General features: G+C 60.9%; 7 protein-coding genes across 16 annotated transcripts; 4 read left to right on the forward strand and 3 right to left on the reverse strand.

The window, feature by feature from the left end:
- Positions 1–537: 537 nt before the first annotated feature.
- LOC112309686 (protein mono-ADP-ribosyltransferase PARP3) lies at positions 538–7,054 on the forward strand. The gene is made up of 11 exons (XM_053929393.1): positions 538–682; positions 1,334–1,515; positions 2,118–2,243; positions 2,459–2,647; positions 2,801–2,933; positions 3,013–3,239; positions 3,462–3,611; positions 3,801–3,887; positions 4,137–4,314; positions 5,494–5,649; positions 6,079–7,054. Exons 2-11 carry the CDS (start codon positions 1,336–1,338, stop codon positions 6,246–6,248), a joined length of 1,596 nt encoding a protein of 531 aa, XP_053785368.1. The 5' UTR covers positions 538–682; positions 1,334–1,335; the 3' UTR covers positions 6,249–7,054.
- A 1,607-nt stretch (positions 7,055–8,661) lies between these two features.
- Positions 8,662–11,219, forward strand: GPR62 (G protein-coupled receptor 62). The gene is made up of 2 exons (XM_053929552.1): positions 8,662–9,377; positions 9,457–11,219. Exon 2 carries the CDS (start codon positions 9,480–9,482, stop codon positions 10,569–10,571), a length of 1,092 nt encoding a protein of 363 aa, XP_053785527.1. The 5' UTR covers positions 8,662–9,377; positions 9,457–9,479; the 3' UTR covers positions 10,572–11,219.
- Position 11,220: 1 nt separating this feature from the next.
- PCBP4 (poly(rC) binding protein 4) lies at positions 11,221–21,115 on the reverse strand. 3 transcript variants are annotated; one of them, XM_053929551.1, is made up of 13 exons: positions 20,940–21,115; positions 14,732–14,882; positions 14,549–14,572; positions 14,420–14,452; positions 14,129–14,245; positions 13,809–13,940; positions 13,533–13,661; positions 13,289–13,363; positions 13,075–13,119; positions 12,935–12,998; positions 12,763–12,815; positions 12,500–12,669; positions 11,221–11,897 (listed from the first exon to the last, which is right to left on the reverse strand). In XM_053929551.1, exons 2-13 carry the CDS (start codon positions 14,810–14,812, stop codon positions 11,831–11,833), a joined length of 990 nt encoding a protein of 329 aa, XP_053785526.1. In that variant the 5' UTR covers positions 14,813–14,882; positions 20,940–21,115; the 3' UTR covers positions 11,221–11,830. The 3 variants fall into 3 exon arrangements, with proteins under 3 accessions (XP_053785526.1, XP_053785525.1, XP_024421911.1); XM_053929550.1 differs by having other exon boundaries at positions 11,221–12,094; XM_024566143.4 differs by lacking the exon at positions 20,940–21,115 and adding an exon at positions 15,968–15,991 and having other exon boundaries at positions 11,221–12,094.
- ABHD14A (abhydrolase domain containing 14A) lies at positions 20,487–31,840 on the forward strand. Of its 5 annotated transcripts, XM_045199721.3 has the most exons (7): positions 21,248–21,767; positions 25,701–25,906; positions 27,881–28,178; positions 29,455–29,666; positions 29,834–29,949; positions 31,067–31,302; positions 31,498–31,840. In XM_045199721.3, exons 4-7 carry the CDS (start codon positions 29,473–29,475, stop codon positions 31,678–31,680), a joined length of 729 nt encoding a protein of 242 aa, XP_045055656.1. In that variant the 5' UTR covers positions 21,248–21,767; positions 25,701–25,906; positions 27,881–28,178; positions 29,455–29,472; the 3' UTR covers positions 31,681–31,840. The 5 variants fall into 5 exon arrangements, with proteins under 5 accessions (XP_071078268.1, XP_045055656.1, XP_045055655.1 ...); XM_071222167.1 differs by lacking the exons at positions 21,248–21,767; positions 27,881–28,178 and adding an exon at positions 20,487–20,707; XM_045199720.3 differs by lacking the exon at positions 27,881–28,178.
- Positions 22,108–26,095, reverse strand: ABHD14B (abhydrolase domain containing 14B). Its single transcript, XM_024566027.3, has 4 exons — positions 26,034–26,095; positions 24,965–25,199; positions 23,496–23,737; positions 22,108–23,133 (listed from the first exon to the last, which is right to left on the reverse strand). Exons 2-4 carry the CDS (start codon positions 25,173–25,175, stop codon positions 22,954–22,956), a joined length of 633 nt encoding a protein of 210 aa, XP_024421795.2. The 5' UTR covers positions 25,176–25,199; positions 26,034–26,095; the 3' UTR covers positions 22,108–22,953.
- A 1,008-nt stretch (positions 31,841–32,848) lies between the features above and the next one.
- ACY1 (aminoacylase 1) lies at positions 32,849–38,403 on the forward strand. 4 transcript variants are annotated; one of them, XM_045199719.2, is made up of 15 exons: positions 32,849–33,008; positions 34,196–34,293; positions 35,018–35,082; positions 35,174–35,278; positions 35,594–35,688; positions 35,939–36,015; positions 36,108–36,197; positions 36,299–36,355; positions 36,618–36,691; positions 36,777–36,826; positions 36,949–37,093; positions 37,196–37,264; positions 37,797–37,876; positions 37,998–38,058; positions 38,139–38,403. In XM_045199719.2, exons 2-15 carry the CDS (start codon positions 34,200–34,202, stop codon positions 38,301–38,303), a joined length of 1,227 nt encoding a protein of 408 aa, XP_045055654.1. In that variant the 5' UTR covers positions 32,849–33,008; positions 34,196–34,199; the 3' UTR covers positions 38,304–38,403. The 4 variants fall into 4 exon arrangements, with proteins under 4 accessions (XP_045055654.1, XP_045055653.1, XP_024421792.1 ...); XM_045199718.2 differs by having other exon boundaries at positions 32,851–33,008; positions 34,089–34,293; XM_024566024.3 differs by lacking the exon at positions 32,849–33,008 and adding an exon at positions 33,514–33,645 and having other exon boundaries at positions 34,089–34,293.
- Positions 38,404–42,107: 3,704 nt separating this feature from the next.
- RPL29 (ribosomal protein L29) lies at positions 42,108–44,653 on the reverse strand. The gene is made up of 4 exons (XM_024565937.3): positions 44,551–44,653; positions 44,113–44,157; positions 43,506–43,570; positions 42,108–42,595 (listed from the first exon to the last, which is right to left on the reverse strand). The coding sequence occupies exons 2-4, from the start codon at positions 44,147–44,149 to the stop codon at positions 42,212–42,214; spliced, it is 486 nt and encodes a 161-aa protein (XP_024421705.1). The 5' UTR covers positions 44,150–44,157; positions 44,551–44,653; the 3' UTR covers positions 42,108–42,211.
- Between the last annotated feature and the right edge of the window lie 20,005 nt (positions 44,654–64,658).

Consider the following 64,658-nt stretch of genomic DNA (forward strand, 5'->3'; position numbering starts at 1 on the left):
CCGTAGGCTTCCGCGCCTAACCCAGTAGGAAACAGCCTGTTCCGGGCTCTTCCGGACTAAGCTGTAGCGCGTGCGCACCGCTATTTAGCTGCTGTCTAAGGCGGGGCGAACCAGGGGCCATCTCTGTGTTTTCGCCCCTTGGACGCTGGAGGGCGCAAGAGATGCGGAGTTCCGAGTTGCCTAACCAGACTCCACCCTGTCAGGGGCGTGGACAAGGGTGTACCAAGTCTGGCACTAGATACCCGGCGGGGCACCGGGGGCATCCAGGCAGCCCTGGAGAAAGGAAGGCAGTACCCGCACCTAGGCCCAAGGTCATTGGGCAACCGGTGGACACGATGGAATGCCTCCGGCCAAAGGAGCAGCCCTAACGGCGCGTTAGTCCCCCAGGCCTTGGCACTGTCCCGATCAAGTGCCCACCCATGCGTGGGACAGGCCGCAGGCTTTGGCCTGACCCAGCCTTTGACTCACCCTACTCAAGGCCAAATAGCTGGAATACTAATCCACCACAACTCCACCTTCCCCCCCCCCCCCCCCCCCGCCTCTGGCGATTGTCGGGAAGTCCCTCCCACAGTCACTCCTAGGGCTTACAGCGGTTTGCTAGAGGGAGCCCCAGAACTGGGCCGTGGGAGGTCCTGATACTGGGCACCAAGGGCCATCTCTCCCAGGTTCCTGCTTGTCCTAGGTGAGTGCCCATGGCCCTGTCCACACCCCTTCTAAGGGCAGGGCGGGGAGGGACTTCCCATTCCCACTGGCAATTCAAGGCCACTGGCCTGGGACCCTGGCTGACACCCCAGAACTACTGAGCTCTTTGGGAAGGGTTTCTGTGTCACTGGGTCCCAAGCTCTGCAGGAACAGCTCTGGCCCCAGGGGGTGCTGCCCTAGCCGCCCCTTAGTTGGGACCGGCTCCATAGCTGGGGTGACTCAGCCCAGCATCCATGCCAAGTCTGAGGCAGCTGAGAAGTGGGAGGAGCAGGCAGAGGCCAGAGAGTGCTCTGGAGGGCGGAGGGGCCCATAAGTGGGAGAGAAGCCTCTCCTTTCACTTTCTGTACCACCCGGACAACCAGGACAACCAGAGAGGGGAGGGAACCGCTCCTCCCTGACCGAAGTGGGCAGACTGGACAGGGTCCTGGCCTGGCCCCTGCCACCAAGCACAGGGGCATCTCTGGGGCGAGAGAACTGGCTTTGGTCTGGGGCTTGGACTGGGGAATGGAGGGAGGTGGAGGCGGTGGGCGCTCACCAAACGCAAACCCAGCATGGGGCGCGCTGGTGCTGTACTAGCCAGGTGGGTGCAGCTGCCATGGAAGCCTGAAGTCCCTCTCATGCCCTAAAACAGCCATGGCTCCCAAGCGCAAACTCGCTGTGCAGGGTGAGGGCCCTGAGAAGAAGAAGGGACGGCAGGGGGCAGAGGAGGACAGCTTCCGCTCCACTGCTGAGGCTCTCAGGGCCGCACCCACAGAAAAGCACATAGTCCGGGTGGACCTCGAGTGTCCCCTCAGCCGCAATCCCAGCACCCAGGTGAGCTGTGCATCCTGAGGCCTGGAGCCTGCGCCCTCCTAGATGCAAATACACTCAGAGCTGCTCCCCTCCCCAATGCAGCTTAGCTCTGGTCACACAGCTCAAGGTTCCCAAGTCAGCTATGGTCTCCTAAGAGCCCAGAGTTCAGGCAGGGCTGCATCGCGTCCCACTTAGGCAGGTCGTGTCTGTTCTTCAGACCGCAGGGCAGGCCCCTGAGCTTCTCTGGCCTCCTCCTTCTACCCTTCAAGCCAGGCTCCGACCCTCCAGCTCCCCCCGGGCTCACCTATGCACCCTCAAACCTACGCTGCAGGGTCGGGCTGTGTAGCTGTGCCCCCTGAGATCCCTCACAGGGCAGGGTTGTGTCCCTATGAGACCCTGGGGCAGAAACATGCGTCCCTCAATTCCCTGACCCAGGGCACAGCCATGGCTTTGCAGAATCTCCCTCCACAGCCCGAGTTTAGCCACATGCCCTCAGACGTCATCCCCCAGGGCCTCCTCTGATGGCCCAGTGCAGTCCGAGCCCTGTCAGGGTGCGGCTGGGTCTCTCGCCCCCAAAGGGCGGCCCACGCCAGCCTGGCCTGCCCATGCGCCCTCCGGCCCAGGTGCACGGGGACTATGACTGCACCCTGAACCAGACCAACATCGGGAACAACAACAACAAGTTCTACCTCATCCAGCTGCTGGAGGACGGTGACCGCTTCGCCTGCTGGAACCGCTGGGGCCGCGTGGTGAGTGCCCACCCTGCCCCCTGCAGAGGACCTCCCCTCACCTCTCCCTGCTCAGCACTGCCCCCTGCTGCCCAGGGTCCACACAGCACTCAGGCAGAAAGGCCATAGGTGCTGACCATCTCAGGTGCTGGACACAGGGCATTGGCTGGACACAGGCCAGCAGGTGTTATGGTGGGCACGGCACTGGGCACACATCTGAAGGCTGTCGATTGCAGGGAGAGGTGGGCCAGTCAAAGCTCAGCTACTTCGATTCACTGGACGATGCAAAGAAGGACTTTGAGAAGAAGTTTCGGGACAAGACCAAGAATCACTGGGCGGAGCGGGACCGCTTTGTGGCTCATCCCGGAAAGTACACGCTGATCGAGGTGCAGGGCGAGGACGAGGCCCAGGAAGCTGTGGTGAAGGTGAAGTGGCCGGCTCTGGGCTGAGGGAGGGGACCAGGGACCCAGCCTCCAGGCCACTGCCCCTGCCCAGCTGTGCCACACTGCCACAGACTCCCCCTCTCTGGCCTTGGTTGGGCCCTACACCTGGCCCCTATGTGTGCCCTCTGCCCCTAGGTTGATGGAGGCCCAGTGAGGACTGTGGCTCAGCAGGTGCGGCCCTGCTCCTTGGATGCAGCCACACAGAAGCTCATTACCAACATCTTCAGCAAGGACATGTTCAGTGACGCTATGGCCCTCATGAACCTGGGTGAGGGCAAGGGCCGGGCATGGTGCAAGGCCCTGGGAGTGACCGGGGGCTGAGTCTCCCCACTCCCCCACCCCTCTAGATGTGAAAAAGATGCCCCTGGGAAAGCTGAGCAAGCAGCAGATCGCACGGGGCTTCGAGGCCTTGGAGGCCCTGGAGGCGGCCCTGAGAGCCCCCACCTCTGGGGACCACAGCCTGGAAGAGCTGTCCTCCCACTTCTACACGGTCATTCCCCACAACTTTGGCCGTAGCCGGCCCCCGCCCATCAACTCCCTAGAGCTTCTGCAGGCCAAGAAGGACATGCTGCTGGTGAGGGCTGGCAGGTGGGCAGGCAGTGGGGATGCCTATCGGATTGGACAAGGGACTTGGGGGGCAGATGACCAAAAGGCCCAGAGAGCAGGACTGTGATGGGTGGGGTGGTGGTGAACAGGTGGACAGATAAGTCGGGTGGCCACAGTGCCGGTCATGTGGGAGGAGAGCAGAGGCGGGAGGTCACGTGGACAGACAAGCTGCCAGTGCCCATCACCTTAGGTGCTGGCGGACATTGAGCTGGCCCGGAGCCTGCAGGCAGCCCCCGAAGAGGAGAAGATGGTGGAGGAGGTGCCACACCCACTGGACCGAGATTACCAGCTGCTCAAGTGCCAGCTCCAGCTGCTGGACCCAGAGACTCCTGAGTACAAGGTGGGCTGAGCCCAGGGAGGAGCCAAGGGAACAGTGGGCCCCACCGTTCTGCCCATTGGCCCTCAAGGTGCCAGGGGGTCTCTCACCCTTGGTCCCCTCTCCCTGAGTCTCTAGGGCTTGAGGAGAGCTGGGGGGGTGTTCATCCATATGTCTCTCATCCTGGGCACCCCACTTCTGCTCTCCCCCCAGGTGATCCACACCTACTTAAAACAGACCGGCAACAACCACAGGTGCCCTGCTCTGCAGCATGTTTGGAAAGTGAACCGAGAAGGGGAGGTGAGGGACGTCCCCCAGTGCCCTCCCCTGTCACTGCCCTGACTCTTGGGGAGATGATCTGCCTTGTGTGTCCCTTACTGGACCATCTCCACAACTCTGACCGGTTCCCAGCAGCCCTGGGGCTGGCGAGCGTGGGAATGAGCATGCGAGTGGCCAGAGGCCCAGGCCCCAGTGGGCCTCTTGGAGTGACAGGGAGGAGCCTCGCCCTGGCATAATGTGGCTGCCCCGTTTCTCCCCACCACTACCCAGGGAGATCGGTTCCAGGCCCACTGCAAGTTGGGTAACCGGAGGCTGCTCTGGCATGGCACCAACGTGGCAGTGGTGGCTGCCATCCTCACCAGCGGGCTCCGCATCATGCCGCATTCCGGTGGCCGCGTGGGCAAGGGCATCTACTTTGCCTCAGAGAACAGCAAGTCTGCAGGCTATGGTGAGTGGCTCCTCGGGCCCAGTCCCAGTGGCCATGGGAACTGAGGAAGACTGGGCCTGGTGTTCACCCAGGTTAGGGGGGATCCAGGAGAGGAATCCTTGAATAGTGACTGAAAAGATGACTCAGTGAGCTGTCCTGGGATTTGAGGGGACTCAGGGACAGCCTCCTAGAGAAGGTGGTGAGGATAGAGTGAGTGTGCCAGCCAGACCTGATGGGGTGAGAGATGACCCTTAGCGGGAAAGCAGGCAGCCAGTGGCTCAGAGGCTGGGAGGCTATGGCAGGGTGGGACCTACAAGCCCAGCCTGATGGGAAAGCTCAGACAAAGGCCTGTGTGGGCAGTGGCGGGGGACTTGGGGACAAGGAGGCCTCATCCAGAGAGCAAGGGGGCGCCCATTTGGATGCGGACATAGCCCTACCTCAGTGGCTGTAGGCCCTGGGCAGGGTGGCAGAGCCGGAGGCAGCAGGGAGGCAGTGGAATCGCCAATGCATGGGTGGGGGCACCCAGGCTAGGGCACGGCTGTGGGGGCAGAGATTCCGAGAGAGGGACATGTGGGGTGGGGTGGCGGCATGTGGGAGACAGGGTTGAAGGTGTCTCTAATGACCCCCATGTTTCTGTCCAGCATGGCCCTCATTGAGGTGACCTCTCCAGACTGGGTCCCCACCCCAGGCTGACCCCTTCATTGGAGTCCACTGCCACTCACCCAGCCAAGGCAGCAAGGTCCAAGGGCAGATGGGGCTGAAGTTCTAGGATGTCGAAGGTTGCCCAAGGCCAAGGCGTCTGGCAGGAGGACAGAGGAGCCTAAGAAAGAGGGGACGGTAGCCCCCGGAGAGCCAGAACAGGGGGATCCGGGCAAGGGGGCAACAGGTGCCAGTGGCAAGTCAGCAAGCAGGCCAGGGAGAAAAGCGCCCCACCCTGGATTCGGTCACTGGGAGGCCTTGACTGACTGTGGCAAGGGCAGCAGGGGGTGCAGAGGCCTGGCCCCAGGAGCCTGGGAGTGGGGGAGAGTGACGGGAGGCATCATAGCCTGGGCAAGGGGAGTTTTCTCAGGGTGGAGGAGTGGGCCCCTGTCTGTGCTGAGGCAGCCAACGCAGAGGGGCTAACAGTGCAGCAGAGAGGGCCCCAGGGGGTCGGACCAGAGGGCCGAGCAGCCCAGACTGAGCCTCCCTGCGGCCCCCCAGTTACGGGCATGTCCTGTGGGAACCACCACATCGGCTACATGTTCCTGGGTGAGGTGGCACTTGGCAGAGAGCACCACATCACCATCGATGAGCCCAGCTTGAAGAAGCCACCCCCTGGCTTTGACAGCGTCATTGCCCGAGGCCACACAGAGCCTGGTGAGTCCCAGCCCTGAGAGGCTGCACAGGCCTGAGAATGGAAGTGGGGCTGAGACCAGGGACGAGGGTGCCTGCAGGGAGCAGCAAGCAGGGAAGGCGCTGTGCAGAGGGGCAAAAAGCCGCATGCGTCCTCTCTGCAGTATTTCACTTTGCCATTCAACAAATCATTCCTGGGTATCCAGGAGGGCTTCAAAGAAGAGGTGTCATCACACACTGAAGGATGAGTGGGTGTTTCCCAGGTAGAGCAATGGGGCAGGGTAGGCCGGACAGAAAGCCCAGCCTGCACAGTGGTTTGGAGGTTGACAAGGTGGAAAGGAGCCGGCAGGCCTGTGCCAGAAGCAGGCAGCATAGGGGGGTGGAACCTCCTGGTAAGGTCAAGGACCAGTGAGTGACCCTGGCATCCCCCTTGGTCCCGGCTGTACCCTGCAGATCCAACCCAGGACACCGAGCTGGAGCTGGATGGCCAGCGAGTGGTGGTGCCCCAGGGCCAGCCCATGCCCTGCCCCAAATTCAGCGGTTCCTCGTTCTCCCAGAGCGAGTACCTCATCTACCAGGAGAGCCAGTGCCGCCTGCGCTACCTGCTGGAGGTGCGCCTCTGAGCTGCACGGCCTTCCCGCGCCCTGGTGCCTGGCTGGGTAGAGACTGTCAGCCTCAACCTTCCCGCCCATCTCTGGTACCCCCAAGTCACCCCTTCTTGCTCCCACATCTCCCTGCTGTGTCCAGGACGGTGATCCCCACTCCCTCCCTGGCGGGGCTGTGGCCCCAGAGTCTCAACCCAAAGCTGATGGGTGCGATGTACTGGCAGCATCACTGGGACGCGGGTGCACCTGTTCCTGGCTGTGTAATTAGTGGAGCGAAGGCTGAGAGCCGGTTAGACCCCATAGCCACCTGGAAGTGCTCAGAAGTGATGGAGACACAGGAATCAGCTTGCAGGACCTTCTACAGGCCACATCTGGGAGAGTCTGAGGTTCAGTGTAAATAAGGACAGGTTGCCGATTACAAGTAGAGCATCATGAGATGCTCCAGGCTCATCTTGCATAATCCTGATCAGCCATTTCTCCAAGGAGCCCTAGTTCCCCAGAGCAGGAAATGGTATTTAAAATTCAGTTTCCGGACAGAAGGGATGCTTTTGGTACCAGGTGTCACTGCTTTTAAGCCCTTGTAGCAAAAAGCTAGGAAGGGTATACACGCCCAAAGCCCCGCACATCTCTCTACATCCATTTCTCCATCTCCCGCCCAACAGCACACAGCTGTCACTCCCCCGTCCCACATCTACTCCCCAACGGGAAGAACCTTGATGTGCGCCAGCACCTGCCTGCCCACTCGTTTGCTCAGTTCTACATGCAAAGGGGATTCTGAATTGCTATACTCATGCCATTGTGAAAAATAAACGTTCTAAGCAGCGTTCATGCTTTCCTGAAGTTTCTTCAAGATTCGCTTTTTGTCTTCAGACCAAGGTCAACGAGTTTGAAACAGGTTAAGGGTCACTTGGATTAGTCTTCCCTTTGGTGTGGCTGTTGTTCACTTGAAACACGAGTAGGTTTGTTCATTTCTTTCTTTTTTTTTTTTTTTAATTATTTTGTTGTTCAAGTGCAGTTGTCCGCATCTTTCATTTCTGCTTATATTCACCGTTAGGGGGATTTCCTCATCTTCATTGATGTATTTTTTTCAATACGTAGAACATTAACATAGTTCCAAACAGTCCAACCCATAGAAAAAGCCACGCTCGGAGGGGTGCAGCCCTGAGCCCTTCCCCTCCATTCCCACCACCTGCCATAGGAGGCCAGGGTCATTAGTTTCTCCTTTATCCTTCATTCATTTCTTTCTCTCCTTTTTAAAGATTTTATTATTATTTTATCTTTACAGAGAGGGGAAGGAAGGGAGAAAGAGAGGGAGATAAACGTCAACTGGCTGCCTCTCGCACGCCCCCAACTTGGGACCTGGCCTGTTACCCGGGCATGTGCCCTGACCGGGAATCAAACCTGCGACCTTTCGGTTTGCAGGCCTGCACTCAATCCACTGAGTCACACCAAACAGGGCCTTTATTCATTTCTTCTGGCAAGTTAAAAACAATAAATAAACAGATAAACTACAGAATTTCTTAATTGAGTTCAATCATTTGGAGGAGCAGTCATTCTCCAACCCACCATAGTCCCTGTCCCTGCCTACTGTCCCTGGTCCATTGTCTTCTTTACTCTCCCTGCCTGGCCTTGCTGAGCCCTCACCAGGCCCAGGTGGCCTGGGGGCTGCCCAGGCCTGTAGGCCTCACTGAGCAGGGAAAAAGCCAATGCCCTCTCTTCCCTCTGAACAAAACCCTCCAAATCCTGCTTCACCTCCAAGAGGTGAATGCCCATGTTCAAGCTGTGGACAGAGCCTAGGAAGCAGGTGACCTGGGTTGCAGGGACAACTCAGCTGCGTGATCTGAGACACACTCCTCCCCAGTCTGGGCACCAGCCTTCTGCTATGAATCATGGAGAATTGGGCTGGGGCCCTTTAAATCCCAGCCCAGGAAAGAGCGTCTACCTGCAGGCGCCCGGCCTGGTCTCTACCGCCAAGATCTGTGCCAATGTTGACCGTATGCCTGGGATGGGGCTCAGGGGCACACGGTGAGCAAGACACAGACAGGGTCCCTGCTCTCACGGGGCTGATGTTCCAGTAAAACAGGCTCTAAACAAGCACATGCACAGATAGCAAACAGCATCAGGTATGGGAAGTGCCAGGAAGGAAAATGAAGCAGGACAAAAGGATTAGCGATGAGGAGATGGAACGATCCCAGAAGAGACCAACAGACAATGAAAGCCTCTCTGCAGCACAGACCTGAATCGGGTGAGGGGCGAGCCCTGCACTGCACTGAGGCAGGGTGTCTGATGGGGAAAAGAGCACGTGCAAAGGTCCTGGGGTGGAAACCCATTTGAGATGTGAGCGTGCGGGCAGGATGACTGCTATGGCTGCAAGCAGGGTAGGCAAGGAGGAAGGGTTGGGGCAGACAGCTAGGGGAGCCGTTCTGACAACAGGAACCTCTTTCCCAGAGGGATGAGAGCAGGGCCACGGCCCCATTGATTTGTTTGTACAGGGATGCGCTTTGGCTGCCATGCAGAGGGCATGCTGCAGGGTGCAGGTCCATCAAGACCCTGTCAGCCAAGCTGATGCGCTCCAGGTGTTCCGGACGAGAGGACTTTGATCCCCGAGAGGGACTGAGCTACAAAGGGGCATGGCGAGGGAACCCACAGATTAGCAGCAGCAGGAAGCTGCTCCCACTCTTAGGTTGCAGTGATAATGGAAGGAACCAGTACCCCAAGGTCCAGGGCCACACGCAGAAGAACCCCAGAGTGGGGCTGGCAGCCTGAAGGAGAGAGATGCAGTCCTCCAGAGACAGACGGAGGGCCCAGGCTTCTTCTGCCTTCCACACTCTACCATCCTGGCGCTAGAGCCTAGCCTGGGCCTGCTCCGAGCCCTCCACAGGCACTTTCACAGCGCAGTCTCCAGCCTCCAGCTGGCAGCTGCTAGGACCCAGGGGGCTGGTGCCAGGCCCTGCCCCTCCCTTGCCAGCTCTGTGGCTGTAAAGGGCAACATCAGAGTGACAGCCAGTACCATCTCCAGCAGGGGCTGAGCTCCTGGCGCTGTGGGGAGAGCCACAGCCTCAGCCTTGCAGCCCTCCATGGGGCTGGCCAAGCCCCCAAGAGGATGGAGGCCGGGGCAGCAGAGCCAGGGCCTGGGCAGCCTGTGAGGTGAGGGGCCAGAGGAGCAAGGGACAGGTGGTGGGAATGGGGGGCGGAGGGCCGTTCCATTTCACTCTCCGAATCCCAGCACAGGGTGAAGCCGAGCGCTATATGGCCAACTCCTCAGGGCTGAACGTCACAGAGGTCGCAGGCTCCATGGGGTTGATCCTGGCGGCTGCGGTGGAAGCAGCGGCACTGCTGGGCAACGGCGCGCTGCTGGTCGTGGTGCTGCGCACGCCAGGGCTGCGCGACGCGCTCTACCTGATGCATCTGTGCATCGTGGGCCTGCTGGCGGCGGCCTCCATCATGCCGCTGGGCCTGCTGGCCGCGCCGCCACCCGGACTGGGCCGCGAGCACCTGGGCCCGGTGCTCTGCGGCGCCTCGCGCTTCCTCTCGGCCGCACTGCTGCCGGCCTGCACGCTAGGCGTGGCCGCGCTGGCGCTCGCGCGCTGCCGCCTCATAGTGCACCCGCTGCGGCCCGGCGCGCGGCCTGCGCCCTCCCTGGTGCTCGCGGCCGTGTGGGCCGCCGCGGCGCTGCTGGGAGCGCTCTCCCTGCTCGGGCCGCCGCCCGCACCGCCCCCGGCCCCTGCACGATGCTCGGTCCTGGCCGCGGGCCTCGGGCCCTTCCGGCCGCTCTGGGCCCTGCTGGCCTTCGCGCTGCCCGCCCTCCTGCTGATCGCCGCCTACGGCAGCATCTTCCTGGTGGCGCGGCGCGCTGCCCTACGGCCCCTGCCGCCCGCGCGCGGTGCCCGGCTGCGCTCTGACTCCCTGGACAGCCGCCTCTCCATCCTACCCGCCCTCCGGCCACGTCTGCCCGGGGGCAAAGCAGCCCTGGCCCCTGCGCTGGCCGTGGGCCAATTCGCAGCCTGCTGGCTGCCCTATGGCTGTGCCTGCCTGGCTCCTGCTGCGCAGGCCGCGAAAGCCGAAGCAGCCATCACCTGGGTAGCCTACTCGGCCTTCGCGGCTCACCCCTTCCTGTACGGCCTGCTGCAGCGCCCCGTGCGCCGGGCGCTGGGCCGCCTTGCCCGGCGAGCGCTGCCTCGGCGCCCGCAGGCCTGCACTCTGCGCACCTGGAACCCGCAGGCGCTCCTGCAGCACCTCCAGGGACCTCCAGAGGGCACTGCCCTAAGCCGTTCGGAGGCACCGGAACAAGACCCGGGTTTGGCGGGAGGCGAGACCCTCAGCATGCCAAAGGCCACCTGAGATCTGTCTCATTCACCCAACTGCAACGGAGAAAGGAGGGTGGCATGAAAAGGGGACCGTCCAGCCTGCTGCACAGGTGGTGGCAGGTGCTCTGAGGCTTCTGACTCAGGAACGGCAGAAAGGGAGGCAGCAACCTAGTGAGGCCCAGAGGATTCTGGGAGCTAGGAGTCCTGGGTTCTAGGCCCAACTCTGCATGGCCCTGTGTGCAGACCGACCATTCCCTAGGCCTCATTTTCCCCATCTGTGTGCAGGACCATCTCAAAGGGCTTCTCCAGCTTAAGTGGCCTGGACACTCACAGATGGTCCCCAGGCCAAGGAAGGGGCAGAGGTGGGCAGGACCCCAAAAAGGGTCCTCAGGGCTCACAGCCACAGGGCCTGGTCAAGCAGAGCTGGGGCCGGGTTACAGCCGCAGCAGGAGGAAGCAGTGGCAAATCACCCCCAGAAGGACCTCCCCGCACGGAGCATTGACTGGACAAAGCCACTGGGTCTCCTCCGTCAACTTCTAACTTGCCCAATCAACCACTGGAGGAGGGTGGGCATGTCCCCCAGAGGGTCCTGAAGCCCCAGAACTAGAGCTGGTGGGTTCACAGATGGGGCCCGCTGCACCCATTTGCTGGAGGTTTTGCCAATACCCACAATGTTTCACCACTTCCTGGTCTCAGAATATTTATTCAAAAACAGGGATTGAAAAAACTGTACAGAGTGTCTGCTGCTGAGAACTCAGCCCTGCCCCCTGGGACGCCCCCAGCTGCCCGGCAGCGCCCCCTCTGGGTTGCCCTCAGCCAAGCCCAGCCAGTCCATTCCAGTAAAAGGGTGTCAGTGGAAGCAGCAGGAATCTGCAGGGAGGTGGGGAGAGAAGCTTGGCCCCCAGCCGCCCCCAGCCCTCCTCCCTGACCCCCACAAGGGGGCAGTAGGCTGGGAAGCCCTAAGGGATGGGGCGTGCATGAGTGACCCCCAAAGTGGGGGTACTAAGGATGCTCCCTGCATCCAAGCACAGAGCTAGAGGGGGTAGAGCCCCCGTCCTGGCGCAGCCGCATCTCCCAGAACCCTGGGCCAGAAACGGCCCCCGATCTGAGCACAGGAGCTCCCACAGACCCAGGCCAGGCAGGGCATCCATGCTTCTGGGCATTAGTGGTGTTTGGGACCCCAGGCTGGAGGCTCGTTGGCAGGTCGGGTGCGGAGGCAGCCCCTGCCGGCGGTCCTGCCTGCTCCCGCGCCTGCGCCTCAGCCGGCCTCAGTAGGGTGAGAATTTCTGCCGCTCAGCTTTCTTGCTCCCATTGGCCGCTGCCATCTTGGCAGTGTAGGCCGCCAGGCCTGGCGGTGGCCCTGGGGAGGCAGGTGGTAGAGCCAAGAAGGGCACAGGCTTGAGGCCGATGAAGTTGGACAGGGAGATGGCGTAGGGCGCGCCCAGCAGGCCTGGGGGAGCCGTGGGCAGGGCCGTCAGGGGCGGCGAGAAGGGGGCAGACAGGTCTGTGGGGGCCGAGCCGGGTGTCCCCCCAGAGGTAGACTTGGCCGTTTCTAGACTGGAGAGAGGGATATGGGGGGAGATGAAGGGGAAGGCGGGGTGAGAGGGGACAACGAGGGCAAAATTGGGAGTGAGATTAGATGAAAGACAGAGAAGGGAATTGAGGAGAACGGGGACATGGTGTGGACATATTTGGGGAGCAGATGGGAACAGTGGAAGGGCAGGGAGGGAAGAAAGGACAGCAGATATCGTCTGGGGTGAGGGGGGCAATGGGGAGGCCGAAGGCCAGGACACAGAGCCAGGCGTGGGGGAAGAGGACAGAAGGGCGTAGGCAGAGAAGAAGACGGGGCAACGCGGAGGGAGTGAGGCAGAGCACAGACCCAGGCACCCTATCTGTGTCTTTCTCAGACACAGAAGCCCCATGCCCTGTGACCCGTGACCCCTAGCCCCACCCCACACTCACCAGGCAGTGATGAGGTACTGAGCCAGGGCAATGGAGACCGGGGAACCTGTGATGGTCACGTGCCGCTCGCCGGCGCCCTCTGCTTGGTTCCCGATCTTGATGTGAGCCCCCGACATCTGCCGTATCTCGCTGATCTTGCTGCCCTGGCGCCCGATCACGCAGCCAATCAGCTGGCGGGGGGAGGGGGAAGGAATTCAACCCTAAGCAAGGCCCAGACCCCTGGGGCCCCTACCCACCCTCAAACCACCCCATCCCCTGCTCACGTCATTGGGAACCAAGAACTCCTGTGAGCTGGTCTGCGCACCAGGATCCAGTCCTAGGGAGAAGAGGGATTGGGCGTGGTTCCAGGCCTTTCAGGCCTCCCCGTGTCCACTCCAGGGGGCTACCTGGCCCCTTGGGACCTGCCCCTGCCTCCTCCTGCAGGGGCATGCTCACCTGGCACCATGCTTGGTGAGGCAAAGGGGACTGCGTGGCCCGAGAGCTGCTGGAGCTTAGTGACCTGGGCCAAAGAAGAGGGGTCAGAAGTCAGGGGAGGCTTGAATGGGGAAGGGGTGCCTTGGGCTGTGGCCACTCACCTCAGCTGGGGTCACAGCCCCATACTGACCCTGGACGGAAAAGCCCTGTGGGGAGAAAGTGGATGAGAGGGGGTTACTGTGACAGGTTAGAGCAGTGTGGCCGGAGTCACTCTTCCCTGCCTCCCCCTGGACCCCCAGTGCCTCCTGCCATCCCCTCCACCATCTCGATCCCCCTTCTGCAATAATGCTCCCCCCCCTCTGCTGTGCCCCTCACCTGGTTGGCAGAGAGAAGGACGGTACCTAAGGACAGGCTCGGGTGATACGGGATAGTGGCTCCTTTGGGTGGGGACTGAAAGGCACAGATGGAGGAGCTCTATCAGGACCCTCTCAGGCCGCCCTGACCTCACAAGGGTCCTGCGTTCTCAAGGCCCTCCCCGTGCCCCCAGGTGCGTGCATCTGACGTCCTGGACAGGCCCCGGGCCCAGCCCCCGCCCGCTCTCCCTGCCCCAGGACAGAACCTCCAGGATAACAGCGCAGATCTGGCGCACACACAGGATGATGGCATCGGGCACCCCGGACACGGTGACAGCACGCTCTGTGGAGTTGGGAAGCAGGTCCCCTGCCACCTGCACCTGGGCACCAGTAGTCTGCAAGTGGAGAAGAGGGGCTACTCTGGCTGCTCCCAGAGCCTGGAGAAGGGCTGCCCAGGCTCAGAGGCAGCGGGCCGGAAGCCCAGCTCCTCTCTCACAGCTGCAGGGTGGGGCCCCACGGGGGTGGCTTCCCCTTCCCCTCACCTCTCGGATCTCCTTGATCTTGGTGCCAGCCTTCCCAATCAGCGAGCCGCACTGGCTGGCGGGGATGACCAGGCGCAGGGTCACTGGAGGCCTGGAAACGGTCCCACCATTGGCAGGAGCAGAGCAGAGGTCCTGGGCAGGAAGACTGTGGGTTGGCCCCAGCCACCCTGGCTGCTCCCCTGTCCCGGAGGGAAGCCCTCCCCCAGTCTCAACGCCAATTCAAGAACCCTGCCTGGGCTGGGCCTCCCCTCCTAGCTGCAGCCCAAGTCCTGTTCCTCCCAGGGAACCAGCCTCGGCCTACACCCCAGCTGGTCACACACCTCATCCAGCTTGAAGGCGATCATGGAGACTGCGTGGAAGACAGCCGCCGTAGACCCGGTGATGGTGGTGATGCGCTCCGGGCAGGAGCCCTCAGAGATGGTAATCCGGGCGCTGCTCTGCGGGCACAGGACAAGCGCCGGGCAGCGGGGCTCCTTCCTCACCAGCAACCTGTCTGTCCGCCCCACTCACAGGCCCCAGCAGCTGGAAACCGCCACCATCCCGGGACACTCACTGGACCTCCCCTCCCCTCCAAACCAGGACCCCTGGCTCCTCCCCAGCTCCTTCCTCACCTGCTCCCGGATCCGTTTTACGGTCTCTCCTTTCTGCAGGAGAGAAAGTAGAGGAAGGCTCTTGGTCTGAGCAGTTGGGGTGGAGGCCTCAGGTATAAGAGGACACACAGAACAGAACCCAGCACCTACCTTCCCGATGATGCTGCCCACCTCCTGCAAACAGGACAAGAGTGGAGTCAGGAGGTTACCGACGCCAGGCCCCCCTCGTCCTTCCTACCGCCCATGCCCCCGCCCCCAAGCTGGCCAGGCCCAACCTCACTGTGCCTCTTTAACCACCCCCGCACACCAAGTCCCAGCAGAGAAGCCCCTCACCTTCCCCTGCATCAGCATCCGCAGCGTGAGGGTGACGCTGAGCTCTGGCTCCTCTTCCAGCCCCGCATCTGAGCTGCTCATCCTGCCAGGCGGGGCTGCGGCCGAGGCAGCCTGGGAGTGCGTCCACGTCCACGCTGCGGCCTGGCTGGCTCTGGCAGGGGTGGCAGAAGGGGGCTTAGGCAAGAGCATAGCTCTGTTTCGGGCCACCTGCCCTTCCATGGGGACCCCAGAACAGGGCCAGCCAAGCTCCCAGAGAAGGGAGATGCCATGGACCCTGAGTTGCAAACGTCCCACTTCCCAGGGGGCTTGAGTGCAACGCACTAGCTGTGTAGCCCTGGACAGTTCACTGAGCCTCCCTGAGCCTGAGCCCCTAGCTGGAAGCCGGGAGACCCAGTCCTACCACCAAAGAGGTATGAGAAGTAAAATGAGCCCTGGCTGGTGTGGCTCAGTGGATTGAGTGCTGGCCTGCAAACCAAAAGGTCGCTGGTTCGATTCCCAGTCAGGGCACATGCCTGGGTTGCAGGCCAGGTCCCCAGTGGGGGGTGTGCGAGAAGCAACTGATCCATGAATCTCTCGCACATTGATGTTTCTCTCCCTCACTTTCTCCCTCCTTTCCCCTCTTTCTAAAAGTAGGTGAATAAAATCTTTAAAAAAGATAAGAAATGGGTAGAATTTTTTAAAAAAGAAGTAAAATGCACAGTGGACCTAAGTGGCAGGCACCCAGTCTCCACGAGCACCCTTCCCTCCTGAGCATCAGAAGATGGAGTGAATGAGGAGGCCTCTGGGAGCAGAGAAAGGGAGCCTCCTCGCCGGCCTCTGGGAACACGGGACCCCTGGGGATTGGGCCCGGCACAGCCATGGGGAGCCACGGGAGGTCTAGGAAGGAGAGTGGAAGGGAAGGTATCAAGGCTCTAGTAGGGGCTCTCGGGGGCCCTGTCTTCCCCCAGCCTGGCAAAGGCTTGGGGGCCTAAGCTGGCAGCCCCACCTTGGAAACAGTCCCTGTCCGCTGCAGCTCGCTAAAGCACAGGCCCTTCAGATAGCTCTGGGCAGGGTCCACTCAGTACTAGACAGCGTGTGGAGGACAGAGTCAGGGACCAGCGGCCTGCCCAGCGGTTTTCCAAGCCCTCTCCTATGTGCTGAGGAGGCCAGTGTCCAGGATGGCCCCCTTCCCAACCTGGAGCACTTCCCACTGGCCAAGAAACAAGTCACTTGGGCTCTGAGTCTCAATTTCCTCACCCATACGATGGAGGGACTCCTTCCCCCAGGGCTGGGTGGCGAGGGATAAGGAAGGGACTTGGGGGGCCGGGAAGGGCAAATCTGGTAACTGATGGAGAGAGGAGGAGCCGGAGAGGAGCTGCTGGGATTAGCCTGGTCGCCAGCCCTCCCTACCCAAACCCTTTTCAAGCCCGGACTTAATCCTGAACCTTAATCCTGCCTGGAAATCCCTCTCCTCCAGCGGCTGTCTCCCGCCAAAGCTCAGCCTTGATGGGGGGCTCCCTGGGGGACCAGGACCCAAGGAAGAACACAGGGAGTGGGACCAACTAGAGCCAAGTCTGAGCCGGGACCAAGCCCTCACCCTGCCTGGGAGGGTATGGGGCCAAGGAGACGTGGCCGGCCCACCTCTGGCCTCTGGGTACCTTCCTCCTCAGCCCCTGCCCTGTCCTGACAGAAGGGTCAAGGGCACGGAGCTCTATCCAATACCCTCTTTGGAACCCTCTGGCCAGCCAGGGCTCGGGTGTAGACTAGGAAGCGGGGGTGCCCCTGCCTGGTTCTTCCTCAGGAAGCCTGATCAAGCCACTGCATGGCATGAGGCCTGTTTCTTCATCTGTATATTGGGGTGACAACCCTGTCCCCCGCCAAGTACCCAGTAACTGTTGCTTCTCTAGGACCTGCTCCTCCCTCCATTCCAATTTTACCTATAGGCTCTCCAGAGGTCAGAGGTCAACCATGGACACAGGGCCTGTGCTCTGTGGGCAGACTGGCCAGCCTGGCACTAGCTGCCCTGGCTGACACTCCCCCAGCGCCTGCACTTCCCCCGCAAAGAGCTTTGTGATGACGCCGTGGTTTCTGCCTCCCTGGACCGCCAAGCCCGGTGGCCCCTTTGCCAGGAGCCAAGGCCGATGCCTTCCTGTGTCTCCGGGGCTCAGGCCAGAGCCAGGCCGGAGAAGGTGCTCGAACGTACTGGTGAGCTGGACAGATGAATTCAGTGGACAGAAGGGGAACCTGATGCCCACAGAGGGTCTGTTCCCTGCCCAAGGTCACAGAGAGCTGGGGCCTGGTGGGACTCACAGCGTCCTGCCTGCTGCTGCGGGGCTCGGTCACAGGTCCCGTCTGCCTCCCCTTGTCCACCCCTTCTGCTCTGAGTCCTTTCTGGGGGTGGGGGGAGCTCTTCAAAGGTGGGGAGCAGGCTTTAGTAGTCTCTGAGACCTCTGCCTGGCCAGCAGACGCGGGTTGTGTTTAGGAAGGGCTGACAATTTGTCTAGAGCCTCGGTCTTAAGGTGCAGAATGTTCTGGGCCTCAGGAACCCTTTGGGGTGGTAACCAGTGGGAGACCTGGCCTCATTCTCACGCCATTTCGACATCACCTCTTGGGGTCCTAAGTCCCAGGAGAAACAGGTGAGAATGGCTGGAATGTGGCCAGAACTGGGGCTCCTACCCTGAAAAAGATAAGGTCTGCAGTAGCACCCCACTGCCCCAAGCTCAGTGGGCGACCTTGGCCAGACCTGCACCTGACCTGGACCTCAGTGTACCCACCTGTGCTGTGTGTGCACGCACATGGGGTGGGAGCGAGGGGGCGTTGCTGGTCTCTCTGTGTCCTTCCCGTTCGGAAGGACGCCCGAGGCCTTTCCTGTCTTTAGGAGACCAAGGGGTCCCAAAACAGGTTATCCGAATTGCGCTCCTAGGGGCCCTTAGAACACTCAGCTCTGTTAGGCATCCTCGCTCCCCTTCCGCCCTCAGCACGGCTCTAGGGAGTTACTGGCTGCCCAGCCTGGTGGGTCCTGGGTCCCTGCTGGGCCACCACATGGTAGCCACGCCTTGTGCCACAGTGACCTCCAGCTCACCTCTGGGGGTGCCCGGCCCCCCTAGTCAGCAGGGCTCCCTGGCAGAACATACCCAACTTAGACCAGGCTTCTGGCCTCCAGTGTCCCCGCCTGCTCCCCAGGCCCCCTCCCCAGACCCTGTGCCCACTCCCTCTGTCCCTGGCTTTCTGCCACACAGGCTGCAGGGGGCGGCGGGGGGGAACAGCTGTGTAAGCGACGGGCGTCTGATGGTGGCTGCCCCTTCCTGCCCCTCCCCCCAGCTGTCCCTCTCTCTCTCATGACAGCTGCCCAATCAAAGGGCCGGGGGCTTAGCCAGCTCCCCCCACACGCGGGGATCAAGTGTCCACCCAGGCTTTGTTCTGGAGCAAGAACAATCCGGGGGAGGGGAGGGCTCCTGGGACCCGGGTGGACTGGCCCGCCCCTCGGGGGATTCCCTGGGCTCTGCTGGCCAGAGCCCAGCATCTGGACCATCTAGGGCTTATCAACCCACCTGGGCTGGGGGGAGAGAGGAGGCCAGTCTCCAAGTTCGCCCCCCCTTCACATCGCCCAATATCCCCTCAGCCCCTCCAGCCCCTAACCTAGCAACCTCCTACACCTACTCCAAAAGCAGCCGTGCTGGCCACACCCAGTGATGCTGGGGAATGCTGGGGACCAGGCGGGGCAGGGCGTGGCAGGGGCTGGACCTGGGACCTGGGGGCACTGAGGGGTTGACTCCCTGGCCTTGACCTTCTCCTTATCACCATCCCCGATTAGCCAGGCCTCTACGAGAACTGCCTTAGCACCCTCGGACCGAGCGCCCAGCCTTTCAGCCTTCTGGCCTCCCGGGAGGCCTACCCATACCACTCCTGGAGAGAGTCGGCCAGAGGGGCCTGCAGGGGAGCAGCCTGGGGTCCACCAGCTCCAGCCTCTGGTTCTTGACCCAGGGCTGTCTTGTACCCTCCATGCTAGGCAGCGGAGGGAAGCTCTGACAACCTGGCTGGTGCCAGAAATGCATCAGGCTCCTCCAAATATCCTTAGGCAACCGCCCCTGCCCCCTGCAGGAGTCCGCACAGCCAAGGGAGAACCAGGGGGGCCCAGGCCCAGCTCCAGGAGGAAGGGCAGTCTCAGGGTGCAGCCCCACCCACTGGTACCCGTCCCCTCACTGTCTCACCCACATTGAGAAAGGTCTCTAGCTTCCATTCTCCATCCTGAGCCACACTGCTGCTCAACAGCCATCCTTGGCTCCCCAGTGCCCAAGGAATAAAGGTTGGTCTCCACAGACAAGCACTCAAGGGCCTTCGCCATCTAGCCCCTGCCAACCACTCGTCTCATCGCCACCCCATCCCCACACCCCCAACCAGGCTGCAAAACACGCCTAGCACCTCCAGGCCCCTGGGCCTCTGCCTAGGCGGATCCCAGCTTGAAACGCCCATCCTCCCCGCTCTGTCAAAACCCTTCTCAAATGCCACCTCCCCTGTGAAGCCCTTCCCAACCTTCCAAGTCAGATACAATCACCCAGGCCTCTGGGCCCCCCAAAGATACGTCTACAACTCAAGGGAGCCCCAAACGGGCATTTCTGAGCCTGTCTTTCTACCACACAGAGCGCTGCCGGAGGGCAGGGGCCGGGACCAGGCTCAGTGTGCGGGAGAGGAGAGGGCTCCCAGGGCCTGGAGCATCAGGGGCCAGAGATGGCGCTGAGGGTCCCAGAGGAGCAGTCAGGGGGTGGTGAGGAGACCCAGGGTGCAGGGGCCCATTCCTCAGCAACCCCAGCTCCTGTTCTTGCTGTTTCTGGAAGTCTAGGGGCTCCCTGGGCATGTCAATGGGGTGGGGATTTGCACTGTGCTTTGAGACTTTGGGGTGGGCTTCCCCATGAGGAATGGGGGCTCCACCTGTCACAGCTGGAAGGTCCTCGCCAGAGAGGAACCTGAAGCTCAGAGAGGAAGGGACTTGTTTGTAAGGCTACGTGACAGGCGACTGGCAGAATTGGGGGAACCCAGGGATCCCCCTGTGTAGCTGAGATCTTTTCCCCACTGAAAGGTCTGCACCACCAAGAAGGGGCAATGGAGGCTGAAGCGGGGCAGTGATGAGGGTAGGAAGGGCGGGGCAAAGCCAGCCTCCCTGTGGCCTGGGGCTGCCAGGGTGTGTGGGCCGCCTGCTCCCAGCCCCCCACCCTGAGCACGCAAGAAGAACAATCCCCTTGTGTTTGGGCAGCCTGATCCTGCATGCTGATGAAGCCTAGGGGGTGGGGGCTGGGAGGGGGCGCATTGGAAGTTGAGAGGGTGCTAGGGCCCAGCCCGGAGGGGCTAGAGGACCTTGAGATGGAGAATGGGTAGGGTCCCAGGTGCTGGCCCCGAGGCAAGGAGAATAACCCCAAGAGACAGTGAGGACTGGCGCTGAAGTCTAAGCTTCTGGGAGTCCCGGGAGTCCCGGGCTTTGGAGAGTGCTTTGTGGGGGAAGGAGGGCCCCTGAGGACGCGTGCCCTGTTGGTGGGTGGGGCCTGATAGCCCACATTCTGGGAGGATGCATCTGGCCCTGGGTGCATCCCTCGAAGACCACTCCCCAGGGCGCTGGGGCCGGGTGGGGCACTGGGTGCTACAGGTCTCAAGATGGCCGGCCTGGGACAGGGGAGTGACCAGGCAGGCCCCAGGGCCTGGCTGAAGTGAGTAGCCAAAGCACCCCCCGCCCCCCGCCCCCCAGGACTCCAGCTAAGAAGCCAGGTCAGAGCGGAGGGGCTGAAGAGCCACGGGCACCAGGGACCACCGTGAGCTTCCCACTGTCATCTCTACACAGCCCTGGGAGGTGTGTGCGGCGCCCCACCAAAGACTGCGGAGAATGGGAAGGGGTGCGGACTGAGCCAGAACTGCAGGGGAACGGCAGACGGGGGCGGCGAGGGAGCAGAGCCACGGCCCAGGGCAGGAGATCGAGAGAAGAGCGGGTCTGAAGGACAGAAACAGCAGGTGGGATGAGGGCCTCGAACCTGGGGTCTCTGGTGTTGGGGGCTCCTCTGGCAGGCCAGCGCCCCCCACCTGTGCAGGCCCCGGCCCCTGTGGGATAGGCACCGTGTTCCTCGCTGTCTCCCAGGCCCCCAGACCCAGGGCCCCGGCCTGTGGACTTGGGCCCCGACTCCCCGCCCCCGGCCGAACCCCCAAACTTCGCGGCCCGCGGTGCCCCGCCCGGCGCGCGCCCTACCTCGCTGGGGCTGTCCTGCGGCGGCGGTGGCGCGGCGGCTGGGCCGCTCAGTCCCACATTGTCCCCGGGAGAGGCGGCCGCTCACAACTGCGAGTGACATCAGCTGCGAACAATGAGGGGTTTGACAGGCGCGGAGCCCGGCCGGCCCGGAGCCCGGCTCCGCGCCCCCCCACCCCCACCCCCCAGCCCGCCCGGCCCGGCCCCTCCCCGCCCCCTCCCCGGATCCGATTACAGCGCGGCGGGCCCGCCCCAGTCGCCCCAGTGCCGCAGCCGCCCGCCCCGCCCCGCGCGCGCCGCGGTGCGCCCAGCGCGGCGGCCGCCTGCGAGAGGGCTGGGCCACCCTCCGGCCCCTAGGAGTGGGGGACGCGGGGGGATCGGGCCTGCAGCGCTTGGTGGGCTGACGCCGCCCGCGCTGCGCTCGCTCCTGAGTCCCTTCTTCGGGCCGCGCCGCTCGCCCGGCGCCTCTGCCGAGCCCCCTGCACCCCCATCCCGGCCGCCAGCCCCCGCGCTGTGCCGCTCCTGCTCGGGTCACTGGGAAGTCGGGCTTCCACCCTCCGCCGGCCCTGGCTCCCCGCTGTCCTGCTCTACGCCATCTATCCCCGCACGGGGCTGCGGCCCACCAAGACCTGCACCCCTCGGCCACCCACGGCTTCCGCGAGGCCCGGCCCTCGTCCGCCCGGGACAGGTTTCCGGACCAGCCGGAGGAGGGGCCTGAGAAGGGTGAGCCGGCCACCCCGGCCAAGGCTCTCTCAAAGCTACCCCCAGAATTCTTTTGGGGGCTAGGGTCGCAAGGGAGGCCGCGCGGCTTAGTACTCCGGTGGGGAATAGGTAAGAGTAGGCGGAGGCTTGGTTATTCGCAGGCCCTTCCTTCCCCCACAGCACCCTCTGCCGCCGCTCCCACTCGGAGCAAGTCTACCTCCCCCTCTCTGTAATCGGCTCAGCCTGGTCCCACTGACCTCCACCTCCCCCCACAGCTGAATCTCTTGGCACCTGGGTGTGTGGGGGTGGGGAGGGGAATCCAATCTCTCTTCCCCTCCATCTGGCCTGGTGGACAAAGGGCAGGGGGACCATCTGGTCCCGCCAGGGTGGGGGAGGGGCCCATGGTGGCGGTCCCAGGGGGGAGGGGCGGGGCGGGGCGACGCTCTGGAGACAGCGAGAGCCTGAGGGGTCTGATTGCAGGACTTTATTTCACCGACCTCCACTCTCCTCGGCGCCTCCCCCAGCCTCGAAGCAGGAAAGAAGCTTGGCTGAGAAGACCCAGGCCTAATAACCTGGGGAGGGATGGAGCACCCAGAATGAGGGGGAAAAGCAGGGAAATCTGAGGGTCAAAGGGGTGGTCCTCTCCTTTGGGGGACATTTCTGATCTGGAGTCAGCTTCGAGCTGTGGGTGAGTGGAGTTCAGGGCAGGCCTCGCCCTAAACCCGGCAGAGGATCTCCTGCAAGGACCGGTCCCTGGGGTCCCCACTTTCCCAGACAGGGGGTGCTGCATGGTTGGGAGGGCACACGTGCCTGTGCAAGTGTGTGTGTGTGGAAGCACACTCATGCACGGGTGTCTGCATGTGATGCAAAGCTGCACCTGAGCGTGCATGTCAGTCAGGTGTGTGTACCTGTGTGGTTGGGTATATTTGGGAACACGTATAAGCATACATGTGGGTAGGTATGTATCTGTGGTCTGAGAGGCCTGGTAGGGGCTGCGAGTGCTCCGCAGGGCAGCCTAGGAGGAGGTGGGAGGAGCCGACTAGGCTGAGCAGTGAGGGAGTGAGAGAGCAGGAGAGCCTATAGCAGAAGCACATCTAAACGGGTTACCCTCCGCCAGGTCCCGTCCCGTGATTCCTGAGTTTTTTCTCTTGATTTCACCTCCTCTGTGTCACTGCAAGAGAAGGAGGAAGACAGACAGACCCCGAAAGACAAGCACCTAGACAGACAGACACACACACACACACACACACACCTGTGTGTGTGCAGGGAGGGAGGGAGAGAGAGAGAGAGCCCCAAACAGGCAAGCAGCCCAGCCTCACGCCAGCCCCTGCAGGAAATCCAGCAGCCCTGTGTGCCACTCCTCTGGTTTGTCAAGGTAACAAGGGTGCCCTGCCCCCTCCATGACCAACACGCGGTGGTTGGGCAGCTGCTTCAGATGCTCGAAGCTGGACTGACCCATGGGGTCCTGGTCTCCGTAGACAATAAGAGTTGAGGTCTAGAGAAGGGAAAGGGAAGTGGAGTCAACAGGGATCTGCCACACCAGCCCCGGCCTCTCCCCCCATCACTCAGCCTCTCCCTGGGGCTGCCCCAAATGAGGGGGAGAGACAAGCTGGCCCAGTGGGATGGGGGGGCCGGCTCCCAAGGGACAGAGGTATAGATCAGTGTCTGTCTCGGCACACAGCTTAGCATAAGGCTTGGCACAGTAATCTGCCCAGTTAATCAAAAGGGTGGAGGGTGGTGATTCAACGCCTCCCAGAAGCCGCCCAGTGTCGACCCCACCCCCAGATAAGGAGAGGCCCCAAGAGGGACTCTTCCTCGCTCCTGGCACGGGCATCTCAGCCTCTCACACAGGGGTACCTTCACACTGGCGTAGTCGGCAGCGCTGATTTTCTCAGTGCAGATGGGGGCCACTGGCACATAGCCCCGGAGCTGGGACCCAGGGGCCATGAGGAAGGGCAGGGAGTACATGCCACTCAGCGACGGGCTGATTACAACTGGGGAGCCCAAGTCCAAGGCATCTACCACAGCTGCCAGGAAGCTGCTGGGGACCAGCTCCCCGATAGGGGCAGGGGCCGCTGCTTCCTTGGAGTGTCCCAGACCTGCAGGGATTTAGGTGTGGGAGAGATAAGACAAGGGCCATGAGTGGGAAAACAAGAGAGAGAGGGCCCCTTCCTCCAGGAAGCCCTCCTAGGTCAGTCTCCCTGTGCCAGGTTCCTGCAACATGCCATATGCCCGAGTTTATTCCTACAGCAGCCTAGATCTGTCATATCCCTGCTATAACAGGGCACCTGAAGCATGAGTCACTTCCCTCAGGTCTGTGCCCAGTCTCCCCCAGCAGTACAGTGTGCCAGCAAGAATCAGGCTCTGAAGTTCAACACCGCTGAGTCCAAGTCCCAGTTTTCCGTTTACTATCTATGTGATCTATCTTGAGAAAGTCCCCTCAGCCCCCTCCACTGCTCAGTTTCCCCATCTGTTAAAGGGAGAAAAAGAAGTATCTGCCAATAAAGACTTGTGAAAATCAAGTTAACTGCTCAGGGGCCCCTGTCCCTGTGATGGCAGGGGCAGTGCCTCGAGAGCAGCGGCTGAGGGGCGGGCTCTGCACACACACCTCCCCTCCAATTAGCGAATCCCCACCTTCCCTGGGAAGATTAGCTCCAGATGTTAACCTTGAAGCTCAGCGGGTCTGAACTAATCCCTCCGGGCCCTTAAACACTGAAACGGTACCAGCGTCCGCCAGAGGGGAGGAGAGGAGAACAGGTCAGCCACAGTCCCTGCCACACTTGGCACCAGGGGCTGGGGTCAGCCCATCCAGGTTATGACTGGCAATCTGGGGCTGCCTTGCCTAACCCAGTTAGGGCTTTCTACCTGGGATCATGGCTAGCGGCTTAGCCACCCACCAGGCCCTTGCCCTGCTCCCAAAGCTGCCAGGACATTCAGCCTCACTCTTCAGGGCTTCCAACAGAGCCTATGGTTATGGCTCTGTCAAAACACTTCACTTCCAATCGGCTGAGCAGCCGTTTTTATGTCAAGTACTGACCACGTGATCCCGGCGATAACGTCCTGCCCCTCTCTAGAGCCAGCCCCCAGCAGGAGTGCGGTCATCTCCCATTACAGATGAGGAAACGCAGGCTCAGAGACACTGCCCCCGGCAACGGCTAGCGCAGCGGGGAAGTGTCCAGGTGGCATCCGGGTCAAGACTAGAGAAGCTCTGGGTCCTTGCAGTGTGCACTGTGGCCCAGCCTGGCTGCCCTTCCAGACCCACAGCCCCCAGCCCTGGGCCCACGAGGTCCCCACCACCCTTGTCCAAAAGCCTGCCCGGAAAGTACCTGGCAGGTCAATGGCCACAGCCCGGTAGCCAGCCTGGGCCAACTTGAGCAGCGTGTCTAGATTCTGCCAGGTCTCGGAGGAGAAGCGGAGCCCATGCAGCAGCAGCACGGAGAAGCGGGCGGCCTGACCGCCGCCCGGCTGGGCCTCCCGGAAGAAGAGGCTCTGGCCCTGCACCTGGAAGGTGCCCTCGTGCCGCTCCACGCCTGCCATGCTGCCGCTGTGCCGGTGCAGCGCCTGTGGTGCAAGGCCGGGCGATGAGCCACAGAACAGCTGCCCGGGTGGAGCAGCAAAGTTGCCACAGGGTGGTGGGGCCGGGGAGCCGCAAGGAGGCCTCCCAGAGGCTCCCAGAACTCTAGGAACGTGCTTTGGGGCAAGGGACACGAAGGTGTGCCGCTCACTTAATTGTGCGGCCTCAGGCCTCAGTTTCCTCATCTGAAATACAGGACATTAAAGCCTACATCAAGAATTAACAAGTTTTAAAAACAGGAATTAGCAAACGAGGGTGTAGCAAGAACTCGATATAGGAGGCTCCCATTACGATTATTGTTCTCATTGGTATCCTTTTCTGCAAACGGGGAGAATACAATCGTACTTCGCCCATAGGTGGTTGATGGCAGTAAATGAGGCCGCGGATGTAAAACAGTCGGGCCGGGTCTAGCCCTTGGTACTAAGCATGGTAGCCGCTCAAACATTAAGTAGCTGATTATTTTGCTCATCAACCCCTTGCTCTTACAGGCACTGTTACAGGCAGGAGGGGGTCGGGGTTGGAGTAAAACACCCGTTTTCTGGAAGCGGAAACCGGAGCGCTCAACCGGGAAAGGCTTTGGAGTTCCCGCCCGCAAGGGACGCGGGGTGCTCAGCGCGCTGACGCCGCGATCAGGGGCGCCGCCAAGGCTCGCTCTGTCCCCTCGGAGGACCTCGGTGCTGGCTCGCAGGGCCTGGTAGGACTCACGCGGAAGGGCTGGGGGCAGACCCGAGGGAGGGGATCTGGGGAGCCGAATGGGAAGGGGAGAAACTAGGGTAGGTGAGGGTTCTAACTGCAGAGGGTCGGGGGCGCAGGGCAGATACCTGGGGAGTTGCGAGGGCTCGCGCAGACGGGAGGAAGGCGAGTCCTGGAGGCGAATGGGGCGGGGAAGTGGGGAGACTGGGAGGGGCTGGGGCGGGGAAGTGGGGAGACTGGGAGGGGCTGGGGCGGGGAAGCAGGGATAAAGCCAGGCCGTGCTCCGGGGCGACCTCTTTTGGCCACAATCTGCTGCAAAGCCCATCTTCTCCCAGCCGCCTCAGTTTCCCCAAGCCCTTCAGCCCCACGTGTCCCAAGCACCGGACTGAGTGCTTTCCCAAGACCCTCAGCGACCTGCCCCACGTGCGCAAGGCTCGGCTTGAGGAGGAGGGTTCCTTTGGAGTCGCATTCCTGCTGCGCCCTCCTCTCCTCCTCCCGCGTCCCCAGCCTGGAGTGCCGTTGAGGCCCCACAGGTTTGAGGGAGAGGTTCTGCCAATCCCCAGCCAGGCAACCTTGATCGTTTTCCCAACGCCTTCGAGCCCTTTATCCTTGCCTGTAGAATGGATGTGAGGTTGCCTACCAAAACAGGATGCCAGTAAAGGAGAGCCGTGCAGATCCTCCTGCACGCTCCGCGCAGCCTCTCTGTGCCAGGCCGGGTCATCACGCGGTGCCTGAGCCTGGGTACAGAGCAGACTTTTGTCACACGTCGCCCAACAGGATAGGTGTCATAAAGAGATGCCAAAGGAGCCCAGAGGCCACCCCGGGCCCTGAGCGAGTGCATGCCTATGTTTGTCAAGTCAGGGAAGTACTGGGGCCGAGCTGCATAGCAATACTATCTGGCATTTTTACACGGAGAAGCCTCCCTGCCAACACAGGCTTGGCGGGTCCTTAAGCCCTAAGACAACCCCACTTTACAGACAAGAGACTGAACGAGGGTGGAGACGCTGTGGTGAAAGAGCTGGGTGCCTCTCCCCTGGCTCTCAGGCCTAAAACAATTCAAAAAATCTGGGCTGGAGAGGCCGGGCCTGCGGGCTTTGGGGCGCCGCCTCCAGTTCCCACTCCAACCCGGCTACTAAGCGCAAGGCCTACGACTGCGGACTGCGCAAGCGCGCCTCGGTGGCCGCGCTCACCGCCGCCTAGTGCGGTCCAGAGCCCGCAGAGAGGCAGCGCCATGGTCGCCGGGCTGTTTGGCTGCTGGTTCCGCGTGGGCGGGGCCCGCCCGGCTGGCCGGGTTATCTCAGTCCGCCCGGTGAGTGTCCCTGGGGAGGAAGCCAGCGGGCCGTCCGGGGACCGGCCATTCTTGCTCCGCCCCTTGCCCCGGCGCCCCGGGCAGAGTCCTGCGGGAGGGGCAGGCACTGGGGCAGCGCGTGTGCGTGTGTTAGTGTGCTGCGCGCGCGCGCGTTTGCGTGTGTTCTTGGGGGTCTGGGTGTCAGTGTTTTTGTATGCCTTTGTTGGAGGGTGTCGGTCTGTTCATCCGCTTGTTGTCTGTGTATGTCTACTGCGTATATTTCTGTGTGCATGTGATTTTGAGGGTGTGTATTAGCTATGTGCCTACGTGTATATCTCTTTGGGTCTGTGTCTGCGTCTGCTTGTGTGTGTGTTTCTTGTGCGTGGGTAGTTCTAGGATTGTTGTGTATGACGGTGTGCTTGAAATTTGAGGGTCTGCACGTGATTTTGAAACCGTGTGTGTCTGCCTGCCTTCCTGATGCCTGACAGTGTGCAGGATTTTGAGGGCGTGTATTTCAAGGGATCGATTTCGCACAGGCCAGCGCCAGTCAAAGAGGATGCGTCTAAGTGCAGGGAATAGCTTGTGCAAAAGAAAAGCGGGTGAGGACAAAATTCGATGTTTGTGTGCACGCGTGTGTCATTGTCGACGCGTGTGCAAAGACCTAAGCTGGAACCTCTCCACCCTTAGCCCCAGGCCCAGTATCTAGCTAGACCAGGTTGCCTGCTACCGGCCGGGTAAGGTTGTCTAGTGCTCCAGCCTCCTGGGTTGCCAAGGCAACGGCAGAATTCCCTCCCCTCCCTACCCGGAGTGGCGTCCAAGGGGCCTAGTCTTCACTACCGGGAGGAGCCAGCGCCAAAGCCCCCTCTAGTGGGAACTTAAGCCAACCGCGACGGAGGCCTCATCCGAGACTGTTCTGGTCAGAAAGAAGGGAGAAGCGCCTTCCTCCGGTTCAGCTTCTGGGTCACCACCTGACCGGGAGCCTAGGGTAGGGACTTGGGAAACATTCCAAGAGAGGTGGGTGGGGCTGGAGTCTGGTCCCCAGTTCCTAGCTGGGGCCGATGCCCAGGTGGCACTCAATAAAGATGAGTTTACTGGAATCTGGGAACAAGCAGGGGTGTTCCTCCTAGGCCCAAGAAATGATGACAGGCCAGCCCCAGGTCAAGTCCACTGTTAGGGAAATCTCACGCAGGCTGGAGAGGGGGGCGTGGCGTAGAGGGGCAGCCGCAGGGTTATCCTCCTTGTTTTACTGACAAATCGAAGACTCACAGCCAGGAAGTAACAGAGCAAAGTCTCAAAGCCCTGGCTCCCCACTCTCTGGGGCCTGGTCCTGAGGTCCGTCCCCTGGGCTGGCAAAGGACCTGGACTGGAAGAGTCCATGGAGCAGGTCACTCGTCACTAGACGTGAAGCTGGGGTGGGGAGTGGCATTCATCTCTGCAGCCTTCAGGCTCCCCTTCTGTTCTGTGTGCTGTTCTCCTGCCTGCGCCCCCCTCACCCCACGTGCCCCTGCTTCTCCTCCTCCACAGATTCTCCATGCGCCCTCCTCCCACCTAATATCAGCTTGAGAATCAAATGTTCCCATCAATGGTAAAACACACTCTGATTTTCGCATTATTATATAGTGTGATAAAAAGCACCATTTCCAAACACGCTCTCACCGGGGTGTCTCTTCACACTGAGCCTTCCACCTCTGGCAACCCTCGCTGCTGTCCCGCCAGCTAGGTCTGGTTCATCCATCACCTCCTAGCCCAGTACTTTTCTCCTTGGCAAACCGAGTGTGGTCCAATGGTTAGGAGCCCAGCCCTGGGTTCAAATCCCTGTTCCCCTGCTTGCTAGCACTCTGCACTTTGAGCAAGAGAATCTACCTCTCTGCACCTCAGTCTCCTCATGTGTAACAGACCTGTGCTCCCCTGTGTTCCTGTGTGAATTCATGGACCCTCATATGTGACCCCAGGGCCAAGCATGGGGCCTGACCGTCTGAGGACTCAATGAATGGAAGTGGTCTTGGCTGGCACAATAATAGTTGTGGTCACTGGGCCTGCTGGGTGCCAGGGGGCATCTCAGATGCTCCTCACGTAGTGGGGTACCTGAACCGTTGCCCTGGCATGTGGAGTAGTTGGGTGTGAACCCTCAGGCCCTTGCCTGGAGCAGGGCAAAGAGTAAAGGCTGAGTTTTTCCTCTGCTGGGGCCTTCTGGATGGGGTTTGGGGATGGGGCCTCGCGGAGCCTCTGCCCTAGCCCCTTCTCCCTCTCCTCCCCCCCAGACTGTGGTGCAGACCTCCATGAGCCGGCCCCAGACAGCCCTGCTGGGCCTGGGCCTGCTGCTCATGCTACTGCTGTATGTGGGGCTGCCGGGCCCCCCTGAGCAGACCTCCTGGCTCTGGGGGGACCCCAATGTCACCATCCTGGCTGGTCTCACTCCTGGCGACTCCCGCATCTTTTACCGCGAGGTGCTCCCACTCCACCAGGCACGCAGGTGGGTGCTGACCCCAGGGTCCAGTGGAAGGCCCAGGCCCAAGGGAGTGCCTGTGTGGGACCCCGGCTCAACTCGGGGTGCCCAGGGCCTGGGAGGGCAGTGGGGGATGCCTAGAAAGTGGGCCACCACCAGACCCACAGGACCCACCCTGCCCTGTGCACCCCCAGGGTGGAGGTGGTGCTGCTCCACGGAAAAGCCTTTAACTCCCACACGTGGGAGCAGCTGGGCACGCTGCAGCTGCTGGCGCAGAGGGGCTACCGGGCCGTGGCCCTTGACCTCCCAGGTGAGAACCCCCACCCCGGGGTCTGGGGAGGCAGGGTGCGACAGGTCCAAGGGGGCAGCTTCCCAGAGGGGGACTTAGCGGGGTAGGAAAGCCCCAAGATATGGCCGGGGGGGCATCTGGACCCAAGTCTGGATGAGCAGTGGCAGGTCACAGCACAAGGTGGCTACACGAAACGGTCTGTGTCTTTATTTTCTACCTTGTAAATTTGCGTGGACTGTTGTCACGGAGCAAAACCTGCCTGGCCTCCCTGGGTTGCATGGGGAGATCTCACCATCTTTTTTTATGACAAACTAGGGAGCTTTGGGGGGTTTTAGCTGTCAAATGATTTATGTTATTACTCTTGTCATTAAAAAAATCAAACAAGAGTGATACCCTCAGCGACCCGTGCCACATTTCCCTCCCTCTCTCACCTCAGCAGTTCCGGGGAGCCAGAGCCTCCTGGGACGTTTCCGTACTTAGAGGTACAGAGAACATGCAGGAGGGCGTGACGGGGGCTGTACACACGATCAGTGCCCTGCCCGCTCCCCAGGTCCATCTGCAGCTAGGTCCCCTCCCCTGTACCATGCCTGTGGGTCATGCTAGACACTGTGGCCCTCCTGTCTGCAGTGTGCACCCTTGAAGGGACGGACGGCTTCTGCCTGGCCATCCCTCTGCTGGTGGATATGGAGGTTGACTTGGAGTTCGTAGGGTCAGTTGAAATGCTTGAGTACGGAAACCGAAACATCTTTGGATGTGCTTCTTTGAGCCTGTGGGCAATCGCTTCTGCAGGGTAGCTGCCAAGGACAATTGATGGATTAAAGGACATTCATCTTATACATTTTGACAATTATTACCTTACCCTCCAAAACCACTGTATGGATTTATCCTCCCATCAGTCATGTATGGAAGTGCCCATTTCCCCACATCTTCCCCAACTCTGCTTGTTATCGGTCTTTTTTAGTTTTGCCAATATGATGAATGAAAGATGTTTTTCTGGTAGGCCTATTACATCACAAAAAAAATTCAGGGTAGCGTGTGCTATGTTCCTCTGCTCCCCACCCCTTTCCCCCACCACGGTGGGCAGAAGTCCTGAGTTCCTTCCCAGCCCCCCTCAGCTGGTGCCTCCTGCTGCTCCCAGGTTTTGGGAACTCAGCGCCTTTAAAGGAGGCCAGCACAGAGGCGGGGCGGGCGGAACTGCTGGAGCGAGTGCTGCGGGACCTGGAGGTGCAGAATGCCGTGCTGGTGAGCCCCTCGCTGAGTGGCCGCTATGCCCTACCCTTCCTGATGCGAGACCACCGTCAGCTGCACGGATTTGTGCCCATTGCACCTGCCTCCACGCAGAACTACACCCAGGAACAATTCTGGGCCGTGAAGGTACTGGGAGGAGGGTCTCCAAAGGTCCTGGCTCTGTCATAGTGGGTAAAGGACTCAGGTCCCACTTGGAAACACATGGCCCCATCCCTGATCTGGAGGGAGAAGATGGGTGTTTGGGGAAGATCCCCTAAGGAGACGGCTTGAGGGCTGGTCCCCCCAGGCTGCAGGCTCACAGCCCCCTGCCTTGCCCTGCAGACCCCAACTCTCATCCTGTATGGGGAACTGGACCGCATCCTGGCTCGAGAGTCACTGCGGCAGCTCCGCCACCTGCCCAACCACTCTGTGGTGAAGCTGCACGACGCAGGCCATGCCTGCTACCTCCACAAGCCGAAAGACTTCCACCTTGTCCTCCTTGCCTTCCTTGACCACCTGGTTTGAGCTAACCCACTTAGCTTGGAGGATCTGGACCAGTCCCTCACCAGGGAGGCAGCTCCTGGGACTGGAGCGCCGAGGCCAGAGGGCCAGGCCCAGTCAGGACCTCTCATTCCATCCCACAGGTACAATAAATAAAAGCATGTTTGTCATGCCCAAGGAGTGACAGATCTTGTTTCCTGGTGCTGCTTCGGCAGGGGAGGGGTACAGGGGGAGTGGGAGGCAACTGTGGGGCTGGGAGCTGGAGGGGAGTCTCCAGCAGCCAGGGAAGGCTATGAACACGGGCTACTTCCTAGCTGCCCTCCCCACTCTGTGACTTGGTTTTCTCATCCGTGAAGTGGACAAGATAGTGAAACCGGAAAAATCAGCGTTTGTGTTGCCTGTCACTACCAGAACCAATAAGTAGAGACAGGGATCAAATCTTTACGGGCGCTTTATTCAAACGCTGTGACCAGAGAAGACAGTGGGTTATGTACCCTCGAAAACCATCTTAACATTTCATCTCAAGCTGACCTTTTCATAAGAAGAAAGGGGCTTGGAAAAAAAGGTTAACGGGATAAGAGTTGCAGTCCTGCAGCAATTTTCCTAGGACTTCTTTATCTGCTGATCAACAATTCCCTCCTGAATTGCTTGGAGTTGTTCCAGTTTCTGTAATACAGCTTTCCACATGCATTAATCACTTAAGCCTATCAACTAGAGCTAAGGCTAAAATCTTTAACTCTGAGTTCCCCCATCAATAGTAACACCTAACTCAGGAGGTGGCTTTAGAACTGGATGAGTCTGGGTGTGTGGAGCTCTGGGCCACCCAATGCCGGGGGAGGGGCGGTGTTCCTCCTGCTGCATGACCACTGGGATTGGTGGGCCATCCAGGGCCTGGAAGTGAGCTGAGGTCACCAGCAATGCGGGGTCTGTGGTCCAAGGCAGCAGGATGTATAGAGGTGGGGGTGGAGAGTGCGGTTTAACAATTAACATGGCATTGCTGGTGAACCGCCAAGCCTGCTTGCCCCTGGTTACGTGTGGGTCAGCAGCCCACACTTGAACCCCAGGAGGGTTGGGATGGACACTTGCCCCACCCTCCCATCTGGCCTCCTCTGGGTCCAGAGGTTAAAGTATTTAATCCTGCCTCTCCCAAGCTGACTCAGCCCCTGGAGCAGGGGGCAGAACTGGCTGAGAGTCCAAAGGGCAGCCGGGCACACTGCACAGGAGTGAGCAGCTACAACTGCGTGCTGCCCGTGGGTGGCCAGTGAGACACCCGTGTCTTTAGTCTCCCTCTCTGGTGGCTGCAGAAGACCCAGGGAGCCTGGCACGGGGCAGTCACGTGTGCCACCTGCTTGGTGAGTTTCCCCACCTCTTACACTATCATACAGCTCCACGATTACATCCTCTCACCGTGACATCCTTTGTCACGCAGAGGCTGTCGCACCCAACCACCCTCTCACACTTGTATTGTCAGACACGTAGTCATATCCACTGATACCCACTGTTAGATTGGCCCTCACTGGGGCTGGTTTCCGCCATCACCCCGGGGTCACCGTGCTCTTGCGCGTCCCTGTATCCTTCATTCGTGGAACGTAGTCCGGCGTTTGTTCGTTGCCCTGACGGGGACAGACTCTGGCGGGTAGGCGGGCCAGGCTTCTGGAGCTCACAGGCTCCACAGGCTAACCAGTCCCCTCTCCACCCCGGGGACTGAGCCATCAGGGGAGGAGAGAGGGCAGACAGGGCCAGCGCGGAAGAACACAGCTGAGACAAAGGTACCCGCCCACTTCTCTTCTGGTCCAATCCCGAGGCTACACGAGGTAACGCCCTCTGGGGGCGGGGCCACCCGGAGCACGGGGCCTAGGGGCGGGGCCCGGAGGGGGCGTGTCCTCCAAGGCGGGCTGGGGCCTGTGAAGGCGGGGCCAGCCGGGAGCTTGTAGGTCGCCGCGGCTGGGAGCTAGCGGCGAAGGCAGCGGCTCCTGGGCGGGATCCGAGGTCCGAGAGTGGGGTTACTGGGTGGAAGCTGGAACCAGGGGCGGGAGGAGACCCCCGTACTCTCAATTTTAGGTTCCGCCCCGAGATTCTGGTCCAGCCACGTGCTGGGCTGGGAGCGATCTGAGCATGCCACCTCGCAGGACCCTGAGTCCAGGCCACAGTTTCGGGCGGGTGTTGAGAGGAGAGCGAGGTGGGGGGCTTTGGAGAGGGGTACGGGGATCTGGGGCTCCCTGGCATGAAATCCGAGCAACCAGGGAGAAATTTTTTGAGGAGGGCGGCGGGAGTCAACGTCTGGGTTCAAACCTGCCTCTGCTACTGTCTGGCTGTTTCTGTCTAGTAGGCTTTCAGAGGCACAACTTCATGGGGCTCTTTGGGGGATGAAATAAGGAAGTGTGTTCAAAGTGGCCAGCATAGCGCCTGAAACAATTGGGGCTCCGAAACAGGGTGTCCGCTCCCAGTGGGGCGTGCGGAGAACCGCCCTGGGCACGCGGTGTGTGTAGGTGGCGTCCTGCGGCCGGGAGGGGTAGGCAGCCCCTCGCTTTGCGCGCAGCGCCATGGCCAGCGAGGGTCGCGAGGATGAGCACCCATCTGTGACGCTCTTCCGTCGGTACCTGCGCATCCGCACCGTCCAGCCCGAGCCCGACTACGGTGAGAACGCGGGGTTCCGGGGCCTGTATGGCGGGGTGGCAGCAGGAGCGGGGACTGTGCTTTAAACCGGGCTCCGACTCCCGTCACCCGGCCGAGCCCGGCTCTGCTGCCCTAAGTGGCGCCTCAACCCCTCGAACCCTTCCCTGAGTCTACAGGTTGCTCACAAGCCCATCCAGGCTGAGAAGGGACCTTTCCTGCCAAGGCTGTTCTTCCAAGTTACTCCTGGTGGCTAGTTAAGGAAAAACTTCCCCTCCCTCCCCTGGGCTTGGGGGTGGGGGAGGGGAGACTGGGGCACCACTTGGAAGAGGAGGCCTCCAGAAGTCTGCTGGGGCTGGACAAAGGCCACAGCCCTTAGGGAGTCAAGCTCGGTGGCTGGGAATCCACGTGCATGGGTCCAAGCTCCTGTTGTGATTTTCCATCTGGGAGGTGTTGGGTGACTCTCCTGACTCCGCACTAGTTTCCAGGGTTTAAGGGCGACAATAACACCAGCTTCCAACCCTGGACTTCCCACCTGGCCTACCACGGAGGGTCACTGATTGGCCAAAAATACCTGCTTCCTTGGGAGCAGAAATGCAGGTGTCTCTGAGGGATGTGGGACTATGTTGAGGAGGCAGCAGCCCATTTTGGGGTCTGCCCCCCTCTCCCAATGTGCCCCCATGCTCTGCCTGGGCCAGAGGGCATCCTGGGAAGGCAGCAGCAGCCCCAAGACTCCCCATGTCCACAGGGGCTGCTGTGGCCTTCCTTGAGGAGAGAGGCCGCCAGCTGGGCCTGGGCTGTCAGAAAGTGGAGGTGAGCCTGGGGCCCTGAGTGGGGGGTGGGGGGGAGCAGCCCGGGTGTGCCCCGTTGCCCTGCACTGACCCTCCCGCCCACCCCTCTCCAGGTGGCACCTGGCCTTGTGGTGACTGTGCTGACCTGGCTAGGCACCAGCCCCAAGCTTTCCTCTGTCTTGCTCAACTCCCACACGGATGTGGTGCCTGTCTTCAAGGTGTGCATACCAGGAGGTGGGAAGGATGGGACCTGGTGCAGGGGACAAAGATGAGCTGGGCCCCTGTTCAACCTCGGGGACCCCCAGTGGTCCTGGCACTGACTCGAGCAGCCATTGCCCAACAGCTGTTTCATGCCCAGGGTGGGACACAGTGATGGGGGTGGCCGTCTGCTGCCTTCCCCAGCCCTCTTCTGTCCCCTTCACTGCCCTACCTGGCAGCCCTACGGTGGGCTCCTCAGGCAGGGCCACAGCTGAGCACAGAGGAGCAATGACTGAACTGGGGGCTTGGGGCCCTCTTCCCACCCCTGTCCCCAGGAGTGCTGGAGTCATGACCCCTTTGAGGCCTTCAAGGATGCTGACGGTTACATCTATGCCAGGGGTGCCCAGGACATGAAGTGCGTCAGCATCCAGTGAGTGTCCCCCATCCCCAGTCCCCCCCAGTGTCCCACTGATCCATTGGAATGACTCAGACCCGGGGCTGTGATTGGAAGACCTCAAGGCTGGGGAACATCTTGACCCCTGACATTAGGCAATAATTGGGAGACAGGGACAGGGACTTTCTGTCCCCTGCCACGCTTTGGCAGAGCAGGACCCAGGGCCTACAGTGCCAGCCTGGTGGCTCCCTCAGCACCTGCCTTACACCCTCTTACCACCCCTCAGGTACCTGGAGGCTGTGAGGAGGCTGAAGGCTGAGGGCCACCACTTCCCCAGAACCATCCACATGACCTTTGTGCCAGGTCGAAGTGGCTCAGGGATGGGCACCTCCAGGGAGGGGGAGGGTGTTTTGGGGGAATGGCCCCCTCATCTCACGTCCCTGCTGCTTTTGTAGATGAGGAGATTGGGGGCCACCAAGGCATGGAGCTGTTTGTACAGCGGCCCGAGTTCAAGGCCCTGAGGGCTGGCTTCGCCCTGGATGAGGGTGAGCAGGGCAGCAGGCCGCTGAGTGGCCAGCAGGGGATAAGGAGGCTGCAGTGGGGGCTGAGCCACTTCACCCCTAAGCCCCCTTTCCTGCCTCCTCAGGCCTGGCCAACCCCACTGACGCCTTCACTGTCTTCTACAGTGAGCGGAGCCCCTGGTGTGAGTATGGTTTGGAGGGAGGGTCGCTGTGCAGATGGGGGACTAGGCCAGGAGGGATCCCAGGGCCTTTGCCTCCCGGCCCCTTCCTGCCTGGGCCTCCCCTTCCCGAGCTTCTGGGGGCGGACACCAGTCCCACACTGTGTACTCTGTGAGGACAGAGCCGTACCAGGGGAGCTTGGAATGCAGGGCAGACCCTCCCTGGGGCTGAGTGCTTTCCCGGCATCTCCCATGCTGAAGGCACCCCCTTCCCTGAATCGCCCAGGGGTGCGGGTCACCAGCACCGGGAAACCTGGCCATGGCTCGAGATTCATTGAGGACACAGCTGCTGAGAAGCTGGTGGGTGGCTCACAGGGAGGGGGTTCAGGAGATCCCGAGGCTCTGTCCCGGGGCCTCCCTCACACGTAACCTCATGCTCTCCTAGCACAAGGTCGTGAGCTCCATCCTGGCGTTCCGGGAGAAGGAGAGGCAGAGGTGAGGCAGGCCGGGAGGGCTGGGCACTGGGAGGCTGTGCCAGACTGGAGGGATGTCCTCGAGCCTGTTTTTTATCTGTTGTCCCCTTGTTGCCCTGTCCCTGCCCCCCCCCCCCACTCCAGGCTGCAGTCAAACCCCCACCTGAAGCCAGGGGCTGTGACCTCCGTGAACCTGACTAAGCTAGAGGGCGGCGTGGCCTTTAACGTGGTACCTGCCACCATGAGCGCCAGCTTTGATTTCCGAGTGGCACCGGATGTGGACCTGAAGGTGCCACCTCCACCTAGGTTTCGAGAAGGGAGCCCAGGTCCTCAATCCTGTCCTGGAGGCACAGGGAGAGCCTGAGGGGTCAACTGATCTCCCTTCTTGTAGGCTTTCGAGGAGCAGCTGCAGGGCTGGTGCCAGGCAGCTGGCCAGGGGGTCACCTTCGAGTTTGCTCAGGTACCACCCTCTTGTGGGGAGTGTGTTGCTGGAGGGTGTGTGCTGGGTGTGCCTGCACGTGTCCAGGCATTGCCATGGCTCTGAGAGGTGCCTGCTCTTCACCCACAAGCACTGGCTGTGGAGGCCGCTGCTGGTGCTGGGGAACGCTGTAGGGAGTCAGAGGACATGCTCAGACTTCGCCCTCGCAGTGCGAGGGGGAGAGACATGAGCCAAGCCCTTGTAGAGTAGTGTTTTTATATAAGTAGAAACCCGCGGTCCAGGAAGGGGTGGGGCCTCATGCTCTGAGACCTGTAACTGGAGCCTTTGACCAGCCTGAGACGTCTGCGCTTGGGCTGGATATCTGCGCTTAGGCTGGATGCGGAAGGGTGGATAGGGAGGGGCAGGCAAAGGACCCAGACCTGCGGCCTTTCAGCAACTAAAAGAGAGCCTGCCTGTGGCCGGGCTGGCCAGCCGGCCTTCCTGGTAGGTGTGTGCTGGGGGAGCGGTAGATGCATGCCCTGCCCTGATACTGCCATCCTTCCCCTCCCCCCAGAAGTGGACGGAGCCCCGAGTGACATCTATCGATGACTCAGACCCCTGGTGGGCAGCATTCAGCGGGGTCTGCAAGGACATGTGAGCACACTGGTCCGCCCTCCTCTCCCCGTTCCCTCTACCAGCTGCCTCCTTCCACCTTTTGTTGCCCCTTCAGTCCTGCCCTTGCCCTCCCCGGTTCACCAGGCTCTGCCCCCTGCAGGAACCTCACTCTGGAGCAGGAGATCTTCCCTGCTGCCACCGACAGCCGCTATCTCCGAGCGGTGAGCTGCGTGCGGTGGGCTGGGCAGTGGGTGGTCCTGGATGCCGGCCTCCCCCCTAATGGCTCCTCCTCCGCCTGCAGGCGGGGGTCCCGGCTCTGGGCTTCTCCCCCATGAACCGCACACCCGTGCTGCTGCATGACCACGACGAGCGGCTGCATGAGGCCGTGTTCCTCCGAGGGGTGGACATATACACACGGCTGCTACCTGCCCTGGCCAGCGTGCCCGCCCTGCCCAGTGAAGGCTGAGCCCATGCTCCCAGCCTCTGGCCCTGGAGCTTCTGCCCTGACCAGTGTCCCTGACCAACAATAAAGTCTGTGTGTGGACAGGGGCCGCTGAATACTAACAGCAGGGACATTCATGGCACAGGGATGCTCCTTCCTCTGGGGACATGCTGTTACTGTCCCCATGGCTCCAGGCACTGCCACCCACCCCAGGCTGCTGTGACCTTCAACTCAGCATGCCCATCCTGCCCCACCCAGCTGTGTCTGCATCCACCGTGCCTGTTCCGTCTCAGGCATGAGGTCAGGGATCCCATTCCCACTGGGCCTGGGAATGTTCCAGCCTGGATCTAGCCTGCAGGTCCGCAGTGGTCACATCATGCAATGGTCTCCACACTCCAGTCCGCCCACTGGCTCTTACCATCTCACATGTCCCCTCCTCCAGGCGCCCTGAGTGGTCAGCCAGGGGCTTCAGTCGCAGGAAGGTAGCTCGTGTGGTCACCAACTGACCGCACCGGAGACAGAGTCCACAGCAGCGAGACAGACGCGCACAAGAAAACAGGGCCGATTAAAAGAAGCTGTCCAAGTATCAATCACAGCTTTTTCCACCACGCTCCCCAGGACCCAAACCTGTGTGCTAACAGGCCACCTGGGCTGGGGTTGGGTCACGTGGGGCGTTTACTTGTGATTCACTCGTGTTAACAAAGGAGAGGCATTAGCACTCACCTGGTATAAAAAAACCCATGTTCCGTTTGGGTGGCGGCACAGGGGCCTCCCCATAACTGGCCACCCCAGGGAGAGTGGGAGCCTGAGGTCAGAAAGGCCTATTTATAGGGACTGGGCCTGGGAGACGTGGCCTGGTCTTTGCAGGTGAATGAAGCACAGCCTTGGAGAGTTGGCCAGGCTGTGTGGCGCATGCGTGTTAGCGGAGAGGCGATGCTTTCTGTCCTAGGGTGACTAGGAGGGGGGATATGCCAGACTGGGCCCCTACCTCCTTGCTCTTTCAATGGTGTGAGTGCAGGTCCACACAATGTCCCCACGCGTCACAACTGCATTAGGGTGACAGGGCCCCACTCGGGACTGAGCAGTACATCCCCGGCCAGGGTTGTGAAGTAACTGCCCCACCAGGGAGAATGGCCCGTAGCAGATTCCAGTAAATGATCCTGGTCCCCGGGGACAAAAGGGCCTGGTGTCCCATTATCATGGCCCAGCTACCAAGTCAGTCCTTTCGGCACCTCCCAGCGGCCAGTACACGGTCAGGCCAAGGTTTGTGTGTGACAACTGCCCAGACCACTCCTAACCCGGCCCATTGGCTACTGCGATTTGTTCCTGTTCCCACCCAGACAGTACCTGCCAGTGGACGGTGCCAACTGCCACCCATGTGGGCAGGCTGTCCTGGCCTGAGCCACTGGTGTACCAGCTCCCTTGAAGACTGTAGGGCCTGAGGCAGGGACACCAGCTCCGGGAGGCTGTGGCATTCAAGAGGCCTGGTGGCCAGGCATCTCTGGAGTCAGCACTCCTCTGCCGCAGATGGGCAGGCCGGTCAGTGGGCGCGGGAGTCAAAGCCGCCGCAGTGAAGCGTGGGGTCCTGCCCACCCTGGATGGCAAGTACTACCCTGTCTGCTCCGTCCAGGTGTGCCCCATCTGCACCCCTCCCACAGTTGGGACCAAAACCCCAAGGGCAGCTTTTGCTGTTTTTGCAGCACTGCCCCGCTCGTGCCTCTCAGGGTCACTGAGACATTAATTCAGGTGGCAAAAGTGCCCCTGAATCCCTGAGCTCTGATGTGTTCGACCAGTGCCTTTGCTCTCGGAGGCAGCCTCTGGCTGGGCTCCCAGGTCCATGTGCCCCTTAGTAACTAGGCAATATTTTTCCCCCTCTCCCCTCACCTTCCGCTCTAAAAATAAAACTTCATTTTTAAGAGGGGGAGGGAGGGACAAAAAGAGGCAGAGATACATTGATCCGTTGCCTCTTACATGCCCCAACTGGGGACCCAGCCCACAAACCAGGCATGTGTCCTGACTGGGAATCCAACTGGCAACCTTTTGGTTCACAGGCCGGCACTCAATCCACTGAGCCACACCAGCCGGGGCTAAAAAAATCTTAGCCCCAGCTGGTGTGGCTCAGTGGACAGTGCCGGCCTGAGAAGCAAGGGGTCGCCAGTTCGATTCCCAGTCAGGGCACATGCCTGAGTTACAGGCCAAGTCCCCGGTGCGTGGCACACGAGAGGCAACCACACATTGATGTTTCTCTCCCTCTCTGTCACCCTCCCTTCCCCTCTAATAAAGATACAGATTAAAAAAAATAATAAAATCAAAAAAAAAGTTTGCCAATACCCCTTACTTCCCAAGGAGATCTGTAACTCTCCTACACATTCAGTGTGGGGCAGGTCTGTGCTTCTCTGACAGCCTGGGGGCGACACGTCTTACCTGGCCGCCTGCCTCCCCAGACCTCTCACTGCAGCGCCCGCCCTCTAGCAGGCAGTCCAGTAAAGCCCACAAGGTTCTCTGCAGCAGGGTGGCACGTGCACAGCGTGGTGTCAATGAAAGCAGGAACTGTTTCTAAGGACCAATTAATGGTGAGCTCCACAAGAGACCTCTGTAGACCCCATGGCCTCGCCCAACAGTCCTGACCTTCGTTCTTTACTTGGGAAGGTGGGGAGGCACCCAGCCGGGTGCAGGACCTGAAGGACCCTCCCGCCTGGCAGCATTTGCTGGTGGAACTGAGGGTACAGGACCCTAAAGCTGATACTGGGTCAGGGTGATTACTGGACCTCTCTGCGGTGCCTGAGGCAGCTTGTGGGTTAGCCTCCCACGCTTTCTTTCAAAATAGATTCTATTTATTTTTAGATGGGAAGGGAGCAAGAAAGAGGAAGAGATAGGTTGGTTGCCTCTTACAGGCTCCCAGCCAGGGAGGAGGACCTGGCCTGCAACCCACTGAAGTACACCAGGCTGGGCCAGGGCTCATTTCCTGCTCACTTTCCCCTCTAACTTCCGAGTTCCAGCCTTTTCTGCTGTTCAGACATGAAGATGATGAGCTTCCCCCAATCCTGCAGGTGTCTTGTCCCACTGAGGGGCTCAGCACAGAGGTAAACGCCCAGGACTGTGTGCTAGGGGCACTATGCCGACCTGTGCTCACCCTGGCTGTGCCAAGTGGCCTGGTCAGGTCCCCAAACACAGGCACTGACCGCCCAGTGCACACCCAGCTCTCCAAAAATCTTTTTTGATCCTCAGCTGAGGACATCCTTTCATTGCCTTTTGAAAGGCAGAGAGAAACATCAATTGGTTGCCTCCTGTACGTGCCTGCCCCAGGAATCAAACCTGCAACCTTCAGGTTACAGAACAAAGCTCCCACTAACCACTGCCTGGCCAGGGCGAATCTGCTATACTTCTAGACTTCAGGGGCCCCTGCAGGACAGTGGTCCCATCTCTGCGGGGTCTGGCTGCAGCTGTACTTCGAAGTCTCTCCTCCACACCCAGGGTCCGAGCCGCCGGGGAACCAGGACAGGACAGCACAGCACAGTGGGTGCTGGCCAGGTACACTAGGAGTAGCCAAGTCTGGACACTTCAGCTGAAGTGCAGGGCGCTTCAGCAGGACCCTTTTCCTCTCCTGTGTGAGTGGCAAGGCCTACAAGGCTGTTTGGATGTCCCCCTTTGGGTGTCCTCACAGCCTGCCACCAACCGCTCCTCACTAAATCCCCTCCCTTTATCCCAGGGAACTACTTCCCCTGCCGCCCAACCTCACACACCCAACCAGCCAGAGGGTGAACTCTCCCACAGAAAACGGAGGTACCGACCCCGCCCCCTGTCCTGGGATCGGGATCACACACAGGCTGACGGACAGACCCGCCTCAGGTTTATTTGCACAAACGCCACAGGAGGACCCCAGCCCCGGGGCACACCAGTCCTTCTGTCCTCACATCGGCAGACAGAGGCCTCTACTGTGGAGCCTTCACAGGGGCCTGGGCACCTTTGGGAGCCTGAGACTGAGCCTGAGCTGGAGCCTGAGCTGCGGCTGCATCTGCAGCCTGGGGCTTGGTTTGGGCCTTGGCCTTGGCCTTTGGCCGGCAGAGCCGGAGACCCTTGGCGATGCGGGCACGAGCACGTTTCCCGAGCTTGGGGTGAGCAATGTAAGCAAGTCGACTGAGCTTGCGGCTGCTGCCCTTTGGGATCTTGGGCTTGACCTCCTTGGCCTTGACCAGGGCCTTGATAGCCTCAGCACGTGCGCTCATGGCCTTGGCATTGTTGGCCTGCATCTTCTTCAGGCCCTTCTTGTTGTGCTTCTTGGCAAAGCGCATGTTCCTCAGGAACTTGGGGTCTACCTGGAAGGCAGGAAAGGCACAGGTACCTGTAAGAGCAGCATGTGGGGGCCCCCGTCACCCCTGGTGCCCTTCTCCACAGTGGTACCCAGGAGACTTATCAGACTCCAGCAGAGGCCTGTCAGGGGCCTAGAGAGCATCAGATTGACCTTAAATGCTGACAGAAGCAACCCTTAGAACTCACCTGCAGAGAAGCTAGTACCACTGCCCCAAAGGCCAACACCCCCCCGTGAATGCTGTACAGACCACATATTCAGGGCCATGTGCCCGGAGCCCAGCGGAGCTCCAGTACCAGTGCAGAAGCGACGACGTGAGCATGAAGGCCGCCCCTCCTCGAGCCCCCAGGCGGCAAAGCTTCAACTTGCTACAGCAGGGCCACCCCACCCCCTTCTAGGAAGGCATCAGCTAAATACCATACCTGACACAACAGATTCACAGCAAATGAGGCAGAGCAAGAGACCAAGACACAGAAATCAGGGCTCAGAGACTTGATGATTCGCCCCGCAGATCACAGACCAGGGGTACAGAGAGCCGATTCAGCCCCCAGCCCCCACAGCGCCCCCCTTCTCAGCACATCCTCAGAGCTCCCTGGTACAGGAAGGGAAGCTTGTCCCCAAGAGCAGCACTGGGCCAGATCGAGGCTCTACGGCTTCTGGCAGCGGCTCACGAGGCAGAGCGCACACAGACAAGGCTGTTCTGTTCCTGAAGTGCTCAGGGTCGGCGAGGGAGGCGGTCAAACTGCCCTCGAGCAGCAGGTCACACCTGACCAGAGGGTTACATCCAGGGCCGGGAAAGGCCAAGGAAAGCTTTCCTGTGGGCCTGGCAGAATGTGAGAAAAACTCCAGGAGGGGCCCTGGCGGGGCAGCTACAGCCAGACACACACACCGCCACTGGATGCTGCAAACACACTTACCCCCTTGAGAGACTCGTATCTTTGCGATCGGGGCTTCTTGATGCCATTTCTGTGCCATTTTCGGGCTGTGGGGGGTAGGGGGAGAATTAGATCAAAATAAGGTGTTTCCCCTAATACCACTCAACATCACAGCTGCCAAGCCTGGGAGAGCCATTACTTCCCAAAACAGGTTTTCTTGAGATCATGGAAACCCCGCATCACTGTTCACAGGCCAGTGTTCAATCCACTCAGCCACACCAGTCAGCCCCCTTTCCAGGGATAGTTTTCAAAAACGGGAATCTGCTACTTCCTGCCTACACATCCCCCTAGTACTCCCTCCTCCTTCAGGTCTTTGATGACACCTGGGCCCAAGAAGGTGGTCCAGGAGGAATAAGAGTGGGGAGGGGGAAGGTGAGACCCGTAGGGGCCAGGCTCGTAGAACCTCGGGGAGCACTGTGGGTACCTCGGTGGACCCCTGACTTCTAAATCCATAAGCCAAAGGTAATACCGGCTAAAACCAAAGTCAGCCGCAAGGCCACAGCAGAATCGTGCTCCCTTGCCCTGCCCCAGTCTCCGTAACCTTTCCCAGGGTCTGCGGCTGAGGCGGAGCTGGGCCAGAGGAACTTACATTGGTTGTGCGTGGTGTGGTTCTTGGACTTGGCCATCTCTGCACCTGGAGGACGAGAGTGGCGATCAGGGCTGCGGCCTCGCGGCGGGGCCTCCCTCCGCTGCCCTGGTCGGGAAGAACTCGAGGCCAGAAGCCAGGAGGCTGCAGCAAGATGCCTGGCATCTTCGGCTCCCACCTGCCCTCGCCTCCAGTCCCCGCAAACTCCGGCAATGGTGCCCCCAAACCAACATCTCCCCCGCCACAAGATTGCGCTCTCCAGAATTCCGAGTTCTCTCCCTCCCTCCCATCTGCTCCTCGACAACCTAGGAGCACCGCCCCCGCCTCGCGGCCTCCGCTCCCTACAGCCAGCAGCCGGGCTCCCTGTCCTCCCCGAGGCTGACGCCCCACTGTCGTTCGAGAGTCGTGGATGGCTTCGGATATCCCGCGGCCAGTACTCACCCAAGCCCACGGACCTCGAAACGCCTGAAACCGGAAGAGAAGGAGGGAGGCCGCGGTGCAGCACGGGAAACAGGTCGCGGAGGCCGGAAGGTCCTACTGAAAAAGCTTCCCCCAGCGCCAGGAAGAAAGGTTCCGAAGGCCGAGAGGGCACTAGTCAGGTGGAAAGGCGGTGCTACGAGCTTGGCCCGACCCCTATGGGTCTCACCTTCCCCTTCCCCACCCTCATTACTCCTGGACCACCTTATTGGGCCCAAGTCTCATCAAATACCTGAAGGAGAAGGAGGATGTGTAGGCAGGAAGTAATAGCTTGCCGTTTTTGAAAACTACCCCTGGGGAGAGGGCTGGTGTGGCTGAGTGGATTGAACACTGGCCTGTGAACAGAAGGGTCGCTGATTCGATTCCTGGTGCAGGCTCATGTCTGGGTTGTGGGCCGGGTCTCTAAGAGGCAACCCATTGATGTCCTCTCCCTCTCTTTCACCCTCCTCTCCCCTCTCTCTAAAAATAAATAGATAGGCCCTGGCTGGTGTGGCTCCGTGGATTGAGTGCCTGTGAACCAAAGGTTTGAGGGTTCGATTCCCAGCCAGGGCATATACCTGGGTTGCAGGCCAGGTCCCCAGTAGGGGACACTTGAGAGGCAACCACACATTGATGTTTCTCTTCCTCCCTTCCCCTCGCTCTAAAAATAAATAAAATAAAAATAAATCGATAAAAATCTTAAAAAAAAAAAAAAAAAAAAAGCTCCCCTGGCATGGAGAGTGGACTGTGGACTGTCAGGGGTGTCAAGAAGGAAGGGCTGAGAGGAGGGGGGTGCAGACACCATGGGAAAGATGGCATGAAAAGGAGAGGACGGAATTAGGAAGGAAAGAGAACAGACTGGACTTGGGGTGAAGCTGAGGGAGGCCAAGGTGGTCCCCAAGTTTTCAGCTTGAACATCTGGGTGAATGGTGGTGCTGTTTATGGAAATAGGGGAGGATGGGGGAAAGACATGGGTTTTGTTGCTTTGTCTTTGGAGGGGGGCGGGGGTCACTGATCCAGACGTTTCTTTATAGATGCATTATATGTGATACACCCATTGGACATCCAGCGTGAGCAAGCACTGCCTCCTAACACTCGGTTGCCCTCTCTCCACCTCTTCCAGCTACAGTTCATTCCCCACACAGCAGGGGGATCAGAGCACGCTTTTTAAGACAAATCAGATCTTGTCCTGTAAAGTCTGCACAGACTTCCCCTTGCATTGGATTGGAGATAATTCTCTTTTTTTGGTTGGAAATACTGAGTTTCTTTTTTTAAGATTTTATTTATTTATTTTTAGACAGAGAGGAAGACAGAGAGAAAGAGAAGGAAAGAAACATCAACATGTGGTTGCTTCTCCCCCGCCCCAGGGCCTGGCCCGAAACCCAGGCTTGTGCCCTGACTGAGGATCGAACTGCCACCCTTTGGTTCGCAGGTCAGTGCTTAATCCACTGAGCTACACCAGCCACGCCTGGAGATAAGTTCTTTACCTCTCCTAACCATGGCAACCATTCACTTCTCTCCACACCCGTGTGCTTCCTTCTTTCCTGCCAACCTTGTTCCCGATCCAGGGCGTTTGCAACTGCTACCCCTCCACCAGGCCCACCTTTTCCCTACTCGTTGGATGCTGTGCTTTCTTGGAGAGGCCTCCCTAGGCCACCCTATGTAGAAAAGATACCCTCTGCCCCATCTCCCCAGCGACTCTGTGTTCTCACAATGTTTGCTTCCTTCACAGAACATTCCCAGACTCTAACTACGTGCTTTGTTTACTTGTGGGTGTGTCATTGGCACAGGTGCCCTGAGTTCAGGACTGGCTTGGCCACCTTCACTTTCTCATCGCCTGGCACAGCACTTGATGTACAACGGGAGCTTCATAAACACCTGCAGAATGGACATGCCTTGGCCAGGCAGGTTCATGGAGAGACGGAAATAGACTGCACAGAGTTTGGGGGCAAAGGGGAAGGAAGATGTGGAGGCAGGACGTGCAGAAGACCTTTATGGAAGCATTCCTGAGCCGGGGGAGAGAAATCTGGCAGGTGGAGTTAAGAGAATGGGGGGCAGGCTCAGATGCTGATGAACTGGCCTGGTGCCAAGAAAGAAGCAGCTGAGTCCAGCTCTTGGCTCTGCCCAAGTCAACACCACAGAGAGTGGCACAAGGGGCCAGACCTCAAGTGGCCTTGAGATGGGGCGAGAGCTGCTCACTCACAGAGGGTGGGAGCACGTCGACCCTAGACAGAGACTTGGTTCTTCTCCGCTTTTGCATCAGAGACTCCTCTGACATCTGGTGGTGTCTACTGACCTCTCTTCTCTTCTTTTTTAAAAGATTTTATTTATTTTTAGAGAGGGGGGAAGGGAGGAAGAAAGCGAGGGAGAGAAATATCAATGTGTGGTTGCCTCTCACATGTGCCCCAACTGGGGACCTGGTCCACAACCCAGGCCTGTGCCCTGACCTGGAATTGAACCTGTGACCTTTCAGTTTGTGGGGTGATGCACGAGCCACTGAGCCACACGGATCGGGGCTATTGATCTGTTTCAGAATAATGTTTTAAAATGTGTAAAATAAATGGGGATTACAAAGGATTTTCATGTACAGGAAAAAGTATCCACAAATTATGATTGAATGAATAAAATCAGGTTACAGGAGAGCCTGTATAATAGTTTCATTTACGAGGAGAGGAAGGGGGGAAGGAAGGAAAAGAGAGAAAGTTATCCCTTACATGTGACTGGCCCTACCATCTTTCCTACTTTGAAAAGCATGGCAATGCTCCAGATCATGGGCCCCTGGCCAAGTCCCCTCAGCTCCTCACTCTTGTCACTGACCCCTGCCCCTTGCCTGGGAGCCGGGGTTGCAGCCTGGGCTATCTCTGCAGCATCCACTGGGGCCGTGCGTCCATCACGCGGCTCTGAGTCTGCCTCCCCTGCGTTCTCGGAGTCAGACTGTTTCATCAGAGACAGCGAGGGTCTGATACAGGGGCGTGCAAGCTGCGGTCGAATCACTGGGGATGGAGGCTGCGGTAGAGGCTGCAACACAGGGCAGAGAGTTGGCAAATAAACTCTTACGTTCACTTCTCTCTTCAGGAGAGGGATCCACAGCTCAGGGTGAAGGAAAGGTGGTGGCACCCGGGAAGGGGGATGGACGGTCCAGGCAGAGGCTTGCAGGCTCAGCCAATTGGGGGATGGCTCGCAGCTCAGGCCTCCGGTCTTCCCTGGGAGAGGCAGGGGCACACGCTGGGCCCAGGGATGGTGGGGCTTCCCCAGCCGGGAGTGTGAGCCCGTGGCCCACGTGGGGGCAGCATTGGACCAAGGATGGAGCAGGAGCGCCCCAACCGCAGGAAGCCCTCCTTGTCTGTGGGGGTATATCTGTGGGAGTCTCCTCACACTCCCCACTTCGCCCACCCATCCCCCCACATACCTACCTAAGGCTCCAGCCTCGGCCTTCCCCTTCTCAGTAGGTTCTCTGGGGCAGGTTGGGTCTCCCCTGGGGGGTGGGGTGTCTTCCCCTAGAGAGGGTTCAGGCAAGGATGGACAGTGAAGGCAGTGAAGGCACAGTGAAACCTGTGGGAACCTCTGGGGCATCTCTTCAGGGGCTATGTCTGTTAGGAGTTAAAGGAGCAGGTTTTTGGTAAGGAGGAGGGAGAAAGAGACGGAGAGAAACATCGGTGTATGCCTGCCTCTAGCGCGCCTCCTACCAGGGACCTGGTCCACGACCCAGACATGTGCCCTGACTGGGAATCCAACCGGCCTCCCTTTGGTTTGCAGGCTGGCAGGCAATCCCCTGAGCCACACCAGCCAGGGCTAAAGGAGCACGTTTTGACAGCAGAGACTTGGTTGCTGACACTCACCAGCATAGTGACTTCAGATCCTACTTGACACTGGGTGGCCGTCACTCATTCGAGGGTCACCTGTAGGAGGAAGATGCGGGCACTACCAGCTTGGGAGCTGGTGGTGAGGCTCTGGGACCGTCTGCACCAAACACTGACCCGGTCCTGACGCGCAGTTTCTGCCGCACCCGGCAGCGCCCCCTGACGGAGAGTTGAACCAGCCAGAAGGCCAGGCAGGCAATATGGGGTCCTTCTCCACCCCCCAATCTCCCCGACGCTGCCCACCCCTGAGGTGCCCTGCCCAGAGGGGCATGAGAGAGTGGAGTGTCCAGAGGGTGCTCTGCTCACGGTGGACAGGGATGGTTGGGGACGGGGCCAGGAGAGGGAGGTTGAGGAGCCGCTGCTGAGCATGGCAGTGAGGGGCGTGTGGGGACGTCCCCCCCCACAGCAACCCGGCCCCAGCGCAGGAAGCCAGGCAGTGAGAGGCCCCGGTGCTGGCTCGGCCTTCTCAGTGCCGGCTGCCCGCCTGGCACCCGGCCCTGGCAGCGCTAGTTTTAATCGATCCTTTTCCGCAAGCAGCTCCTAGAGACGCGGGGGTGGCTTCCCCTTGACTTGAGCTCCTGGAGGATGCAGCTTGGCTAAAAATAACTGGAATTGCTGTGCTCCCGCCCCGGCATGGGGGCGGGGCCGGGGGGCTGTGGGGGCGGAGAGGGGGAACTTTGCCGCAGCGGGAAAGGGATTCCCTGGGAGAAGACGGAAAAGGAGGCTTGGAGGGGGAAGGGGTTCAGGGCGGGGAAGGGCAGGCGGCCCTTTCTCACCGCTTCTCTCCAGGCCTTCCCCCTGAGGACAGTTTCAGAGCAGAGCTGGGGTCAAGGCCAGCACGGACCCTGGACCCTCAGCCCGGAGGGGGACCAGCCTGGCTGCAGCGGTGGCAGTGGGCTCCGTCCAGCACTACGCCTGTTGGGAGGACACCCTCACATACACTCAGGGTGGACGCCCCTCCACACCGCTCCGTGCCCTGCACTGGTGAACGCAAGCGGTGGGTCAGGCAGGGGCTCAGATCTGGGTCCATGTCCCCGTGTCTCTCTTCCCCACCATGAGACACCAAGTCCTGACTCCTCATCTGAAAACTGCGTGACTGCAGAATTAAGCACGAAGCTTGGGGGTGCTGACGCCGCCCCCAGCCCCACCTCCTCCATCTGCCTGGAGAGGCAGCGTCAGCTCCCTGTCATCCCCTTGGTGCAGGGCTCCGAGGGCGCTTCCTGTGACCACCTGTCAGAGCAGAGTAGGAGCTGGGGCTGGCCTGGGAGGCCCTGGGCTGGGTCCTGGCAGGTGCATGTTTTCGGAGGGCCAGCTGCACTTACAAAGCGACAAAAGGGGATAAACCAAGATTCTTGATGCACTGTAGATGAAGGGCCAGGACCAGCCAGGACGGGGCTTCTGTGGTGACTTCCACCTCCTGCTCCCCACCTCAAGGCCGGAGCCTGCCACACCCTTGGCTCAGCCCTGGCCCTCTGAGGTGCCACTTGCCCCCAGCTGGGTCCCCAGCCCAGCAGTGTGAAATGGCCACGACTCCCACACTTTTGGCAGCAGTGAGGAGCAGCTGCTCAAGGGTCAGTCTGAGCCTAGTTCAAGGCCTGGCACCTCCATGTAAGGCTGTGGGATCTCGAGCGAGGGACTGCGCTGTCTCAGTCTTCACTCCCAACGGCAGAATGAGGATGACGGTGGCCCCTCCCCCAGACCAGTAGTCAAGCTGGGGAGGGCGAGCCCTGGGGGCCACCCAGCACAGAGCCTGGCAGGAAGCCCCCCGCAATCATGCCTGGGGGGTGGAACGGTGCCATGCTCTGCACACTGTAAAGTGAGGTGCCCACGGTCATCGGGGTTCTTGGAGCTGGAGGGGGCGTTGCTGGCACTTAGCCCCTCCCCAGGAGAGGACCAGTTCCCAGTCCTGTCCTTGGGGTGCAGGCCTCAACATGCCCGGCTGTGACCCTGTGACGCCTGATCACAGTGGGGCCCGCGGTCTGCTGGCCGGAGAGCTGCCAGGACCCTGTGGGCCATGGGCATCGACCCCGTAGGCTCAGCTCATGTCACCAGGTCCAGGGAACAGACTGTCCTTGGTGTGGCTCTGAGGAAGAGCCAAGAAGGTGTTGCCTGCCCCGGCTACCTCCTCCTAGCCAGGATGTGTGCTTGGCCACGTCCAGCGGATGCTTCAGGATGAGAGTGTGGCCTGGAATAGACTCCCGGGCCGCTGGCACCCGGTGGGAGGCAGGGGAGGGAAGGGCAGGCTCACCCTTGAGAAGGGACAGTGGAAAAGGCTGCTTTGGAACCCTGCTTAGCCAGCCTGACTAGAGGTGAATGGCTGTCCTGCACACACCGCCGAGACCACAGGGCACAGCCGCCTGGCCCCTGCTGGATCTGCCCTGCCCCACCCCAGGGGTCAGGGTGGTCAGAAGCTCCGCTAGGTGCCCGGGGCTCCGAGTGCCTGTCCCGGTGCTGTCAGTGCCCCTGGGGTATCACCTTCTCTCTCCAGACCTCAGTTTCCCCTACAGGGTAACGGGGATACAGAGTAGCCGCCATTGTGAACACCCACAATGCCTGGGGACAATGCCTGCGATTTTGTTTTCATGTAATCCCACTGTTTGCCTGATTCTGCATGAGAACCTTGGGGCTTCAGGAGAAAGTGGGCTGCCAGAGCTCAGGGGCCGACCGATGGCCCTGAGGCAGGTGGTACCTGAGACTGGCTGACTGTCTGACTCTACGCTGTGCAGGGAGATGGGAGGAAGCTAGCTGGGGACTGGTGGCCTACAGGCTCTGACTCCGGCCTGCCACATCCTTTGCCTCTCCCCCGCCGGCCAGAGGCTGGCCTCCAAGGGCCTCCCACCCGAAGGTTCTGATGCTCACATTCCCTCACTGCGTCTTAGTAGCAGTGGTGAGATGTGACAGCCCCTTTCCATCTTCCTCTCCACTTTCCTCTGTGCTCTGCACCCAGCTCTGGACCCCGGAGGCAACATCAAATGGCAGGATTCTCTGGGCCCAGAGAGTGTGATCCTCCTTTAGCTCTTCCCCCACCCCTGGTCAGGCCAGGGCTGCAGGGCCAGAGACATTCAGGCCAGCCTGGCACCTGGGGGCCCAGGCTGCCCGGGGGCAGCCAGAGGTTGGGGCTCAGATGGGGGCATTCATATCCCCTTACCTCCTCAAGGGGATTCTGGCTGAGTGGTCAGGCTGGGCTCAGTGTAAGACAGGCAGCGTGTGGAGCCCAGGACCCAGGCTCAAGTCCTACGTCTGCTACCAACTGGCGAGGGGACTTGGACAGGTCACTCGGCTGTCCATGCAGCCCCCCAGCCCCCCACTATCCGTCTGACCTGCATTAAGAGGGCCCCTCTGTGTGTCAGGCACCGGGCCAGCCTCCATGAGGGGGGTGCCACTGATCAGAAAGGTGCACACACGTGAGCAACATAGTAAGAACAGGAGGGTGACGAGCTGGGCTCTCCGAGGGGCCTCGAAGCCCGGGGCTGTGGGAACAGCACCCGTCGGCTGTGCAGGGCGCCACCTGCTCTCCTGAACGATGAGCCGAGCTGGGCGCAGAGGCAGCGGGCAGTCAGGGCAACAGGGTTGGCTGCCCACGTGTGTGACCATGCGTGTGCTCATGTGTGAGTGTGCCACGTGGCTCTGACTCTCTGGGGAGCAGGTGGCAGCAGTCTGGAGGCCCTGCATCCCTCTGGTAATCGCCACACAGCAAATGAATGGGCTCAGGAGGGAATGCCTGGGCAGCCATGGCTGTGGAGGTTGGGGGCACAGGGCAACTACGCAATGATTGCCAGTGGCCCGGACCAGTGGGGACGCACGAACGGGATGGGGGTCAGCTGCTCTGCCCCCCTTGGCTGTGTTTCAGCTCCTGGCCTCCGGCCCCTGGAGTCTCAGGGTCTAGCATGCCCCATAAAGACCCCTCACAGAGCCTTCCCAGCCACCTCTCCATGGCCCCACTACAGCCTTGTGGGATGGGTGGGGAAACTGAGACTCAGGGGAAGGCTGTCTAGGGTGCACGTGTAGAAAGGGCACCCCAGGCCCCAACACGGGTTTGCCTCCAGGTGTTCCCCACAGAGTGCGTGCCTCCCCGTTTCCCTGGCTTCTCGCAGGACTCAGAATGGCGTGCGGGAGAGGAGCCCTGCTCAGGGGGTCAGGAGACCGTGACTTGAGGAGGAGGTAAAGGTGGCCTTGCGGGCAAAGCCCACACCACAGCCTCCAGGCCTCCCAGGCCAGCAGTCCTCCTGGACCACACCTGAGACCTATGAGCTCTGTCCCCCAGGGCCTGGCACGCGGCACAGCGCCTGCGGGGTGAGCACTTCGCTGCGGCGCATGTCTCACTGGCTGGGCCTCCATCTCCCCTGGAAGACCAGGGTGGGTGCCTCTCTGGGCCCCACTCCGCACAACTGGCTGAGTGACCTTGGCTCAGCTTCTTGACCTCTCCGGACAGGGAGTGTCCCTCTGAGCGGTGGCCCCTCTCCCAGGTCCCCAGGGAAATGAGAGAAGAGACTTTCGATCTCAGCACAGGAACCAGGAAAGGAAATGGGTCAGGGAGGGGGCAGCCCAGGAACTTTCCGAGAGCTGGCTGATTGCAGCCTGCAGGGAGGTGCACAGCCCCCGGCCAGCCTTTCTCCTTCAGGCCTATCCATGGAGGCAGCAGCAGCAGCCACCAGGCAGCAGGGACAGTGAGTCTGCGTCGCCTGACCCCTCTGAGCCTTGCTGTAGACCCCACAGTGTCCATCCAGTTCCCCTGCCCATTGCTCCTGGGGCAGGGCCGGCCTAACCGCCCCCCAGCCCCGTTGCCTGGTGCCCTGCCTCTGTCTCTGCTTTCAGCAACAGAGGATCCACCTCAGCCCTTCCCTCATGCTGTTCCCCAGGCCTGGACCATGTGTCCCAACTTGCCTCAGCCCGCAGGTCATCGCCTCTGGGGAGCTTTCCAGGGCCACCCCAGCCAGACCAGGCCCCGCTGTATGCACCAGAGACTGCCCCGTGGGTGTGCTTTGTCCAGGTCTGGTGTCCCTTCTGCCAGGGGAGTACTCCCCAGGGACAGGCCCTGGCCCCCAGCATCCTCTGGCCTTAGTGTTTTCTTTGCCATTTCTACTCCTGAATGAAGTCCAGGTCTCATTCCCTGGAGGAGCCAGGCAGAAGGGGGGGCCGGCCACTTCACCACCCCCCACACCTCTTGGACGCCCCTTTCTGGGTCCTTGCCCCTCCCTCAGAAGCCCACCCATCCCCACGGGCTCTGGGCTCCAGGCTTCTGTCTCTTCTCTTGCAGAGTTGCCTGCAGCAGGAGAGGCAGCAGGCAGGAAGGGTCTAGGACTGGGGAAGGTGGGCTTCAGGGGAGGGTCCCTAGCAGACACGCCCCGCCCCAGCTCTCTGTGTCTGAGGTGCAGCCAGGGATGGAGGTAAAGTGGGGGTGGGGTGGTGGCAGTGGCTGGTCCTCTGTCCAAATCCAGGTCACTGCCAGCCTGCTCAGCAGCCGTCAGTAATTAGGGACCAGCAGGACGTGGGCAGGCTGGTGGCAGGAGGCCTAATTGTGTGATTTTTCAGGTAATTAACGGGAGGCTGTCTGGCCTGTCCCCACAGGGCCCAGCATCCGCCACCCCATCCCCTGGGCAGTCCCAGCTGCCTAATGAGGCCAATTACCGAGTGGTGCCCGGCCCTCATTAGCCACCCGGAAAGGTCAGTGGGAAAGGCGGGGGGGGGGGGGGGGGGGGGCCCGGGTGGGAGGCGCTCAGCAGCTGGGTGGAGGCTAGGCCACCCTCCACAAAAGGGGGGATGTGCTGGCTGTCTGCTGCTGCCCATGGAGGGGTGTCCCACCTCTGGTCCCGCCCTTCTTGCCTCTCCTCTCAGGTCAGCAGCTTCAGGCCAGATCCTTCTGCAGCCAGGTCCTGGCTTTGTGGCCTTGGGCATGTCGCCTGACCCTCTGTTTCCTGAATCAGCGATGATGGCTGTCAAACAGCCGAGGCTCTGTGGTCACCCAACGCACAGGCTTGCCCTCTTCCTACAGTGCCGGACCCTTTACCTCCCTCGTGAGGAGAAGGAGGCCCCAGGGGCTGGGGCCTGCGGTCACCAGGCTGCCCAGGGCCCACCCTGCAGGGCGCTGGAATCTGAGGGCAGCGGGACTGTCCTCTTGATTCACCCCACTGGACACCAGCAGCTGGGTCCTGGTCTTGGGAGGGGACCATCAAGGCCATCATGTTGAGGAGGGGTTGTCTAGGAGCAGCCAGACCTTTGGGACACCTGAGCCTAGTGGAAGTGGGGAAGCAGGACATCCCCAGGAAATGGGGGTTTTGGAGACTGGTGGAGCTGGAGGGCCCCCCTCTGGATGCTCCAGGACACACAGGCGAGGTCCTGCTGGCACCCAGCCTGCCGTCAGGCCAGGGCAGGAGCCCGTCCTTCCTGGGGCGCTCCATGCCACGCCTGGCCCAGGGAGTTGGGGGAGCGCTGCACCTTCAGACACTGGGGTTTTTTGGCTTCTGTGACTCCTCTTAAGAATTCTGTGACCTAATTCTGCGCTGACGAATCGCGTGCTGCCCCGGCCTCTGTCATTGTCAGCTAGTGCTCTTTTTGGTCCCTCTGGCAGCCTGGAATCTGGGTCAAGGGTTTCCAAACTGTGTCCCCCAGAGCCTGGTGTGGGAGCAGGACAGGGGGCCCTGCCCCTCCAGTGGAGCAGCTGGACTGTGCTCGTGGTAACATGTCAGTAGCCTCTCCTGCGCACGTCGGGCCGGGTGCCAGGCACAGGCGGGGGCCCTGCTTGCACAACTGCATCCTGTCCTCACGACACCCCGAGAGGAAGGTAGCATCGCATTCCGCTTCCCAACGAGGATGCCGAGGCTCCTGGAAGCTGAGGCTGAGCAGCACGGCCTGGTCTCACTGCTTGCGGGAAGGACGGCCAGGGCTCGGTCCCTGGACCCCCTTTGAGCTGCCAGGGACATGCGTCCCACAGCTAGAAAGAAAGCGAGGTGCAGGCACCAGGGCAGTGCCGCACAGACCGTGATTTGTGTTCTCCGGGCTGGGCTGTGGGCTTGCCGGCCTCTCTGCCCCAGAGGGGCGTGGCCCCAGCCTGGGTCACCCAGGGCACCCTACCGTGTGGTGTCCCTGTGCACCGGGGCCCGTCTGCCGTGGGCTCTGCTTCCCCTGCGGTCAGTCCGAACCAACAAGATCCAGCCCAGAAAGAGCATATGTTTCCAGCATCTGCTCGCCCAAGTGCTGCCCCGCCCGGTGCGTCAGCGCGCTCCAAACCCAGGGTCGGGGTGGCTGAGTGTGTGTGAGCCACACATGGGGGGGGCCTCCTCCAGGTGGGAGCCTGGGTGAGTCCAGGCCCGGGGCTCAGGCAGGGAAGGGGGTGCAGTCTTGCTAGGCCTGGAGCTGGCTTGGGACTCAGCCTGCAGTGGGAGTCAGGGGGTATGGTCCAAGTTCGACCTGGACCTAAGGCTTGAGCCTTCAGGTGGAGCTGGGGTCCCAGGTCAGAGGGGCAGGTTTCAGTCACGTCCAGCGGTCAGAGGTCCAGACTTGGCTTGGAGTCAGGGGTCTGAGGGCAGGGTGCCCTGCTCAGAACCTGATAAGGATGGAGAGCCAGCTCGGTCTGGGGACAGGGTCAGGACTAGGCTGAGTTAGGACCAGAGGCCAAAGGTCAAGATCAGCCTTCATATTCCCTGGAAGCGAGTTGTGGCAGGACGTGCCTATGATACGCTCCCGGGGACTGAACATGACCATGACAAGGCCTGGGAGCAGAGCTGGAGCCCAAAGCCACCAGGGTGGGACCCACTCTCAGGACAAGGGCCTCTGCTGCTGGGCTGTGACCCCTGGGTGACACTGGCACCACCTCTGTCTGCGTCTCGTTCCATCGGCATGCCCTCTGTCTGCCCTTGAGAGTGTGGGCTCAGGGTGGGCCGATGAGCTAAGGCAGTGGGGGTGGGTGGTCAAGGCAGGGGTGTGGGACGCCTGGTGTGGACTCATGTCCCTTCCCTGCCTCCATGGCGTGGGGGTGGAGCTCAGTGGCAGAACAGCACCATCCTGGTCCCCAGTCACCGCCGAGGCCACGTCCCAAGCTGCCCCTGCGAGGTGGCAGTGAAGCCCATCCACGCGTGTGCAGCGCTGTCCCGGGTACCCTTCCAGGCCTCAGCTCTGCCAGCTGGGCTTGCTGCCTCTCCTCCTTCCTGGGCCCAGCGTGGACAGGTATTTGGGGACAAGCCCACAGAGAAGCCATCAGGGGAGCTGGGGGCGGAGCAGGCCAGCAGGAACGAGGCGCAGGGTGCCAGGGAAGAAGCTTATCACAAGCCTCTCTGTTCTCCTCTCCCCCGGGCCCTGGTTGTGGGCCAGCCTCAGGCCACCCACCCGTCACTGGCACCCTGACCCCAGAGGGCCCCCTTTCCACAGGGGGCTGCAAGGGGACCCAGCTGAGGGGGAAACCAGGCATGTGGGAAGGGCTGCAGGCTGGAGGGAGTGCGAGTGCGAGACCCCCTGGGGGACAGGCAGGTGGACAGCAAGCAGAGACCTCCCTGGACAGTGGCTGCCCTGCCCTCCTGGGACATGAAACCTCCAGGGTTTGGCTGTGAAAGTCTCGGTCACCTCCTCCAGTTGAGCTATTAATACCCGGCTGCGACCCACGCACCCTTGCTGGGAGGACGCCGAGTTCCTCAGGGGCTAAAAACGGTCTGTGGGGGGGTGGGGGCCAGGCTCACTCTTTCCCTTCTGGTCGGAGCAGCCTAGAAGGGGGCTGGGAACAGGGTGGGGTCCCCAGGGCACCTGCCCTGGGGATCTCAGGTAGGAGTAAGGAGGCATTCAGCCAGTATGATCCCCGCTGCTCCGAGACCCAAGGAGGGGCTCTCAGCCTTGCCCGGGGGTGGGGGGGGGGACCACCGCCCAGCTGCCCTGGCTCCTCGAATCCACCCCGCAGACCCCAGCTGGGTCTGCCCCAGGTTGCAATGGGGCTGGGGGCTGAGGGCCACTGTCTCCTCTTCCCAGGGGAGTCCTCGAGGGGTCAGTTTAGAGCCTCTGTGGGGGCAGGGCCTCCCAAAGCATGGCCACATGGGTTTGAGCGTTCTCTGAGGCGGGGGCGCTGGCGGTCATTCTAGAGATGCGGAAACCGAGGCTCGGCCGTCTGGAACACAAGCCTGAGTTGGGTGGATCTGGGATGTCAGACTCCAAACCCTACCCTGGGTCATTACATCATTACAAAAGGAGGTTTCGTGGTTTGTTTGGGGAACCCATGAAGCAGGTGTTTCACTCAAAGTGTCCCAGTCACTCGAGGCAGCTGGACCAGGAATGAGCACCCGTGAACCCCCCCAGGGGGCAGTGGCTGCTTCCTCCCCACTTCCTGGGGATCAAGGGCATATCCTGGGGGCCTGTGCCAGTCGTCTGGGCTCAAAGCCACCCAAGGCCACCTGTTTCCTGCTGTCTGTCCCTCCTTTCCCTTGACAGATGCTCCAGGACCCAAACGCAGGGCCCAGCGGAGTGCAGAAGTGGCTGGGAGAGTCCAGACAAGAACATCTGAGCTGTCGGCCCTGAGGCCCCCTGGCTGGAAATCCCAGCAGCTGTCTGGCTCAAGGGTCCTGGGCACTGGGCCCTGGCCCAGGGCAGGCAGAGGCTGAGTCAGGTGTCCGGAGGAGTTGCGGGAGGTGGTGGCCGGAGCCAGGGGCAAATCTGCCTGTGGTTAGCGAGGCTGTCCACACCTCCTGAGCTGCCAGGGCAGAGCAGACCCGGCGGCTGGGGCCTGGCCTAGCGTGGCCTGGAGCATCTGAGGGGAGGCAGCCCCCTTCCTGGGGTCCTGGGGCAGAAGTGTAGTCCAGTCCAAGGCTAAGAGACCTGCCCAAGAAATCTGAGGTGGGGGACAGAACCTTAGCCTTGGGACCTGCTAGAGGGGGGTGTTTCCTAATGGCTGGTGGGGAGTAGTGTGTGGGGGTTTGTCTCACAACAGAGAAGGCTGCCCAATATCCTGGTCTTGGGGGGGTTCTGGACCTGCCCCTTCCCCAACCCCACAGGTAACCACACAAGCAGCTGGGGGCGGTGTCTCTGCAGCAGCCAGCAGGAGCCCTCCGGCCTCAGGCCAGTGACACAGACTGCTCCAGGCGTCCCGGAAAAGCAGGGCCTAGCCGGGGCCTGGGTCTTCCTCTGGTTCCCTGGCTGGACCAGCGCCTCCAGCCTGTGTCCCTGTCTCCTCTCTGCGTCTACCTCCATCCTTTGGTCTCTGAGTCTCTCTGTCCCTCTGTCTGTCCTGCTCTCTCTGGTCCAGTCTCAAGTTATCTCGGCCTTTCTGGCACTGTGGCTCCAGGACCCTGTCCTGGTAGTGTCTTCTCTCCCCGTGGGACTCCTGCTCAGCCATCTGCTCCAACACCTGCTGACGGGCCCCATGAGGCACTCAGACGGCACCTGTAGTCTCAACCCTGGCCCAGGTCCAGGGGGACTGCTGTCAGCCCACAGGCGGCGGGCGGGGGGCCCGCCTGAGGGCCGCGTGCTCACTGTCCCTGGAGGATCTAACAGCCCTGGGTCCTCCCTCTGCTCCAGCTTCTGCCCATGGCTTCCCCCAACTCCCAACTCCCAGCACGGTGGGCTTCATTCTGCACCCATCATGGGTGACTGGCGGCTATGTGACCCTGAGATTCTGGCAAGTTCTGAACTTCGGTCCCTTCTCGTACAGAGTGGGGCCAGCAGGGTCTGCTACGGCAGGTGTCAGAGGGTGAAGTGTCAGCATGCTTAGCTGGGCTCTTGGCACTGTGCCCGCACATGGGAGTGTTCAGCAGAGTCCCTGTGACTGGGACTACACTTCCCCACAGTCCCCAGGGGCATGACAGGTGGAGTGGGGGCTGGGCTGAGCCCTGCGTCCCCCTCCCGACACCCCCACACCTGGGACCTTCCTGTCCTCAGAGTCAGCCTGAACCGCACGCTGTGAAGCTCACCAAATTAATTACAGCTGGCTTGGGGGTATATTTTTTAAGACAATTTTCCAGGGGGAAAAACACGCAGGAGCTATAATTAGTTGGGAAGAGGAAAGAAGGGCGAGCGTGTGAATCACCAGCCCCAGTGACAGACGGTTAGAGCAGAGCAGAAGTCGGGGGGCAGGGGAAGCGGCTGGGGTGTGGGTACAGCCCCAGGCGGGCTGGGGGCCTTGAACTTCACCTGTCACCCCGAAGCCTTTACACCTGCCCCGAGAGAGACCCTGTTACCTGTCCCCTCGTCAAGGTCCCAGCTTGTCAGCCTCCCTGCATCTCCTGGCTGCTGTGACTGTCCCCCAGGCCTGACCCCGTGGTCCCAAGCCCCATGCAGGTCCCTGCTTTCTTGCCTCTGGGCAGATGGCCTTGCAGCTGAGGGGAGGAGGGAGGCCCAGCAGAGGGTTTGCATTGCTGGGGACTTGGCGACCATCAAGCCCACCTCATGTAGCCATTTGCCTGCTCCTCTGACATTGGAGTGCTGCAGGGGGGCCCAGAGACCTGCCGCCAGCCCCCACAGCCGGCAGTGCCTGTCCTGTCCCGGCAGCTGTGCGGAGCCAGGGCCTGGGTTACCGTGAGCAGGCCCCACTCGCACTAAGCCCACATCCTGATGGGGGCACCACAACGTGGGAGGCACAGGACGTGGGACGCAGAAGCAGCTCTTCGTCCAGCCTGGTGATGACACAGGGCTTCATGGGGAGCAGGTGAATGGTGTTTGAAGGCTGGAAAGGCCCGATGGCTGTCCTGCTGGGGCTGGGCGCAGGCAGCAGCAGGCGTCGGGGTAGGGGTGGCTGGGGAGTGAAGCCCGTTTCCCCAGGGTTTCTCCTGCACAGCTGGAAGGGCGAGGCCTGCTGGCAGGGGTACCCTGGGGACCTATTCGCCACGTGGCCCTGGTGCTTGGGGGCCCACACCAGTTCTTTGTGATGTTTGGGTTCCACTGACCCAAGGTCACCCCCATCTGGGCAGTCAGTGCCAAGAATGGTGGACCCCAGGCTTGTCCCTCCCCTTTCTCCACTGGCATGGGCTGGCCCCCATGTTCCCTAGGGACCCCAGCCCAGACCTGAGGTGCTACCCTGGAGCAGTGTGGCTGAGAGCAGAGGCCCCAGGTCCCCAGGGAGGGGACACTTCATCCCCTGAGAATGTGGCATCATTCAGCACACACAACCCCCTCCCAACCCCAGACCAGACAAGCCTCCCAAATCATAGGCTTCCTGTCCTCCCCGCTGGGGACCGGGAGGGAGAACAGAGGCCCAGCTCCTCTCCCTGCTCCCTGCTCCCTGTTCACAAGGGCTTCTGGTGGGGCTGAACCCAGACCACGGGACTGTGTTCAGGAAGGATTCTGGGCACAAACACCCTCCCTCCTTGGGGTGCAGGGATCCCCTGGTCCCAGGCCCCAGACCAGCATCCAGGCTTATAGTTATGCCCTCCTGGGGTTTGACAATGAGCTTGGAACCCGAAGGTCTAGTCTAAGCCGGCCCAGAGTTCTGAGGGCATTTTGGGGGTCATTCACTCACTCAACAAACACTTTCTAGGCACATGACCTGTGCCAGGCATTGCACTGGGCCCTGAGACACTGAGTAGCAATGGAAGTGACAGACACATGACCAGGCAGGGTCAGGAAAGAGTGGGCAGGCTGGTGGCAGGGGTGTACAAGGGGTTGTGTGAACCCCTGGTGAGGTCAGGGAGAGCTTCCTGGAGGAAGGGGTATACAAGCTGAATCCCAAAGGATGAAGGTGCCCTTAGCCAGGGAAGAGAGGGGAAGACTGTTGCAGGAGGAAAGGAGAGCAGGTGCGAAAGCCAGGAGCAGAGAGCGAGGGGTGGGCATCGAGAAGGGGGTGAGGTGCTGGTTCCTTCAGACTCAGGGCCTGGTCAGTCTGGCGAGGGGACTGGGTTTCCTTGGGGGCCCAAGGGGGTGGGGAGGTGGCAAGCAGGGCAGTGGGGGAGGGTGGAGTGTGTGTACAGAAGAAGAGCTGGGCCCGTAGCCCTACCTGAGGGCTCCTACTACATAAAAAAATAGTAGGGGGTTGTGCAGAGGAGGCCCCCCCCTTCCAGAGGCCTCAGGCCTTTGGAGGAATCATCCAGTTTCCTGTGAGCAAAACATGGGGGTGTGCTGGTGTTTCTGTGTATCCTGAAACTGAGGTGACCTCCCAGGCTTTTTGCTAATTGGTTTGGGACTTTTTGTGGTTTTGTTTTTAAAGAAAATTATTATAGATGTTGAGAATAAACACAACTATTGTGTGGTACCCAGTGCAGAGAACGAAAGGCAAGCTTCACTTCCCTGAACTCAGCCACACTGTGTCACCGATGAGGCCAAGTTTGGGGGTGGACAACACAGCCCAGGGACAGGAGGGGTGGCTTTGGGGGCTCAGGGGAGCAAGGGGTACTGGGTGGGGGTTTTTGCAGCCAGGTGGAGGAGAGGACCCAGGAGCTCCTCCAGCTTCTGGTCTTGTTTGCACATTCCTGAGACAGAGAGCCCTCTGCTTCCCTACCTTCTGTGGTGAGTTTGCCCAGCGCAGCTGCTGGGCAGCCCTTCCTGGGAAGGGGGAGGCGCTACTGCCCGCCAGCCCTGGCTCCCCCCACCCCGGGTCTCTGCATCGAATCCCTACCCTGCCCTTGACTGCTTGTCTCCACCTCTTCTGCCTGAGGTGAGGCTGGGGCTGGGGTGGACTCTGTGGGGCCGAGTCCTGGGCTTCCACTGTCTGCATGGCCCTGGGTCTGACCTGTCCCAGGTGGGTAGTATCTGATGTTCTGTGCCTGATGGCGGGGATGGGCACAGACATTCCCCGGCTGGCAGCCAGCATGGAAGTGTGAGGAGAGGACCCAGCTGCTTCCTGGACACCGGGCCTGTTGTGCAGCACATCCCTCGTGGCCCAGCCTGGCTGAGGACACGAGCCAGTGGGCAAGGCCCACAGGCTGTTCTGTGGGCATCGATGCGCAGGTGCCTGGCTCTCTGGATCAGGGTGCCCCTTGCCTCGGCACATAGCCCCTGCCATGGGTCTGGCCCTGTGATGGCTGCTGCACCCTCAGAAACGCATTGGACACAGACCTGACCCCTGCCCAAGGTCTGAATGGGCACAGGATGACAGCAGGGAACAAAAGTCCCTGCATCCTTGGCCGACCCAGCAAACTCAGCTCCAGATTTTGGGAGCAAAATCCTACACAATCCACCTTCCACCTGGCGGCAGCAGTGGCAGGCCCTCTCGAGGTCCCGTGGGCCCTGCTCCTACTGCTTGACCTTCCTGGCTGCCTGCTGCAGGGCCCCCGCCCCCAGCCTCTCCGGACCTCAACTCCCTTCCCCCACTGACCTGCGCTGAACACTCTCAGGCTCTAAGGTCCCTCTGGCCACCTGCCCTTTTCCCATGTCGTCCTCTCTGCCTGGAAAATGACCTCTTCCCTTCCACTTGCTAACTCCCGCTCATCCTTCAGTCTGCTTTCCCAGCCTCCAGACCATGCCGGACCCCAGTCCCTGTGTCTGCAGCCCCCCACGCTGCTCCTCAAGGTGACAGCAACAGCCACAACACTGCCCACGTGTTGGGAGCCACCTCGGCACCAAACATTGCAATACGTTTGGATCAAAAACCTAGGGAATCAAAGATGCATGGGGAGCCAAGATTCACTCATCAACAGATATGTCTTTAGTGCCCACTATGTGCTGGGGGTGGCTGAGCCATGGAGGAACTGGCTGTGGACAGACGGACGGACTGTGCCCAGGCTGAGATGAGGAGGAAAGCCAGATCAACAGACTGAAGACTGACCCCCCGCCTTGAGCTAAAGGGAAGGGAAGACACCGCGTCCTGGGCGACGCAATGTGGGACCGCCGGGCCTCTGAGTGCAGCCGCTCCCCACAGAGGCCTGGGCCGACCTGCCCTCTGCGGCTCTGGAGGCTCCTGCCTTCTGCTGGGTGCCTGGGCTGGTCGCTCTGGCTCTGGGGCCAGTGTTCAAGCTGCTGTCAGAGCTGGGAAGGCACAGGCTGGCCACCTGCTCTGCCAGGCCCAGCCCTCTCACAGGGGATGCCACTCTGACTGTGAAATCCAGCCCCTTGCCAGGTTCTGTCGAGGTTTGCCTGGGGTCCTGCGCAGGTCACAGCTCAAAGGAGCCTCTCCCTACTGTCAGGCCAAGGCCCGGAGTGTCCTGCTGTGGGTATGTGTGCGGGTGGGGGTGGGTGGGGGTGGGGGCTCTGGGAGAAAACGGTGAGCGTCCTGTGAGAAAAGGTCCTTACCTTCCCCTCAGGATCTCTGAGACAGGGGAGAGCCCCCAAGGGCCTGCAGCAGGAGGATGCCTGGCAGTGATCCAGCTGGCCTCCCTGGGCCCAGACCCCTCTCCCTACCCGGCCAGACTCACGTCAGTGGCCCGGCCGACATGGGCAGGCCGGAGTCCGCATCCGGCTGTGCTCTGCTGGCAGGGAGGGCTCCGAAGGACACATAGCTCTTCCTCTGTCAGGACGTCGGGCCATTTATCAGGGAGATAAGCAGCAGCCAGAGGCCGAACTGGCGGAAGGAGCTGTCCTCTGGAGATAACCTCCGGTCACCTGGGGGCGACAGGGCGCAAAGGGCTCACGTCCCCACCTTGGGCCACCCAGGCCCTGCCCCAGACCCTGCAGGGACACCCTGCCTGACCCCTGCTGACCTCGGGTATCTCACCTCATAGAAACCTGGCGGTTTCCAGAGCGCGGAGCTCCCCCTTCACTGGGGAGCTCAGCACGCCTCCCAGGGGCTTCCGACCTGCAGTCCCCGGGCCGTGAGGCCGGGGTGGCTGTGAATGCGGCCCAGCACAAACCCGTAAACTCACGTAAACATTATTAGAGTGCTTTTTGTGATCGTGCGTCCCAGTGTATTCAATGTGTGGCCCAAGACATGCTCTTCTTCCAGTGTGGCCCAGAGAGTCCACAAGGTTGGACACCCCTGGAAGCCTCTGTGATTCTGCCTCACCATTACAGATGGGGAAACCAAGGCCCAGGGGAGCAGCCTTTGGGCTGCTCTCTCATTAGAGGGAGCCAGCACAGGAATCTGATCCTGGCCTTGGCCCTGCCCCCCGGCCCCGGGGTGGGAGGGGAAAGCCACATGGAGCCGTGGTACCGGCCCTGCCCACGTCCAGCACCTGCCTGCGTGGCCGCTGTCCTGTCCTCTCTCCCTGCGGACCAGACATTGCATTGTCCTCCTTTCCCAGGTGGAGGTTCCCAGAACCCGGACAGGCCCCGGCCCCCACCCCTCGTCCCTGCCGCTCCAGCCCTCTGAGGCCCTGCTCTGACACCCCCCATCTTCCCGGAGAGGAATCTCCGGATTTGCACGGTTAGCCCCATGCCCAAGGTCATGCAGCTGTG

Source organism: Desmodus rotundus, chromosome 8, assembly GCF_022682495.2.
Source record: "Desmodus rotundus isolate HL8 chromosome 8, HLdesRot8A.1, whole genome shotgun sequence".
Taxonomy (NCBI): domain Eukaryota; kingdom Metazoa; phylum Chordata; class Mammalia; order Chiroptera; family Phyllostomidae; genus Desmodus; species Desmodus rotundus.

Excerpts from the sequence above, each read along its gene's own strand:
- LOC112309686 (XM_053929393.1), top strand. The coding sequence starts at position 1,336 with ATGGCTCCCAAGCGCAAACTCGCTGTGCAGGGTGAGGGCCCTGAGAAG. Across the intron at positions 2,244-2,458 it reads GGAACCGCTGGGGCCGCGTG|GGAGAGGTGGGCCAGTCAAA; the intron begins GTGAGTGCCCAC and ends TGTCGATTGCAG. Across the intron at positions 3,240-3,461 it reads CCAAGAAGGACATGCTGCTG|GTGCTGGCGGACATTGAGCT; the intron begins GTGAGGGCTGGC and ends CCATCACCTTAG.
- GPR62 (XM_053929552.1), top strand. The coding sequence starts at position 9,480 with ATGGCCAACTCCTCAGGGCTGAACGTCACAGAGGTCGCAGGCTCCATG.
- PCBP4 (XM_053929550.1), bottom strand. The coding sequence starts at position 14,812 with ATGAGCAGCTCAGATGCGGGGCTGGAAGAGGAGCCAGAGCTCAGCGTC. Across the intron at positions 14,246-14,419 it reads TAAAACGGATCCGGGAGCAG|AGCAGCGCCCGGATTACCAT; the intron begins GTGAGGAAGGAG and ends CTGTGCCCGCAG. Across the intron at positions 13,662-13,808 it reads AGATCAAGGAGATCCGAGAG|ACTACTGGTGCCCAGGTGCA; the intron begins GTGAGGGGAAGG and ends CTCCACTTGCAG.
- ABHD14B (XM_024566027.3), bottom strand. The coding sequence starts at position 25,175 with ATGGCAGGCGTGGAGCGGCACGAGGGCACCTTCCAGGTGCAGGGCCAG. Across the intron at positions 23,738-24,964 it reads TGTGGCCATTGACCTGCCAG|GTCTGGGACACTCCAAGGAA; the intron begins GTACTTTCCGGG and ends AAATCCCTGCAG. Across the intron at positions 23,134-23,495 it reads CCGACTACGCCAGTGTGAAG|ACCTCAACTCTTATTGTCTA; the intron begins GTACCCCTGTGT and ends TCCCTTCTCTAG.
- ABHD14A (XM_024566028.4), top strand. The coding sequence starts at position 27,137 with ATGGTCGCCGGGCTGTTTGGCTGCTGGTTCCGCGTGGGCGGGGCCCGC. Across the intron at positions 29,667-29,833 it reads CCACTCCACCAGGCACGCAG|GGTGGAGGTGGTGCTGCTCC; the intron begins GTGGGTGCTGAC and ends GTGCACCCCCAG. Across the intron at positions 31,303-31,497 it reads AACAATTCTGGGCCGTGAAG|ACCCCAACTCTCATCCTGTA; the intron begins GTACTGGGAGGA and ends CTTGCCCTGCAG.
- ACY1 (XM_045199719.2), top strand. The coding sequence starts at position 34,200 with ATGGCCAGCGAGGGTCGCGAGGATGAGCACCCATCTGTGACGCTCTTC. Across the intron at positions 35,689-35,938 it reads ATGAAGTGCGTCAGCATCCA|GTACCTGGAGGCTGTGAGGA; the intron begins GTGAGTGTCCCC and ends ACCACCCCTCAG. Across the intron at positions 36,827-36,948 it reads CGGGAGAAGGAGAGGCAGAG|GCTGCAGTCAAACCCCCACC; the intron begins GTGAGGCAGGCC and ends CCCCCACTCCAG.
- RPL29 (XM_024565937.3), bottom strand. The coding sequence starts at position 44,149 with ATGGCCAAGTCCAAGAACCACACCACGCACAACCAAT. Across the intron at positions 43,571-44,112 it reads CCACACCACGCACAACCAAT|CCCGAAAATGGCACAGAAAT; the intron begins GTAAGTTCCTCT and ends TACCCCCCACAG. Across the intron at positions 42,596-43,505 it reads GATACGAGTCTCTCAAGGGG|GTAGACCCCAAGTTCCTGAG; the intron begins GTAAGTGTGTTT and ends CCTGCCTTCCAG.